This window comes from Musa acuminata, chromosome BXJ2-3 (genome assembly GCF_036884655.1).
Source record: "Musa acuminata AAA Group cultivar baxijiao chromosome BXJ2-3, Cavendish_Baxijiao_AAA, whole genome shotgun sequence".
NCBI classification, from domain to species: Eukaryota; Viridiplantae; Streptophyta; class Magnoliopsida; order Zingiberales; family Musaceae; genus Musa; species Musa acuminata.
The window spans coordinates 15,400,344-15,472,432 of NC_088340.1; the positions used below are offsets into that span (position 1 = coordinate 15,400,344).

The window sequence follows — 72,089 nt, forward strand, 5'->3', positions numbered from 1 at the left end:
AAACCATTCTCGACAAGATTCCATAATTCAAAATCCATAGAAATAAGAAAGATCCTCATTCGGGTTTTCCAGTAGGTGTAGTCCGTCCCATTAAACATGGGTGGACGTGTAATAGAATGGCCCTCTTGGTTTCCGGCGTAAGCCATCTCTCTTGGGTTTTAATCCTTTTGAGAGTTAACCGGGCTCTGATACCAATTGTTAGGATCGAGAGCACTAAGAGGGGGGGGGGTGAATTAGTGCAGCGGAAATCTTACAGCGATTAAAAACCAAAAGCTGCGTTCGTTCAATAAAAACTATTATGATGCAAAAGCTAATTCTCAGTTTGTATCTAAGTGCAGTTTGCGTCTAAGCGCAGATTGCGTCTAAGCGCAGTTTGCGTCTGAACACAGTTTGCAGTTTTGCGTCTAAGCGCAGTTTACGTCTAAACTCAGATTTACGTCTAAACGCAGTTTTACGTCTAAACGTAGATTTACGTCTAAACGTAGTTTTACGTCTAAACGCAGATTTACGTCTAAACTCAGATTTACGTCTAAATGTAGTTTTGCGTTTAAAAGCAGTTTTGAACCTTGAAAAGCGTTTTACGTAGAAAGCAATTTGCAGTTATAAATGGAGTCCGAATGTAAGCGTAAACTGCAGTGTGAAGATCGTACGAAAACACGATTTACGTTTGAATGCAGATTCTGAAAGAACAGCACTTAGAACTTGTTCGTGAAAGCGCAGAGAGCAGTAGTAATGGAGGAGGTTTGCAGTAATGATAAAGTGCTCAAAAATAAACGCAAACCAGAGATTTAGAGTGGTTCGGTCAGCCTTGACCTACTCCACTTTTGGCTTCCTCCACCGACGAGGTTGCCGACGTCAACTAGCTGCCTTCCTTCAATGGGCGAAGGCTAACTGCCCTTTTACAGTTTCTCTCCTTTTGACAGGCTCAGGAGACAACCTTTACAGATCCTTTCTCTCCTCTCTTTACAACTCAAGACTTGAAGAACAGAAGGAGGAGAACTTTAGGACTTTACACAAATTTGAGCTCTTAGAATCACTGAAAAGATCAAGAATTCGGTGTGGATCTGTATCTCTTCAGTGCTGAATGGGTGGGGTATTTATAGGCCCCAACCCAGTTCAAATTTGGAGCTCAAAACGATCAAATCGATCAAATCCCAGAATTCTGGGATCAGGCGGTTGCACCTCTTGACTGGAGAGGTGGCACCGCCTGGCAGAGCTCGAAGACTGAGCTCAGGCGATTGCTTCTCTCTGCCAGAGCTCGAAGACTGAGCTCGATGGTTGCATCACCTGGCAGAGCTCGAAGACTGAGCTTGGTGATTGCATCACCTGGCAGAGCTCGAAACTGAGCTCGGTGGTTGCATCACCTGGCAGAGCTCCAAACTGAGCTCAGGCTGATGCACCTCTCTGCCAGAGCTCGAAGACTGAGCTCGGTGATTGTATCACCTGGCAGAGCTCGAGACTGAGCTCAGGCTGATGCACCTCTCTGCCAGAGCTCGAAGACTGAGCTTGGTGGTTGCATCGCCTGGCAGAGCTCGAAACTTGAGCTCTGGCGGTGCTACCTCTTGGCAGAGGAGGTTGCACCGCCCAGTCTAGCTCGTAGACTGAGCTCTGGGCGGTTGCACCTCTCGGCTGGGGCGGTTGCACCTCCCAGCCTCGCAGCCCTGGCGGTTGCACCTCCTGGCTGGGGCGGTTGCACCTCCCAACCCCACAGCCCAGGCGGTTGCACCTCCTGGCTGGGGCGGTTGCACCTCCTGGTGCAATCAGGGTCTGAATGGTTCACTCCATTCGGCCCACTTTGAATCTTTTCAGGGGCCCAATTGCCCCAAGATTAAGCTAATGGGATCACCTCCCATTTTCATGCTTAATCATCATGCTAACTACGATTAACTCTAAGACAACTTCTGCAGCTTTGCTCCGATGCGTCAATCGCTTCTTCCGGCGAGTTTCCGGCCAACTTCCGTCGATCAACCGATAACCCTCGGTGATCCTTCTGCGGACATCCGGCATACTCCTGGACTTTGCGACGATCCACTTGGCGAGTTCTGACGAGCTTCGCTTGGCAAGCTTCTGGACTTCTCGGATCTGTCCTCGCTGAACCTCCGACGACCGTCCGAACTTCCGTCGAACTCTCGAACTCCCAACGTGATCATGATCTTGACTCCGGCGCAACACCTGCTGCTTGTCTTACTCTTATCGTAGTTAATCCTGCACACTTATCTCAACACATAGATTAGACAACAAATGACAATTGACTTCATCATCAAAATCCGAGATTCAACACTATGTGCCTGGACTGGGACAAGCCAAGCATCCTCTTGGATCTATCTCTATAGATTCTAATCCCCAAGATATAGGATGCTTCCCCTAAGTCCTTTATGGAGAAGTGTCTAGATAACCAAGTCTTTACTGTGGATAGCATTCCTACATCATTCCCAATGATGAGGATGTCATCCACATATAACACCAAAAAGGTGATAGCGCTCCCACTTACCTTCCTGTACACACAAGGCTCATCTTCGTTCTTAACGAAGTCATAAGATCTGATTGACTCATCAAATCTTATGTTCCAACTTCGGGAAGCTTGCTTTAGTCCATAAATGGATTTAAGCAACCTACACACCTTATCTGGGCAGTTCTTGGACACGAATCCCTCAGGTTGCATCATATACACCTCCTCCTCGAGGTTCCCATTGAGGAATGCGGTTTTCACATCCATCTGCCAGATCTCATAATCATAGTGTGCTGCAATAGCCAATAGAATTCCGATGGATTTTAGCATTGCTACGGGTGAGAAGGTTTCGTCGTAGTCAACACCTTGCCTTTGACGATACCCTTTAGCCACTAGCCTTGTTTTATAGGTCTCTACCTTTCCATCTACTCCGATCTTTTTCTTAAAGATCCATTTGCAACCGATGGGTACAATACCTTCGGGCGCATCAACTAGGTTCCAAACCTTATTGGAGTACATAGAATCCATCTCAGAATTCATGGCTTCTTGCCACTTCCCGAAGTCTATACTCATAATAGCCTCCTCGTAGGTCTGAGGATCAATATCCTCAGCATCCTCTCCTCTAATATGTCCCACATATCTCTCAGGAGGATGAGATACTCTATCAGACTTGTGTAAAGTTGAAAATTGTGTATTAGGTACCTGAACAGACTCGGGCTGTAGAGTGGTGCTTGAGCTTGGTTCTCCAACTTCGCTCAACTCTATCATTCTCCCACTATCTCCGCCAAGAATGTATTCCTTCTCAAGGAACACTGCTCTCTTAGCTACAAAGACCTTTTGGTCATCGAGATGATAGAAATAGTATCCACAAGTTTCCTTGGGGTATCCCACAAATTTGCATCGCACTGTCCTTGATTCTAACTTATCGGGGTTATGTCTTTTAACGTGGGTAGGGCAGCCCCAAATCTTAACAACCTTAAGATCAGGCTTCTTCCCTTTCCATATCTCATATGGTGTAGACACTAACGACTTAGTTGGAATTCTATTCAGAAGGTAAGCTGCGGTTTCTAAGGCATATCCCCAGAATGAGATGGGTAGGTCAGCGAAACTCATCATGGACCGTACCATATCTAATAACGTACGATTTCTCCTTTCAGAGACACCATTGAGCTGAGGTGTGTAAGGAGGTGTCCATTGGGATAATATCCCATGGTCCTTAAGGAACTGAGTAAACTCTGTACTTAAGTACTCACCTCCTCGATCTGATCGAAGATTTTTGATACTCTTTCTAGTCTGGTTCTCCACCTCATTCTTATACTCTCTGAATTTCTCAAAGGCCTCGGACTTGTACTTCATTAAGTACACATATCCATACCTTGAGAAATCATCAGTAAATGTAATGAAGTATGAGTAACCTCCAATGGCATGAGTTGACATGGGTCCACATACATCAATATGTATGAGTTCCAACAACTCAGTGGCTCTCTCTCCAGTTCCACTAAATGAAGAGTTGGTCAATTTTCCACGAATGCAAGGCTCACAAGTTGTATAAGACATATAGTCGAATGGATCTAGATATCCATCATTTAGCAACTTTTGAATCCTTCTTTCATGGATGTGACCTAGCCTACAATGCCACAGGTATGCACTATTCAACTTATCTCGTTTCCTTTTGGACACATTTACATTCATGATATGTGGAGTGGTGTCTAACATAAATAAACCATTATGCAATGTTCCTTTCGTGATAATCTTATCATCTAATAATATCGAACAACCATTGTTCTCAAAAATAAATTTATATCCACTAACTGTTAAACATGAAATGGAGATAATGTTTTTGATACTAGAAGGAACAAAATAACATGCATCTAATGCAATAAAAGCTCCACTAGGCAGATGTAGGGCGACCTCGCCAACAGCTAATACAGCAACTTTTGCTCCATTACCCATCTTGAGGTCCATCTAGCCTTTCTCTAGTCTCCTAGGCCTTGCCAGAACCTGCAACGAATTGCATATATGATAAGCACTACCGGTATCCAATACCCATGTGTTATCATAAGAGTCTGACAAATGGAGACTGATCATGAATGTACCTGAAGCTTCATCAAGCTTTTGTTTTGCCCTTTCTGCAAGGTACTCTTTACAGTTTCTCTTCCAATGCCCATCTTTACCATAGTGGAAGCACTGGCCTTTGTCCTTTACTGGGTCTTTCTTAGCAACCATTGCTTTACCTTGTTTGCCCTTGCCCTTTCCCTTCTTAAGGGACCTTTCTGCTTTCCTTTTCTTTCTGGTCTCACCAGTGTAGAGAACTGGCTTCTCTTTCTTAATAGTACTCTCTGCCTCCCTCAACATATTGAGGAGCTCTGGGAGAGTCACCTCAAGCTTGTTCATATTAAAATTCATTATGAACTATGAAAAGGAATCTGGTAGGGACTGAAGCACAATGTCCACACACAAGTTATCCTCTAGGACCATTCCTAGACCTGTGAGTTTCTCTATCCACTCAATCATCTTTAGGACATGGTTCTGAACCGGAGTCCCCTCAGTCATCCTAGCGCGGAAAAGGCTCTTGGATATCTCATATCGTTGAGTCATTCCCTGTTCCTCAAACAATTTGCGGACATGTAGGAGAATGGATCTGGCATCCATCTTTTCATGTTGTCTCTGTAACTCTGGAGTCATAGAGCCCAACATATAGCACTGAGCAAGTGTGGAGTCATCAATGTACTTCACGTAGCGAGCGATCTCATCCTCGCTTGCCCCTTCTTCGGGCGTAGGCATCACTGTATCAAGGACGTACACGATTTTCTCCGCTGTGAGAACAATTCTCAAGTTACGGAGCCAATCCGTATAATTTGGACCAGTGAGGCGATTGACATCAAGTATGCTACGTAAGGGATTTGAAAGCGACATTTTCTGAAAATAAAGATGTAGCAGAAATGAATAACATGCAGATTTTGCAAGAAATAAACTATCAAGATATGGACTTCTATCTTAATATGCTCCCACTATTTTACTATCGAGTCACGCGACATCCTCAGCACGTGAAATGGAAGTCTCCGACAGACTTCTTGTGGGGATCAGGATCCAATCAGCGTCTTAGTGTAACCTCGAGGGACTCGACCAATCACACTAAGCCTAAAAGGTAGGCAACTCTTGCCGATCACAACTCCTTGTGATTCCCGTCCTGTTCGGCCTCCGAATCACCATGGCCTCGAGGGACTCGACCAACCATGATGCTCGGTTAAGTCAACACCTTCGTTACAAGATGAGTCTGATTTGATGATATACCCTCGAGGGACTCGACCAAGCATACCATGCCCTCAGGTCACCGGTGACATCTCTATGTCGTAAGCAAGATAGCGAATCGCGATATAGGTGAGTCTCGAGGGACTCGATCAACTCAACCTACACCGGGATTTGGTTCCTACTCATAACGATGGAAGGCCACGTGGGTCAATCTAATTGCCTCACGTTTACCGACTTAATATTATCGAGAGATGTTTCTATAATTTGGTCTCCTAATATGACATGTCACACATATACATATTTAATATATATCTACATCGCATGCAAATATATATACATATCTAGTATGTGTATAAGCAATCACACCAGATGATCATGGACCACAACCTAATATGATTAGGCCCGAGCCAGTAGGCCTAATCACTCACATCAAGATCTATGTGTGCAACGGTGCATCTCCATGCCCTGTGATCGTCCATCTCGTCCTCGTCGGTTTCGTCGACATCTTGATGCATCTCCATGCATCACGATCGTCCGTCTCGTGGGTCTCGCTATCGCATCCACGCTCCCGCTGCGCCTCATCGTGTAATTACAACTTAATCATAGGTACGCAGGCCCGACAATAAACGAGAAATATAATGGAGGTTCGCAGACCTCAATAATAATAATCACAAGTACACACATCACACGGTCCATGATCATCCGTCCACACATCATACATCACATGTATAAATAATCATCATCATGTAGGACTACTAGATAATAAAAATAATAATCAACTAAACCTTTTAATTAATTAATATTTTCTGAAATCAGGGACATGTAGGGAATTTCTCAATTCCTAAGGGTATTTTCATAATTTGGATAAAAGACAGAAACTAGAATTTCTCAAATTCCGAGGGGCAAAACTGTCTTTTGCCCAGAAAACCCTAATACCCTTTCCCCTTTTCGCTACTACCGCCGCCGCCACCCTGCCGGCGGCGGCCTGTGCGGCGGGGCGAGGGCACTGCCCTCGCCTGCAGGCGGCACGCCCGCTGGCGGCGATGCCACTGCGGGTGGGCGCCCCCTTCGGGCGCCGCTGCCTCCGCAGGCGGTGCTGTACCGCCGGGCGGCCACCCCTGTGGGGGGGTTTCGCCCGCGGGAGCAACGGCGGCAGGCGTCGCGCGTCGCTTCCTTTCGGCGGCAGGCGCCGCTGCCCGTGGGTTGCCAGCCCCGCTGGCAGCAAGCCTGCTGCAAGCAGGCCGCCGGCCGATTGCTGTAGACGCAGCCCCTGCGCTGCCCGCCTTCGGCTGCGCTGCACACACGCAGATCGAGGGTAGCAACTATTGCTGCCCTTTCTCGCTTTTGCGTCAACGATTTTGACGTCAATATTCTTCCTAAACACAACACACGCAGTTCAAAACCAATCATTCGCACGAACAACCTGGCTCTGATACCACTATTGGGAAATCATTGGGGGCGACATCATATGCGCAGCGGAAGAACAAGAAAACAAAATCCCCGATTCCCAAAAAGATGTTCGTCGTCGTGCGAAGATTGGTGCGCATAAATCCGCAAAACACAAAACTGCGTATAGAGATTGTGTTACCTAGGGAGATCGTATATCCCTGTTTCCTTGCAGATCCTTAGGAGAGGGTGAAGGAGGTCAAGCGTCCTCCTCTCTAGCGGTGATCCACACAGCAGGGTTGCAACGACGCTCCTCAAATCTCCAGGCCTACTCTGAGGTGGAGAGGAAGAGGAGAATAGGAAAGGCAAGCAAAGACTCTAGCCTATGAGGCTGTGAATCCCTCCTATTTATAGAGATCCCGTGTCAAACCCTAATGGGTCCTTCCCTAGTGGGTATTGGATCTGCATCCAATAAGACAAGGGCTCCGTCGGATATCTCATATCCGAACCTCTACTCATCGCAATGCCTACCATATGTGTGTGACCCTCTAGGCCCAATATCGAGCTGGCCGTGAGTCATACCTGTCAGAACTCCTTCTAACTCAGTGAATTATTATCTCTGTAATAATTCACTCGACTCATCGACTACGGATGTACTAAGCCACTACGCCGTAGTCCCCAGACGATACAGGGGAATCCAATCCATTAGACCTATCTGTCCTTAGTTACTATGTACCTATAGTCCCTCATCCATCTAATATCCCAGAGACCGTATATTGAGCATGGTGTTGTCAGACCCATACGGTTTCTACTCGAGTCTCGCTCTAATCGGATTCTCCCGGAGAACTCTTTCTCTCTCAACCCGAATGACCCTGGCCAGGGATTTGTCTGAGCAAGAACACATAGGATATTCCTCTCATGACGCCGAGAGTGGATGATCCTCTATTGACACTCAATAGCCCTCGTAAGGTCGACTACCACTCCCAATGACCAGCTGTACTAGATCTGGGGACAGCCAAACCTATAAGTCTGGTATCAAAGAGTGGAGCACTCATATAGGACAACCTTGGTGTCTCAAGTCTAAGGACCAGATACACCACTAGGACTACGAAATCGCTGTCTGACAATAAGGCATCATCAACCATCCAGCATTCCGTAAGCGGATCAATCAGTGAACTCATTCTCCAATGAGCACATGTACTGTATCCCTAGTGTCCCTACACGAGCAGCTATGAGACCAGCTACATCCATCATATGGACGGGTATACAGCACACCAGTCTATCCGGTATCACGATGTCCTTCTCGAGTAACCTATGACCGGGATTATTTAGGATATGTGTTTAAAGGTGAATCGATCTCATTATCGTGATCTCATCACGATCTGATTCCCATTGCACAAATCCAAGGACATCACAATATATATATGCACATATGCAATTGTTATAAAGTGATATACGCCAAAATATAATAAGCAAAAAGATTATGTATCAAGTCACACGTGTCATCACTCACGTGATTGGCTTGCTGGGCACCTATGACTAGCAGACATGTTGCTTGGATTTTTGAATTCAAAAGTTCTATCTATATGACATATTGATAGGGGGAGTTAAGGTTAACTCCGTCATCAATTGGTCCTCATCATCAAAAATAAGAAGATTGCTGAATCTCAGATTTTGTTGATGAAACCAATTTATAGTGTTTATGATCTGATATATGTTTTGAGTGATGTAGGAAGCTTCGATCAGGGAGAGATAATTAAAGCAGGAAGAATCATGTTGCGCTAGAGTAGAACAAGTTAGAAGATTGGACATCGAGCCAGAGGATCGATCGACATATCGCCAGAAGGTTTCGGCCATGGGTTCGAGCATCGGGCCAAGAAGAGCCAAAAATACATCAAGGAAATCAGAGTTGCAGAGGTCAATTGGGCGATTGGAAAATAGGCCACAAGAGAGAATGATGCGCTGAAGAATTGGATGAGGTGTTGATGAACCAATGACATGCTATAAATCCACTTGGGGCCTATAAATACCATCTCATCTCTGCTCTGATAATACAAGAATTGAGAGCAAAAGAAGAAGAAAATGTTGTTGTAATCTTGTGAGAACTCCTCTCAAACTCTAAGTGTTAGTAAAGTTTAAGAGAGGAGGTATTGGGGGTGTAAAGGTTCTCTCCTGAGTCTGTCAAAAGGAGAATAGAGTTGTAAGAAGGTGGTTGGTCTTCGCCTATTGAAGGAAGACCGTTAGTGAATATCGGTGGCCTCGATAGAAGAGGAATCGGGAGTGGATGTAGGTCACGATGACTGAACCACTATAAAACTCAATTTACATTTACTTCTTGCAATTTACCTATATTGCAAACTGTCTTACTTGCTTTACTTTCTTATTACACTCTTCCATACATTTTTAAGTTAAACTTATATTTCTGATACGAGCTTTTATCGTCGAACCGACGTAATTTTTCCACTGCACTAATCCCCCCCCCTTTCTTAGTGTCGTTCTTGATCCTAACAGTGTATGCTTCACAAGAAAATAGTGAGAGCATATTAAGATATAAGTCCATATCTTAGTTGTTTACTTCTTATAAAGTCTGCATGTAATTTATTTTTATTTTTGTTACATGTTTATTTTTAGAAAATATCGCTTTCAAATCCCTTATATGGCATACTTGATGTCAACCGTTTCATTGTTCAAACTACACAGATTGACTCCACAACCTGAGAATCATTCTAATAGTGGAGAAAATCACATATATCCTTGATATAGTAATACCTATACTCGAGGAAGAGGCAACCGAGGATGAGATCGCTCATTACGTGAAGTACATAGATGACTCCGCTCTTGCTTAGTGTTACATGTTGGGCTCCATGACTCCCGAGTTACAAAGATAACATGAAAAGATGGATGTCAAATTCATTCTTATACATATCCACAAACTATTTGAGGAACAAGGACGGACTCAGTGATATGAGATATCAAAGAGCCTCTTCCACACTAGGATGATTGAGGGGACACTGATTCAAAACCGTGTCCTAAGGATGACTGAGTGGATAGAGAAACTCATAGGTATAGGAATGATCCTAGAGGATAACCTGTGTATGGATCTTGTGCTTCAGTGCCTACTAGATTCCTTTTCATAATTCATAATTAATTTTAATATGACAAGTTTGAGATGACTCTCCCTGAGCTCCTCATTATGTTGAGGGAGATAGAGAGCACTATAAAAAAAGAGAAGCCAATTCTCTATACTAGTGAGACCAGAAAGAAAAGCATCATAGAAAAATCCCTTAAGAAAGGAAAGGGCAAGGGCAAACTAGGTAAAGCAAAGGTTGCTAAGAAGGACTCGACAAAGAGGATGATGTGTCGGAAGAACCAATGATATATCGAACAACAAATAAAAAAAAGATTCACGCTTTGTAATAATTTATCTAGATCGAGTTAGTTTAGGTTGTAATTAAGTTAGTTTCGGGTGTAACCAGGCTAACTCAATTAGTGGCCAATTGGGCCTATGTTGGGGCTGTTTTGAGCCAAGAGAAAGGCTCATTCAGTGACCTAAAAGTTTGGTCAAGCGGTGGCACCGCCAATCTAGGTGATGGCACTGCTAGAGGCTTAGTCTCCAAGACATAGTCTCTGAGACTATGTCAGGCAGTAGTACCGTTAGATTGGGCAATGGTACTACCTAGTGTTAGGTAGTGATACCGCCCAAACATAGTCTCCCAAATTGTGTCAAGCGATGGTACCGCTAGACTAAGCGATGGTACTACCTAGTGTTAGTGCTGCAAGTGATGGTACCACTAGGACCCAAGAAACCCGGGATGAGATATTTTTTAGCTCCAATTTTGAAGTCGTTTGGGGTCTATAAATATCCCAACTATTCCTGCATAAGATGCAAGAATTGGGCATGAAATTAAGTTAAAAAAGGGGGAAAGAATACTTAAGAAAAATTAGAAACTCTCTTAGGATTTAGAGTCTCTTCCTCCTAGAGTTAGAAGGTTTTTAAGGAAGAAGTGAGATCTAAAAGAGAGGTTATAAAGGTTCTCTCCTGAGCCTATCAAAAGGAGAAAGAGTAAAAGAGTAATTAATCTTCTCCCATTGAAGGAAGATCGGTAGCAGAAGCCGATGGCCTCGAGTGAAGAGGAATTGAGAGTGGATATAGGTCACGATGACCGAACCACTATAAAACTCAGTTTGTATTTACTTTATGCTTTTTCTTTATATTGCAAACTGATTTCTTAATCTCACTACACTTTCGTACGCTTTCAAGTTAATATCTTTCCGATAATGATTTTATCGAATAAGAAGGTTTTTAGATCGATGTAAGTTTTACAATAGCACTAATTCACACCCCCCCCCCTCTTAGTGCCGACTCGATCCTAATAGTTAGTATCAGAGCCATGTTTTTCTTATTTAGTTTAACACCCAAAAGAAATAGCTTTTATCATATTTCAAGAGGATCACTCTATCATTCATCCTCCTATGTTCAATAGGATGGACTACATATATTGGAAATCTCGAATAAGAGTTTTCTTGCTTTATTTAGATTTCAATTTATAGAATATTATTAAAAACGGGTTTCAAAAATCTTCTCTTCCAATGAACGAATGGAATGACTTGGAGAAGAAAACTTTCTCCTTGAATGCTAAAGCTATGAATGCTTTGTTTTGTGCTTTGGATAAAAATGAATTCAATCGAGTTTCTATTTGCCAAACGGCTTATGAGATTTGGCACACACTTAAAATCATACACAAAGGCACTAGTAGAGTTAAAGATTCCAAGATAAATCTTTTGATGCATATGATTTTGAGTTGTTTCATATAAAACCAAGCAAAACCATTGAAGACATGTACAACCGTTTTACGAATATCATTAATAGTTTAAAAGCACTTGGTAAAAGTTTTTCAAATCTTGAACTTGTGAATAAAGTTTTATGTTCTCTTCCTAAAAACTAGGATTCAAAAGTAACTATCATACAAGAGGTAAAGAACTTGAAAAATTTTTCACTGGAAGAACTTATTAGTTCATTGATGACATATGAAATGATATGCAAGGCACATAATGAACATGATGAACTTGAGAATAATCTTTTAAAGAACAGGAAAGACTTGATACTTAGAACAAAAGAAGGCCACTCAAGTGAAAGCTCAAGTGGTGATGATATAGAACTCCTCATAAGTAAATTTATAAAATTTATGAAACATGAAACTAAGAATAAAAATAAACTTAAAAAGAAAAAGCTGCCAAAGAACAAGAAAGCACTCAAGGTGACTTGAGACGAAACGAGTACATTCGAAAACGAGGAGCAAACCGATGAAGACAAAGTAGCGAACTTCACTTTGATGACTCTCGATAATGAGGTAAATGACTCACCCAGAACCTCTTTACCTTACAATGAAATTACTTAATACTTTTTATGAGTTATTTAAATTAATTAGTATAAAAATAAAAAAAAATATATGTAAAAAATATCATGCCTTTCTTTCTAGTGATTTTGAAAAAAAAAAAATAATAATTTGAGCATGGCAATTGCATGTTAACTCCTAGCACTAAGCATGAAGAGTTAGATTCACTTAAAAAGAAAAATACATTACTACAGCAAACAAAATAATTTTGATTGAAAATGCTTTATGAAATTATGTTTAATGATTTAATTATGCATAATAATGTAATGAAAATGTTAAAAGTTTTGGTATCATGTTTGAAATTTTATACTATGCATTAGAATTTGAAGTAATGATGATTTGAAATTTTATGTTTTGGAATTATGTGTTACATTTTTTTATTTTGTCGATTTTTGTGATAAATCTTATTTTTCGGTTTTAAAAATGATGCATGTGTTGATTATGGCATAAAAAATTGAAGCTTGCTTGTATGAAATCAAATCACTTAAATTAAAGTAAAAAGGGGAGAATGCATTTTTCTTGAAAATTTCTCAATCTCTATCTTATCGAGTTTTCGGCTTAGACATCCTTAGTGATGAATCTATTTATATTTTGAATCTCCTGAACTATGAAAGTAATTTTGATGATTAGAATTTGAATGAGTTATTATCCAAATCATGATCTTGATTTCTTGATATTTATAACTTGAGATTTTTTTTATGAATCATGATCTTTATGACTTGAGAATTCTTTTGCATGAATCGAGATCTTTTATTTGTTCTCATATAATTCTCTCATTTTACTAAAGAGAGCACTTATCAAAATGAGTTATGAATTTTTTTTTATATTTACAACTTGAGATTTGTTTCATAAGACTCCCTTGTATTCATAAATTATATTCCTCATCACAAATTAATTTTTCTTGATATCTTTCATGTAATGACTTGAACATTTACACCTTTGTGTTATTACCCTCTTTTTGTCAATGACAAAGAGAGAGAAAGAATTGCTAGTGTGCATATCTCAAAAGACAACCATAATTTGCTTGCTTGCACAATTCAAGAAGAAGCAAATCATGCTAGTTTGAACATCGCAAAGAAATCCAAAATTGCTAGCATATATGTTCTAAATGATGTAAAATTTTCTAGCTTACATGTTCTAAAATGATGTAAAACTTGTTAAATTTGCAAACTTGCACATTGCAAAAGGAAAAAAAAAATTGCTAGCTTCCACTCTCAAGCAAAAGTACTATCTTGCTCATCTCAAGAAGAAAAGAATTACTAAACTTGCACATCTCTAAAACTTGCTAGCTTGCATGTTCTAAAATGATGTAAAACTTATTATTTACTATCTTGCATTCATTTTTAAAAAACTTACTAACTTGAACATCACAAAGAAAAGAAAACATGCTATCTTGTATATCTCAAAAGATGCAAAAATTTTGCTAACTTTCATATCTAAAAAATTTACAAACTTGCATATCTCAAAAAAGAAATAAAATTTACAAACTTGCACAACTCAAAATTGTTGCCAGCTTATATATTGTAAAACTTGCATATATCAAAAACTTGCTAGATACATTTCTCTTTTTTGTTGATGACAAAGATGGAGAAGTAATGATGATGATTTGAATCATGTGTGGTATAATATATTTTTATATTTTAAAATATTGTATGGTTTTTTGAATTTCAAGGTTCTATCAATATGGCATATTGGGAGTTTTGTTTAAACTCTGTCATCAATTGGTTGTCATCATCAAAAAGGGGGAGATTGTTGAATCTCGGATTTTGATGATGAAACCAATTGATAATATTATGATCTAATCTGCATTTTAAGTGACATAGGACTAGCTTTGATCAAGGAGAGGAAAATTGATTGAAGCAGGAGGAATCAGATGTTGAGCCGGAGTTGAACATATTAGAAGATTAGATGTCAGACCGGAGGAATAGTCGATGTGTCAACAGAAGGCTTCGTGCCATGAGTTTGGACAATGGGCTGAAGGATCAGACATTGAGCTAAGGAGATCGAAAGTTGCGGGAGTCAACATGCCGATTAGGTAATACGCCAAAGGAGAGAACGATACACCGAAGGATCGAATAAAGTGTCGGAAGAACCATTGACATGCCGGACAACAGATTATTCATGCTTTATAATAATTTGTCTAGATCAAGTTAGTTTAGGTAATAATTGAGTTGGTTTCGGGTGTAACCAGGCCAACTCAATTAGGGGCCAATTGGGCATATATTGGGGCTATTTTGGGTCAAGAGAAAGGCTCATTTAGTGACCCAAAAGTTGGGTCAAGTGGTTGTTGAATCTCAGATTTTGTTGATGAAGTCAATTGTCATTTTGTTATCTAATCTGTATGTTGAGATAAGTGTGCAGGATTAACAACGATGGCAGTAAGACATGCAGCAGGTGTTAAGCCGGAGTCAAGACCAAGATCACGTTGGGGGTTCGAGAGTTCGTCGGAAGTTCGGATGGTCGTCGGAGGTTCTGAGGGAATAATCTGAGAAGTCCAGGAGCTTGCCAAAGAAGCTCGTCAAAACTCCCCAAGAGGATCGTTGCAAGTCTAGGAGTTTGCCGGAGCATCGCCGAGGGTTCATCGGATGTTCATTGGAAGTTCGTCGGAAGAAGCGATTGACGCACCAGAACACGATCTGCAGTATTGATGTCTTAATTATCGTAGTTAGCATCTAGATTAAGTTATGATTAGGAGGTGATCCCATTAATTTAATATGGGGCCAATTGGGTCTTTGGTAGACCCAAATTAGGCCGAATGGATCAGCCCATTCGGACCCAGAATTCCTAGCTGACGGTGGCATCGCCCAGGAGACTCGGTCTCCTAGGAATTCTAGGTGGTAGTACCATCCTTGTCAGGCAGTGATACGGTCGGCAGTTATTACTGGCAGTGATGGTACCACCCCTATCAAGCAGTGGTACCGCCTGAGCTTAGTCTCCGAGCAATATCAGGCGGTAGTACCACCCAGACTGAGTGGTAGTACCGCTCAGTGATAGATGACAAGCGGTAGTACCGCCTAGTTATGGCGGTGGTACCGCTAGGACCCCGAAAATCCGAGAATTGACACTTTTAAGCTCCAAATTCAAACTGATTGGGGCCTATACAAACCTCACCCTTTCTGCATGAAAGGGTAACCAAAAGCTTGCTTTTATTCTGAGTATTTGAGAGCTTAAAAGTGTTGTAAAAGGCTAGAGTTCCTCTCCCTCTTTTCTTTTTAAGTCTTGATCATTCAAGAGAGAAGTGAAAACTGTAAGGGTTGTCTCCTAAGCCCGTCAAAAGGAGAAAAGCTGTAAAAGGGTGGTTGGCCTTCGCCTATTGAAGGAAGGCCTCTAGTGGACATCGGTGACCTCATCGGAGGAGGAAGCCAAAAGTGGATGTAGGTCAAGATTGACCGAACCACTCTAAATCTCGGTTTGCATTTACATTCTGCTCTTTATCTTAACTGCAAACTACCTCCGTTGCTTTACATCAACTATACTTTCATTTACTCTCAAGTTAAAGATCTTTCCGAAATGATTTTCATACAAAGTCTTTTTGAAACGATGAAAGTTTTTCACTGCACTAATTCATACCCCCCCGCCCCATCTCCTCTTAGTGCTCTTTATCCTAACAGTGGTGGCATCACCGGTCCAAGTAGTGGCACCACTAGAGGCTTAGTCTCCAAGATACAATCTCTGAGACTGTATCAAGCGGTAGTACCACCAGATTGGGAAGTGGTACCTGTTAGGATCAAGAGCGCACTAAGAGGGGGGGTGAATTAGTGTAGTAGAAAACTTTCCCAATTAAACTCGATTCCGAAAAATCTTCGTTTTGATTCAATCCGTTTCGGAGAGAGATTGAATTTGAAAGCTTTCGTAAAAGTGCAAAGAGAAGATTAAGGAGGTTTGTAGTAATATTAATTGCACAAATGAAAAGAAAACTAGAATTTAGAGTGGTTCGATCGTTGTGACCTACATCCACTTTCGAATTCCTTCTCCGTCGAGGTCACCGGCATCCACTAATGGCCTTCCTTCAATAGGCAAAGATCAACCATCTTTTATAATGCTTTCTCCTTTTCACGGGCTTAGGAGACAACCCTTACAAGTCTCACACTGTAACATTTAGTAAAAGGTTTGTTTGTAAAAATAAGGATTATTTAATAATTATTTTATATTCAATGATATTATATTAAAAGTTTATGGCTAGGGACCTAAGAGTAAATATTAGAAGTTTGATATAATTTATGAAAGATTCAGATTTAAGTTAAAAAATATATATATATATATATAGTGGACATGTGTCACTAGCTAACCTAAGGTTGGTGCCACTTATCTTTGCTCTAAAGATGACACCTAGCCCCTTTCATGCATGCATGACACCTTGTAACTTTTGCATTAGCTAAAACCCAAATAATTAGATGAAAGGTTAAAGAAAAAAAACCTGAAGAGTTGCAGCCAACGTGAGTTTGAGAAAAAAAAGAAGAAGAAGAAGAAGAAGAAGAGCTTGAGGATTTTCATCAATTTTCTCACATTTAGGATTCAAATAATTTTAAGGCAAGTGTTCTAACCCCATCCTACAGTAACTTTAATCTATGTTTCCATTTTTATTCTGCAAAATTTGAAAGATTTCAACTGAGAACCAGACCTTCTTTCGTTTTGATATAAAGCTATGAATATGTAATTTTTCGGTAATCTAACCTCTATGCAATGTTTTGGTCATAACATTTTGTAATAAACTCTGATTTAGACAAGACATATTCCATTTGAAAGTAGACAAAAAAATCTTTATTTTTATACTAAGATCGAATGATTTGGAGTTTAAATGCCAACTAAGACTTTTGTTTAAATTAACCTTACAGATTCTGCAAAACAGGGACTGAAATTTCTAACCTCTTGTTGCTTAACTACTTATAACTTTCTGCTGTGAACTCAAATTCATACGACGTATGATTTGTTCGAAGTTAGACTCAAAATGCTTTCTGTATATATCTGATTTGGAATTTTTGGAGTACAATTGCTAACTAAAACATCTGCTTTCATCGACCCTATGGATTCAATAAAACAGAGCAAATATTTTCAGACCTTTAGCTATGAAATTATCTGTAACTCCCTGTTGTAAATTCCAATTCTTATAAAACTTGATTTGTGTAAAACTAGATTGATAAAGCTTTCTAATGACACCTATTTTGTATAAATTAGAGTATAATTTGTAATATCCCTCGCTTTTAAAAATTATTAATAAAGATTTATTTATAAATTTGAGGACCTATATGTAAATATAGAAATTTTAAAGACTAAACTGTTAAGTTGTAAAAAGAAGTAAATAAAGTAAAACCGAAAATTTCGGTTTTATCCCACCGCCTCCCACGCACTCTCTGTTTCTTCGAGAAACAGAGAGGAGCGGTGGGGCATGAGGAGTGAAGAAAAGAAGAAGAAGAGGGAAAAGAAGAGAGGAGGAAGAAGAGAGGAAGAAGAGGGAGAAGAGAAGAAGAAGAAGAAGAAGAAGAAGAGGAGGTGGCTGCAGCGAGGGCTGCAGCGAGGAGCTGTGGGGCGTGGGGAGAAGAAGAGAGGAAGAAGAGGGAGAAGAGAAGAAGAAGAAGAAGAAGAAGAAGAAGAAGAAGAGAGGAGGATAGCTGCGGCAAGGCTGCAGCGAGGAGGTGTGTGGCTTTGGGGAGGAAAAGGGAAGAGGAGAAGAAGAGAAGGAGAAGAAGAGGGAAAAGAGAGGCAGCTGCAGCAGCCAGGGCTGCAGCACCTCTGTTTCCCGCAGGTGGAAACAGAGGAGAGGATGTGTGGGGCGTTGAGGATGAAAAGGGAAGAAGAAGAAGAAGAAGAAGAAGAAGAAGAAGAAGATAGCTGCGGCAAGGCTGCAGCGAGGAGATGTGTGGCCTTGGGGAGGAAAAGGGAAGAGGGGAAGAGGAGAAGAAGAAGAAGAGGAAGAGAAAGAGGTGTGATACCTCTGTTTCCTGCAGAGGAAACAGAGGAGAGGGTGTGTGTGACGCCGGGGAAGAAGGGGCTGCAGCTGCGGCGATGGCAGCTGCAGCTGGAAGAGAAGAAGAAGAGGAAGATGAGCAGGGGAGGAGGGAGAGGTTGCGGCCGTGGCTGCGGCCGCGACTGCAGCAGTTGCAGCGGGGAGATAAGAAGAAGAAAGGAAGGAGAAGGAAGAGGAGAAGGGAAAGAAGTAGCTGCGGCTGCGGTTGTGGCAGCTGCAGCTATGGCAGGGAAAGAGGAAGAGAAAAAGGAAAGGAAGAAGAAGAGAAAGGGAAGGAGAGGAAGAAGAGAGGAAGAGGAGAAGGGGCTGCGACTGCGGCGATGGCAGCTGCAGCTGTGGCAGGGAAAGAGAAAAAGGAAAGGAAGAAGAAGAGAAAGGGAAGGAGAGGAAGAAGAGAGGAAGAGGAGAAGGGGCTGCGGCTGCGGTGATGGCAGCTGCAGCTGTGGCTGGGAAAGAAGAGAAGGAAAGGAAGAAGAAGAGAAAGGGAAGGAGAGGAAGAAGAGAGGAAGAGGAGAAGGGGTGGCAGCTGCGGCAGTGGCAGCTGCAGTTGGAAGAGAAGTAGGAGAGGAAATAGAGTAGCAGAGGAAGTAGAGGCTGCGGTTGTGGTGGCTGCGGCCATGGCTGCGACTGTGACTGCGGCAGTTGCAGCCGGGAAAGAAAGGAAAGGAAAGGGGGAAAAAGGGGCTGCGGACGGGATTGCGGCCGCAGCGGCAGCGACTGCGTATGCAGCAGTTATGTCTGCGAGAGAAGGGAAGAAGGAAATAGTGCAGTGGAAGGGGGCTGCGGTTGTGACCGCAGTTGCGGTCGTGGCTGCGATTGTGGCAGCGGCAGCGGCGGCGGCTGTGGCAGCTGCGTTTGGGAAAGAAAAAGAAGGAATGAGAGTAAGAGAGAGCAGGTGACTGTGCCTCGATGTTCGACACGTGATGTAGTTACGAAGAAAGGAAGAAAACGGGAGCACAAAACGAAACAGAGAGAGGACACGGAGGAAAAGTAGAAAGATTGGATTGGCACCTTCCTTGGATATTCAGATCAAAATATTTGAAAGGCAAGTTCCCTGATCGTTTCTCCTATAATTGCTCTGATATGTCTTATTGCAAGTTCCCTGATCGTTTCTCCTATAATTGCTCTGATATGTCTTATTGCAAGTTCCCTGATCGCTTCTCCTATAATTGCTCTGATATGTCTTATTGTAAGTTCCCTGATCGTTTCTCCTATAATTGCTCTGATATGTCTTATTGCAAGTTTCCTGATCGTTTCTCCTATAATTGCTCTGATATGTCTTATTGCAAGTATCCTGATCTTTCTTCACTGTCAATTTTATCTCCACATTTGCTTTGAATATGAGGAACTTTGAATTGTTCTAGCCTTACATTTGATATATCTCCTGTTTAGACGTAACGATTCGAATCTGTGCAACTTTTGAGATTCTGACCTTTTGATACCGAGCTGCCTATAAGCCTTTGTGGAAACTCTGATTTGTTCAAAACAGATTTCATTGGAACCTAGGCTCGTAGACCTTTCCTTGATATATGGATTGAAAGATTTGGAATCTAAACACCTGCCCAGTTATCTGTTGAATCTGACATTATGAATTCTGCCAATAGAGATTTTGTTCTACGACTCTTGCTTACCAAATTATTTGTAACTCTCTCTGTTGGACAGTTCAATTCATATGAAGCCTGTCTTATCTGAAAGTATTATCCAATGATTATTTCTGAGTAAATTGGAGCACGATTGATAGTTTGAATCATTTGTTCAATGTGCCTTCTGTATTCTGCCAGAAATCGAGCTTTGGTCGATTTCTCATATTCTGGTTTCATTCCTTTGGAAATTGATATCCTTTAGCTTTCTTATTCAATTGAGCTTTATATTACGGCTTTGAATTCTTGTATGCTCTTGTCCTAAAAATTATTTGCATTCTTGAAAACTGTTGTGTAACGTTTATGCTATATCGTATTGACTCATATAGGCACAAGTATATCCTATTGTTTCGCATTTGCTTTCGATATGTGCCTATTCCAGTTTCATTCCTTTGGACATTGAATTCATCAAATCTTCTTATTGAATTGAGTTATATGTGATTGCTTGGATTCCATATGTGCCCTTGCTTTCAATTCCTTTCAAATCTGAATATACTTGTGAAAGATTATTGCTTACTTCGGATTGACTCGTAAAGGCACATGTACGTTTTGTTGTTCCGCGTGTGCTTCCAATATATGCTACTTATTGTTGAAACTGCCCTTTTGTACTCTGGTGTGTGGGATTGTCTGGACCTTTGCCAGAAATGGTAAAGGGTATGCGCTGATTTGCCCGCTTTGTGGGGTCCCGCTTTGTGGGATATTCTGGTATGCGCTTATTTGCCCGCTTTGTGGGGTCCCGCTTTGTGGGATATTGCTTAGAGCCTGCGATGCTCTGCCGGCCCCCTTTGACTTCACCTAGACGTGGGTGGATGGAGCTCCCAGACGTGGGAGACTTTTGTCAGGTGGTCATTCAGAAATGGATGAATCACATTCTGACTGAGATCCCACTACACCTTCTGTATGTTTGATATGATATCCAGAGCTTTGGTTATGTGTTTCTGTACATGCTTTGGATAAGATTGATATGTTTGCAACGTCAAAGACGACGTTTGAGCTTCTGTACAGTATTTGTTATTGATATGCTCTGAAATGTTTCCTCCACTGTTGATATGTTTCGAAATGTTTCATATGTCGTTGATATGCTCCGGAACATTTCATACGCCATTGATATGCTCCAATTACTCTGTGCTCCATTTGCTATGAACTGATATGTTCTGAAATGTCCTATCTGCCATTGATATGCTCCAATTACTCTGTGCTCCATTTGCTATGAACTGATATGTTCTGAAATGTCCTATCTGCCATTGATATGCTCCAATTACTCTGTGCCCCATTTGTTATGAATCAAATATGTTTTGAATGACATGATACTTATGATTTTGTATCTAATGAGATGGTATCCTTGAGAATTCTTGTATTCTGCCTTACATTATGATACCTTACTCGTTTGAAACCGTTCCTTTTGTTCTGAATATGTTTTGTCACTTGCTGAGCCGTTTTTGGCTCACTCCGTTGTTATATAAATCTTTCAGGTCAGCTTGTCACTCTTCGAGATGTTTGATTTGGGCTGAGGCAGTGGATAGCTATTCAGAATTATGGGCAAGTCTTGTCGGTTGTTATGCTATTATTGTATAAGCATATTTTGTATGTAATGAATTGTTCTGATGATCGAAATGGATATACTGTGTAAAAGTGTTAGAAGATCTCTGTTATTTGGAATTTCGGAATGTTAAGTCTAATTTATGACGATATGAACTTGTGGTGAATAGTTGGAGTTCTGATTGTATAATTTATTTAGCTTGTGGATTTATAAATGTTGTTCATGTTTGTCAAGTTGGCTTGGGTTGCCATAAATGTGAAATATCGAGTGATGTGATATATGATTTTAAAATGCACAGGTTTTATGGATGTGAATTTGATTGAATGTTTTTCAGTGTCCTCAAACGTTAGTTTGGATCCTGGATTGGTTTGTGACGAAAAGTTTAAAAATCATGGATATATTTTGAGGGGACGTGACAGAGGTGGTATCAGAGCATGGTTTGAGGATTTATTGAAATATTTGATATGTTGACGTGTAAAATATATTGAGGTCTAGTGAACTGTAGTGATCGGTGAAAATTTTCTTTGATGCATTTTAGGAATCTGGGATGACGAGGACATTTGGTCCTCCTATTTCATCTGATTTTGATTAATTAAGTGGGATGAATGGGGTAATCGGGGATATTGAATCAGAGTGGCACAGCAGAAGCATGGTGCACCTAATCCATTGGTGGCAGAAAAATGGATAATGCGAATAGAGAAGATATTTGATGTTCAAAATTGTTCTGATAATTAAACGATTTCTTTTGCCACCTTATATTGGAAGTAGAGGCTGATCATTAATGGGAACAAAAAAAAAAAAATTTTTGAAGATCAGTGGCAAGAATGATAAGGACAAGTTTACCCAAAAAAAAAAAAAAAGATTGAAAATGAATCAGAAAGTGATAACAAGAGGGTCGAGACATTTGGATTTGAAAAGGGAAGTCACCACAAAAGACTCAATCATGTGTGAATTGCAAGTTAAATTATGAAACAAGTTTGTGTTGGTGGGTGACTGGAGTCTATTTGTTTGTAGAAAGTTGGATCATAAAACAAAAGACTGCCATTTGAACAATAAGAAAGAGTCACTGCCTCATAAATCATCAGCCTATGTCAGAGTGTATGCTATCACTGAATATGATTCTAAAACTTCTGAATTAGTGATCAAAGGTATTATACATGTTTATGAAAGAATGCAAATATTTGTTTGACCATGGGTCCTATCTACGATTTGATTCGTAACATGTTGCCTATCACTTGGGTATTCAACCTAGACCACTGTATTATGTGATATATGTAAGTACAATCAATGGAGATTCTTTGATAACGAACTTAAATCTGGTCCTCTTGTCTGATTTTTGTTGGAGAACTTGAACTTTTGCTGATTTAGTTCTCCTAGAGATTTGGAGTTATGATATTATACTTGGTATGGATTGACTATCTTCTTATCATACCAGTATGGATTGGTATATAACGAATGATCACTTTTTGCATATTTAATCAGCCGATCTTTTATTTTGAGAATATTGGACATTATTTATCTCCTTGCCTAATGTATCCCAAGATGACTTGTTTGGATTACCTGCAAATGTGATTTTGCTTTTGATTTGGTCCTTGGGACAATCCTAAAATCTAAGCTTCTCTACAAAATGATATCATTTGAGTAAGCGGCATTAGAAAAACAACTACAAGGATTACTAAATGAGGATTTTATTTGGCTTAATATTTTATCATGAGGTGCTCTGGTGTTAGTTAAAAAGATGGATGGAACATTGAGGCTTTGTATTGATTATGGATAGTTGAATCAGGTGATCATCAAAAACGAGTATTTTCTGAAGTAACGACTTGCTTGATTAATTACAAGGTGCGCAAGTATTTTTAGAAATTGATTGAAGGTCGGGTTACCGTCTATTGAGGATCAAGGAGGAGAATATTTCGGTCACTCGTGGATAATTATGTAATTGTATTGTATTGATGAAACTATTTAAGAGTAGGAGGAGGAAATAAAGATATCATAATCCTCATCTTTTCATCGATTGAGCTATGATCAATTTAGAGGACTAAATTTTCTTTTAAGGGGGGGAGAGTGTAATATCCCTCGCTTTTAAAAATTATTAATAAAGATTTATTTATAAATTGGAGGACCTATATGTAAATATAGAAATTTCAAAGACTAAACTGTTAAGTTGTAAAAAGAAGTAAATAAAGAAAAACCGAAAATTTCGGTTTTATCCCACCGCCTCCCATGCACTCTCTATTTCTTCGAGAAACAGAGAGGAGCGGTGGGGCATGAGGAGTGAAGAAAAGAAGAAGAAGAGGGAAAAGAAGAGAGGAGGAAGAAGAGAGGAAGAAGAGGGAGAAGAGAAGAAGAAGAAGAAGAAGAAGAAGAAGAGGAGGTGGCTGCAGCGAGGGCTGCAGCGAGGAGCTGTGGGGCGTGGGGAGAAGAAGAGAGGAAGAAGAGGGAGAAGAGAAGAAGAAGAAGAAGAAGAAGAAGAAGAAGAAGAAGAAGAAGAAGAGAGGAGGATAGCTGCGGCAAGGCTGCAGCGAGGAGGTGTGTGGCTTTGGGGAGGAAAAGGGAAGAGGAGAAGAAGAGAAGGAGAAGAAGAGGGAAAAGAGAGGCAGCTGCAGCAGCCAGGGCTGCAGCACCTCTGTTTCCCGCAGGTGGAAACAGAGGAGAGGATGTGTGGGGCGTTGAGGATGAAAAGGGAAGAAGAAGAAGAAGAAGAAGAAGAAGAAGAAGATAGCTGCGGCAAGGCTGCAGCGAGGAGATGTGTGGCCTTGGGGAGGAAAAGGGAAGAGGGGAAGAGGAGAAGAAGAAGAAGAGGAAGAGAAAGAGGTGTGATACCTCTGTTTCCTGCAGAGGAAACAGAGGAGAGGGTTTGTGTGACGCCGGGGAAGAAGGGGCTGCAGCTGCGGCGATGGCAGCTGCAGCTGGAAGAGAAGAAGAAGAGGAAGATGAGCAGGGGAGGAGGGAGAGGTTGCGGCCGTGGCTGCGGCCGCGACTGCAGCAGTTGCAGCGGGGAGAGAAGAAGAAGAAAGGAAGGAGAAGGAAGAGGAGAAGGGAAAGAAGTAGCTGCGGCTGCGGTTGTGGCAGCTGCAGCTATGGCAGGGAAAGAGGAAGAGAAAAAGGAAAGGAAGAAGAAGAGAAAGGGAAGGAGAGGAAGAAGAGAGGAAGAGGAGAAGGGGCTGCGACTGCGGCGATGGCAGCTGCAGCTGTGGCAGGGAAAGAGAAAAAGGAAAGGAAGAAGAAGAGAAAGGGAAGGAGAGGAAGAAGAGAGGAAGAGGAGAAGGGGCTGCGGCTGCGGTGATGGCAGCTGCAGCTGTGGCTGGGAAAGAAGAGAAGGAAAGGAAGAAGAAGAGAAAGGGAAGGAGAGGAAGAAGAGAGGAAGAGGAGAAGGGGTGGCAGCTGCGGCAGTGGCAGCTGCAGTTGGAAGAGAAGTAGTAGAGGAAATAGAGTAGCAGAGGAAGTAGAGGCTGCGGTTGTGGTGGCTGCGGCCATGGCTGCGACTGTGACTGCGGCAGTTGCAGCCGGCAGCCGGGAAAGAAAGGAAAGGAAAGGGGGAAAAAGGGGCTGCGGACGGGATTGCGGCCGCAGCGGCAGCGACTGCGTATGCAGCAGTTATGTCTGCGAGAGAAGGGAAGAAGGAAATAGTGCAGTGGAAGGGGGCTGCGGTTGTGACCGCAGTTGCGGTCGTGGCTGCGATTGTGGCAGCGGCAGCGGCGGCGGCTGTGGCAGCTGCGTTTGGGAAAGAAAAAGAAGGAATGAGAGTAAGAGAGAGCAGGTGACTGTGCCTCGATGTTCGACACGTGATGTAGTTACGAAGAAAGGAAGAAAACGGGAGCACAAAACGAAACAGAGAGAGGACACGGAGGAAAAGTAGAAAGATTGGATTGGCACCTTCTTTGGATATTCAGATCAAAATATTTGAAAGGCAAGTTCCCTGATCGTTTCTCCTATAATTGCTCTGATATGTCTTATTGCAAGTTCCCTGATCGTTTCTCCTATAATTGCTCTGATATGTCTTATTGCAAGTTCCCTGATCGCTTCTCCTATAATTGCTCTGATATGTCTTATTGCAAGTTCCCTGATCGTTTCTCCTATAATTGCTCTGATATGTCTTATTGCAAGTTCCCTGATCGTTTCTCCTATAATTGCTCTGATATGTCTTATTGCAAGTATCCTGATCTTTCTTCACTGTCAATTTTATCTCCACATTTGCTTTGAATATGAGGAACTTTGAATTGTTCTAGCCTTACATTTGATATATCTCCTGTTTAGACGTAACGATTCGAATCTGTGCAACTTTTGAGATTCTGACCTTTTGATACCGAGCTGCCTATAAGCCTTTGTGGAAACTCTGATTTGTTCAAAACAGATTTCATTGGAACCTAGGCTCGTAGACCTTTCCTTGATATATGGATTGAAAGATTTGGAATCTAAACACCTGCCCAGTTATCTGTTGAATCTGACATTATGAATTCTGCCAATAGAGATTTTGTTCTACGACTCTTGCTTACCAAATTATTTGTAACTCTCTCTGTTGGACAGTTCAATTCATATGAAGCCTGTCTTATCTGAAAGTATTATCCAATGATTATTTCTGAGTAAATTGGAGCACGATTGATAGTTTGAATCATTTGTTCAATGTGCCTTCTGTATTCTGCCAGAAATCGAGCTTTGGTCGATTTCTCATATTCTGGTTTCATTCCTTTGGAAATTGATATCCTTTAGCTTTCTTATTCAATTGAGCTTTATATTACTGCTTTGAATTCTTGTATGCTCTTGTCCTAAAAATTATTTGCATTCTTGAAAACTGTTGTGTAACGTTTATGCTATATCGTATTGACTCATATAGGCACAAGTATATCCTATTGTTTCGCATTTGCTTTCGATATGTGCCTATTCCAGTTTCATTCCTTTGGACATTGAATTCATCAAATCTTCTTATTGAATTGAGTTATATGTGATTGCTTGGATTCCATATGTGCCCTTGCTTTCAATTCCTTTCAAATCTGAATATACTTGTGAAAGATTATTGTTTACTTCGGATTGACTCGTAAAGGCACATGTACGTTTTGTTGTTCCGCGTGTGCTTCCAATATATGCTACTTATTGTTGAAACTGCCCTTTTGTACTCTGGTGTGTGGGATTGTCTGGACCTTTGCCAGAAATGGTAAAGGGTATGCGCTGATTTGCCCGCTTTGTGGGGTCCCGCTTTGTGGGATATTCTGGTATGCGCTTATTTGCCCGCTTTGTGGGGTCCCGCTTTGTGGGATATTGCTTAGAGCCTGCGATGCTCTGCCGGCCCCCTTTGACTTCACCTAGACGTGGGTGGATGGAGCTCCCAGACGTGGGAGACTTTTGTCAGGTGGTCATTCAGAAATGGATGAATCACATTCTGACTGAGATCCCACTACACCTTCTGTATGTTTGATATGATATCCAGAGCTTTGGTTATGTGTTTCTGTACATGCTTTGGATAAGATTGATATGTTTGCAACGTCAAAGACGACGTTTGAGCTTCTGTACGGTATTTGTTATTGATATGCTCTGAAATGTTTCCTCCACTGTTGATATGTTTCGAAATATTTCATATGTCGTTGATATGCTCCGGAACATTTCATACGCCATTGATATGCTCCAATTACTCTGTGCTCCATTTGCTATGAACTGATATGTTCTGAAATGTCCTATCTGCCATTGATATGCTCCAATTACTCTGTGCTCCATTTGCTATGAACTGATATGTTCTGAAATGTCCTATCTGCCATTGATATGCTCCAATTACTCTGTGCCCCATTTGTTATGAATCAAATATGTTTTGAATGACATGATACTTATGATTTTGTATCTAATGAGATGGTATCCGTGAGAATTCTTGTGTTCTGCCTTACATTATGATACCTTACTCGTTTGAAACCGTTCCTTTTGTTCTGAATATGTTTTGTCACTTGCTGAGCCGTTTTTGGCTCACTCCGTTGTTATATAAATCTTTCAGGTCAGCTTGTCACTCTTCGAGATGTTTGATTTGGGCTGAGGCAGTGGATAGCTATTCAGAATTATGGGCAAGTCTTGTCGGTTGTTATGCTATTATTGTATAAGCATATTTTGTATGTAATGAATTGTTCTGATGATCGAAATGGATATACTGTGTAAAAGTGTTAGAAGATCTCTGTTATTTGGAATTTCGGAATGTTAAGTCTAATTTATGACGATATGAACTTGTGGTGAATAGTTGGAGTTCTGATTGTATAATTTATTTAGCTTGTGGATTTATAAATGTTGTTCATGTTTGTCAAGTTGGCTTGGGTTGCCATAAATGTGAAATATCGAGTGATGTGATATATGATTTTAAAATGCACAGGTTTTATGGATGTGAATTTGATTGAATGTTTTTCAGTGTCCTCAAACGTTAGTTTGGATCCTGGATTGGTTTGTGACGAAAAGTTTAAAAATCATGGATATATTTTGAGGGGACGTGACAGAGGTGGTATCAGAGCATGGTTTGAGGATTTATTGAAATATTTGATATGTTGACGTGTAAAATATATTGAGGTCTAGTGAACTGTAGTGATCGGTGAAAATTTTCTTTGATGCATTTTAGGAATCTGGGATGACGAGGACATTTGGTCCTCCTATTTCATCTGATTTTGATTAATTAAGTGGGATGAATGGGGTAATCGGGGATATTGAATCAGAGTGGCACAGCAGAAGCATGGTGCACCTAATCCATTGGTGGCAGAAAAATGGATAATGCGAATAGAGAAGATATTTGATGTTCAAAATTGTTCTGATAATTAAACGATTTCTTTTGCCACCTTATATTGGAAGTAGAGGCTGATCATTAATGGGAACAAAAAAAAAAAAATTTTTGAAGATCAGTGGCAAGAATGATAAGGACAAGTTTACCCAAAAAAAAAAAAAAAAGATTGAAAATGAATCAGAAAGTGATAACAAGAGGGTCGAGACATTTGGATTTGAAAAGGGAAGTCACCACAAAAGACTCAATCATGTGTGAATTGCAAGTTAAATTATGAAACAAGTTTGTGTTGGTGGGTGACTGGAGTCTATTTGTTTGTAGAAAGTTGGATCATAAAACAAAAGACTGCCATTTGAACAATAAGAAAGAGTCACTGCCTCATAAATCATCAGCCTATGTCAGAGTGTATGCTATCACTGAATATGATTCTAAAACTTCTGAATTAGTGATCAAAGGTATTATACATGTTTATGAAAGAATGCAAATATTTGTTTGACCATGGGTCCTATCTACGATTTGATTCGTAACATGTTGCCTATCACTTGGGTATTCAACCTAGACCACTGTATTATGTGATATATGTAAGTACAATCAATGGAGATTCTTTGATAACGAACTTAAATCTGGTCCTCTTGTCTGATTTTTGTTGGAGAACTTGAACTTTTGCTGATTTAGTTCTCCTAGAGATTTGGAGTTATGATATTATACTTGGTATGGATTGACTATCTTCTTATCATACCAGTATGGATTGGTATATAACGAATGATCACTTTTTGCATATTTGATCAGCCGATCTTTTATTTTGAGAATATTGGACATTATTTATCTCCTTGCCTAATGTATCCCAAGATGACTTGTTTGGATTACCTGCAAATGTGATTTTGCTTTTGATTTGGTCCTTGGGACAATCCTAAAATCTAAGCTTCTCTACAAAATGATATCATTTGAGTAAGCGGCATTAGAAAAACAACTACAAGGATTACTAAATGAGGATTTTATTTGGCTTAATATTTTATCATGAGGTGCTCTGGTGTTAGTTAAAAAGATGGATGGAACATTGAGGCTTTGTATTGATTATGGATAGTTGAATCAGGTGATCATCAAAAACGAGTATTTTCTGAAGTAACGACTTGCTTGATTAATTACAGGGTGCGCAAGTATTTTTAGAAATTGATTGAAGGTCGGGTTACCGTCTATTGAGGATCAAGGAGGAGAATATTTCGGTCACTCGTGGATAATTATGTAATTGTATTGTATTGATGAAACTATTTAAGAGTAGGAGGAGGAAATAAAGATATCATAATCCTCATCTTTTCATCGATTGAGCTATGATCAATTTAGAGGACTAAATTTTCTTTTAAGGGGGGGAGAGTGTAATATCCCTCGCTTTTAAAAATTATTAATAAAGATTTATTTATAAATTGGAGGACCTATATGTAAATATAGAAATTTCAAAGACTAAACTGTTAAGTTGTAAAAAGAAGTAAATAAAGAAAAACCGAAAATTTCGGTTTTATCCCACCGCCTCCCATGCACTCTCTATTTCTTCGAGAAACAGAGAGGAGCGGTGGGGCATGAGGAGTGAAGAAAAGAAGAAGAAGAGGGAAAAGAAGAGAGGAGGAAGAAGAGAGGAAGAAGAGGGAGAAGAGAAGAAGAAGAAGAAGAAGAAGAAGAAGAAGAGGAGGTGGCTGCAGCGAGGGCTGCAGCGAGGAGCTGTGGGGCGTGGGGAGAAGAAGAGAGGAAGAAGAGGGAGAAGAGAAGAAGAAGAAGAAGAAGAAGAAGAAGAAGAAGAAGAAGAAGAAGAGAGGAGGATAGCTGCGGCAAGGCTGCAGCGAGGAGGTGTGTGGCTTTGGGGAGGAAAAGGGAAGAGGAGAAGAAGAGAAGGAGAAGAAGAGGGAAAAGAGAGGCAGCTGCAGCAGCCAGGGCTGCAGCACCTCTGTTTCCCGCAGGTGGAAACAGAGGAGAGGATGTGTGGGGCGTTGAGGATGAAAAGGGAAGAAGAAGAAGAAGAAGAAGAAGAAGAAGAAGATAGCTGCGGCAAGGCTGCAGCGAGGAGATGTGTGGCCTTGGGGAGGAAAAGGGAAGAGGGGAAGAGGAGAAGAAGAAGAAGAGGAAGAGAAAGAGGTGTGATACCTCTGTTTCCTGCAGAGGAAACAGAGGAGAGGGTGTGTGTGACGCCGGGGAAGAAGGGGCTGCAGCTGCGGCGATGGCAGCTGCAGCTGGAAGAGAAGAAGAAGAGGAAGATGAGCAGGGGAGGAGGGAGAGGTTGCGGCCGTGGCTGCGGCCGCGACTGCAGCAGTTGCAGCGGGGAGAGAAGAAGAAGAAAGGAAGGAGAAGGAAGAGGAGAAGGGAAAGAAGTAGCTGCGGCTGCGGTTGTGGCAGCTGCAGCTATGGCAGGGAAAGAGGAAGAGAAAAAGGAAAGGAAGAAGAAGAGAAAGGGAAGGAGAGGAAGAAGAGAGGAAGAGGAGAAGGGGCTGCGGCTGCGGCGATGGCAGCTGCAGCTGTGGCAGGGAAAGAGAAAAAGGAAAGGAAGAAGAAGAGAAAGGGAAGGAGAGGAAGAAGAGAGGAAGAGGAGAAGGGGCTGCGGCTGCGGTGATGGCAGCTGCAGCTGTGGCTGGGAAAGAAGAGAAGGAAAGGAAGAAGAAGAGAAAGGGAAGGAGAGGAAGAAGAGAGGAAGAGGAGAAGGGGTGGCAGCTGCGGCAGTGGCAGCTGCAGTTGGAAGAGAAGTAGGAGAGGAAATAGAGTAGCAGAGGAAGTAGAGGCTGCGGTTGTGGTGGCTGCGGCCATGGCTGCGACTGTGACTGCGGCAGTTGCAGCCGGCAGCCGGGAAAGAAAGGAAAGGAAAGGGGGAAAAAGGGGCTGCGGACGGGATTGCGGCCGCAGCGGCAGCGACTGCGTATGCAGCAGTTATGTCTGCGAGAGAAGGGAAGAAGGAAATAGTGCAGTGGAAGGGGGCTGCGGTTGTGACCGCAGTTGCGGTCGTGGCTGCGATTGTGGCAGCGGCAGCGGCGGCGGCTGTGGCAGCTGCGTTTGGGAAAGAAAAAGAAGGAATGAGAGTAAGAGAGAGCAGGTGACTGTGCCTCGATGTTCGACACGTGATGTAGTTACGAAGAAAGGAAGAAAACGGGAGCACAAAACGAAACAGAGAGAGGACACGGAGGAAAAGTAGAAAGATTGGATTGGCACCTTCCTTGGATATTCAGATCAAAATATTTGAAAGGCAAGTTCCCTGATCGTTTCTCCTATAATTGCTCTGATATGTCTTATTGCAAGTTCCCTGATCGTTTCTCCTATAATTGCTTTGATATGTCTTATTGCAAGTTCCCTGATCGCTTCTCCTATAATTGCTCTGATATGTCTTATTGCAAGTTCCCTGATCGTTTCTCCTATAATTGCTCTGATATGTCTTATTGCAAGTTCCCTGATCGTTTCTCCTATAATTGCTCTGATATGTCTTATTGCAAGTATCCTGATCTTTCTTCACTGTCAATTTTATCTCCACATTTGCTTTGAATATGAGGAACTTTGAATTGTTCTAGCCTTACATTTGATATATCTCCTGTTTAGACGTAACGATTCGAATCTGTGCAACTTTTGAGATTCTGACCTTTTGATACCGAGCTGCCTATAAGCCTTTGTGGAAACTCTGATTTGTTCAAAACAGATTTCATTGGAACCTAGGCTCGTAGACCTTTCCTTGATATATGGATTGAAAGATTTGGAATCTAAACACCTGCCCAGTTATCTGTTGAATCTGACATTATGAATTCTGCCAATAGAGATTTTGTTCTACGACTCTTGCTTACCAAATTATTTGTAACTCTCTCTGTTGGACAGTTCAATTCATATGAAGCCTGTCTTATCTGAAAGTATTATCCAATGATTATTTCTGAGTAAATTGGAGCACGATTGATAGTTTGAATCATTTGTTCAATGTGCCTTCTGTATTCTGCCAGAAATAGAGCTTTGGTCGATTTCTCATATTCTGGTTTCATTCCTTTGGAAATTGATATCCTTTAGCTTTCTTATTCAATTGAGCTTTATATTACTGCTTTGAATTCTTGTATGCTCTTGTCCTAAAAATTATTTGCATTCTTGAAAACTGTTGTGTAACGTTTACGCTATATCGTATTGACTCATATAGGCACAAGTATATCCTATTGTTCCGCATTTGCTTTCGATATGTGCCTATTCCAGTTTCATTCCTTTGGACATTGAATTCATCAAATCTTCTTATTGAATTGAGTTATATGTGATTGCTTGGATTCCATATGTGCCCTTGCTTTCAATTCCTTTCAAATCTGAATATACTTGTGAAAGATTATTGCTTACTTCGGATTGACTCGTAAAGGCACATGTACGTTTTGTTGTTCCGCGTGTGCTTCCAATATATGCTACTTATTGTTGAAACTGCCCTTTTGTACTCTGGTGTGTGGGATTGTCTGGACCTTTGCCAGAAATGGTAAAGGGTATGCGCTGATTTGCCCGCTTTGTGGGGTCCCGCTTTGTGGGATATTCTGGTATGCGCTTATTTGCCCGCTTTGTGGGGTCCCGCTTTGTGGGATATTGCTTAGAGCTTGCGATGCTCTGCCGGCCCCCTTTGACTTCACCTAGACGTGGGTGGATGGAGCTCCCAGACGTGGGAGACTTTTGTCAGGTGGTCATTCAGAAATGGATGAATCACATTCTGACTGAGATCCCACTACACCTTCTGTATGTTTGATATGATATCCAGAGCTTTGGTTATGTGTTTCTATACATGCTTTGGATAAGATTGATATGTTTGCAACGTCAAAGACGACGTTTGAGCTTTTGTACGGTATTTGTTATTGATATGCTCTGAAATGTTTCCTCCACTGTTGATATGTTTCGAAATGTTCCATATGTCGTTGATATGCTCCGGAACATTTCATACGCCATTGATATGCTCCAATTACTCTGTGCTCCATTTGCTATGAACTGATATGTTCTGAAATGTCCTATCTGCCATTGATATGCTCCAATTACTCTGTGCTCCATTTGCTATGAACTGATATGTTCTGAAATGTCCTATCTGCCATTGATATGCTCCAATTACTCTGTGCCCCATTTGTTATGAATCAAATATGTTTTGAATGACATGATACTTATGATTTTGTATCTAATGAGATGGTATCCTTGAGAATTCTTGTATTCTGCCTTACATTATGATACCTTACTCGTTTGAAACCGTTCCTTTTGTTCTGAATATGTTTTGTCACTTGCTGAGCCGTTTTTGGCTCACTCCGTTGTTATATAAATCTTTCAGGTCAGCTTGTCACTCTTCGAGATGTTTGATTTGGGCTGAGGCAGTGGATAGCTATTCAGAATTATTGGCAAGTCTTGTCGGTTGTTATGCTATTGTTGTATAAGCATATTTTGTATGTAATGAATTGTTTTGATGATCGAAATGGATATACTGTGTAAAAGTGTTAGAAGATCTCTGTTATTTGGAATTTCGGAATGTTAAGTCTAATTTATGACGATATGAACTTGTGGTGAATAGTTGGAGTTCTGATTGTATAATTTATTTAGCTTATGGATTTATAAATGTTGTTCATGTTTGTCAAGTTGGCTTGGGTTGCCATAAATGTGAAATATCGAGTGATGTGATATATGATTTTAAAATGCACAGGTTTTATGGATGTGAATTTGATTGAATGTTTTTCAGTGTCCTCAAACGTTAGTTTGGATCCTGGATTGGTTTGTGACGAAAAGTTTAAAAATCATGGATATATTTTGAGGGGACGTGACATAATTGGTTATCCAAATAGTTCATAAAATGTTCCTATCATATTCTACCAGAATCGAGCTTTGGTCGATTTCGGCTTTCCTTGTTTCTTCTCTTTGGAAATCGATTTTGGCAAAAACTCTTACTTTAGTTAAGCTTTACATTATTACCTTAAATTCCTGTATACTTTTGTCCTTTATTTATTTGTACATCTGCAGCTATCATCTAAAGATCATGTTTGCATCGTAATGATTCGGCACATGCATCCCATTGTTCCACATTTGCTTTCGATATGTGCTTCTTCCAGTTTCATTTCTTTGGACATTGAATTTATCTAACTTTCTTATTTCAATTGAGCTATATATGATTTCTTGAAATCCTTGTATGCTCTTGCTTTTGTTTCCTTTCAAATCTGAAAACATTAGTGAAAGATTATGTTTGTATCGTATTGACTCGAAAGGCATATATACATTTCATTGTTCCGCATGTGTTATAATCAAGAGCACTAAGAGGGGGGGTGAATTAGTGCAGCGGAAATCTTTCAACGATAAAAAAACGTTCGAACGATAAAAATGATTTCGGTGTGAAAGCCGATTCTAAGATTACTTTAACTTAAGATCAAGCGAGATGACGTTAAAGTCAATCTATGAAGGCAGTTTGCAGTTATGATGAAAACTAGAATATAAGCGCAAACTGAAATACGACGTTCGTACGATAAAAGCGATTTCGGTGTGAAAGTCGATTCGTAAACCGCTTTAACTTGAGATGAAGCGAGATGTAGTTAAAGCAAGGATATAAAGGCAGTTTGTAGTTATGATGGAAATCAGAACGTAAGCGTAAACTGAAATATGATGTTCGTACGATAAAACTGATTTACGTCTAAACGCCGATTTGGAAAGCACTGAACTTTGAAACACGTTCGTAAAAACATAGAAAGCAGTAAGCTATTGAGGAGGTTTGTAGTAAAGATAAGATGCTCAAAGTAAATGCAAACCAAGATTTAGAGTGGTTCGATCAATCTTAACCTACTTCACTTTTGGCTTCCTCCACCGACGAGGTCACCGATGTCAACTAGAGGCCTTCCTTCAATAGGCGAAGGCCAACCACCCTTTTACCATTTCACTCCTTTTGACGGGCTTAGGAGACAACCCTTACAGACTTTTCTCTCCTCTCTTTAAAGCTCAGAACTTGGAAGAAAAGAGGGAGAAGAACTTTTGGCCTTTACAACAATTTTGAGCTCTAAAAATCATAGAACAAGATCAAGATTTCGGTGTATGTTCAGTGCTCTTTCAGTGCTGAATGGGTGGGGTATTTATAGGCCCTAACCCAGTTCAAATTTGGAGCTCAAAACTACCAATTCCTGGAATTCTGGGATCTGGCGGTTGCACCTCCTGACTGGAGCGGTTGCACCGCTTGGCAGAGCTCGAAGACTGAGCCTCTGGGTGGTGCCACCTCTTGTCAAGGGCGATTGCACCTCCTGCCAGAGCTCGAAGACCGAGCTCAGGCGGTGCCACCTCTTGTCAGGGGAGGTTGCACCGCCCAGTCTCGCTCGAAGACTGAGCCTAGGCGGTGCCACCTCTTGGCTGGGGCGGTTGTGTTGAATCTCGTATTTTGATGATGAAACTACTTGATATATGTTTATGATTTAATCTGCGTTTTGAGTGACGCAGGATGCTTTGATCAGGATGAGACAATTAAAGCAGGAAAATCATGTTGTGCCGGAGGAACATGTCAGAAGATTGGACGTCGGGCCGGTGGATCGGTCGACGTATCGACAGAAGGCTTCGGGCCGTGGACTCGGGCATCGGGCCAAGTAGAGCGGGTATTGTGCCAAGGATATCGGAGTTGCGGAGTCAACTGGCCGATTGGGCAATAGGCCGCAGGAGAGGACGATGCGCCGAAGAATCAGACGAAGCGTCGAGGGACCAATGACATGCCGGACAACTTGGTTAATTGCTTAGGATTAATTGTCTCGATCGAAGTTTTGTTTTAAGTGTGCAGGATTAACTACGATGAAAGATAGACAAGCAGCAGGAGTTGCGCCGGAGTCAAGTTCATGATCACGTTGGGAGTTCGAGAGTTCGACGAAAGTACGGACGGTCGTCGGAGGTTCTGCGAGAACAGATCCGAGAAGTCCAGAAGCTTGCCAAGCGAAGCTCGTCGGAACTCGCCAAGTGGATCGTCGCAAAGTCCAGGAGTTTGCCGGAAGTCCGCAGAAGCATCACCGAGGGTTCATCGGATGATCGACGGAAGTTCGCCGGAAACTCGCCGGAAGAAGCGATTGACGTACCAAAGCAAAGCTGCAGAAATTGTCTTAGATTTAATCGTAGTTAGCACGGTGATTAAGTTAGAAATGGGAGGTGATCCCATTAGCTTAATCCTGGGGCAATTGGGCCCCTGAAGAACTCAAGTTGGGTCGAATGGTTCAACCCATTCGAACCCAAGTAGCTGTGGGAGGTGCAACCGCCCAGGCAGGGAGGTGCCACCGCCCAGGCTAAGTCTCCCAGCGAGACTGGGCGGTGCAACCGCCCCAGCTAAGAGGTGCAACCGCCCAGGGCTCAGTCTCCAAGCGAGACTGGGCGGTGCAACCTCCTCTGTCGAGAGGTAGCACCGCCAGAGCTCAAGTTCCGAGCTCTGGCAGGCGATGCAACCACCGAGCTCGGTCTTCGAGCTCTAGCAGAGAGCTGCAACCTCTCTGGACAGGAGATGCACCGCCTGAGCTCGGTCTTCGAGCTCTGGCAGAGTGGTGCAACCACCTCTGGCAGAGAGGTGCAACCACCTCTGGCAGAGAAGAGAAACTTCTCTGGTCAGGAGATGCACCGCCTGAGCTCGGTCTTCGAGCTCTGGCAGGAAGGTGCAACCACCCCTGACAGAGAAGGTGGAACCGTCCGAGCTCAGTCTTCGAGCTCTGCCAGGCGGTGCCACCTCTCCAGTCGAGAGGTGCAACCGCCTGAGCTCAGACTTCGAGCTCTGCCAGGCGGTGCCACCTCTCCAGTCAAGAGGTGCAACCGCTTGATCCTGGAATTCCGGGATTTGATCGTTTTGAGCTCGAAATTTGAATTGGGTTGGGGCCTATAAATACCCCACCCATTCAGCACTGAAAAGACACAGACCTACACTGAAATCTTGATCTTTTCTGTGATTCTAAGAGCTCAAAAGTGTTGTAAAGCCTTTAAGTCTCCTCCTTCTGTTCTTCAAGTTTTCAGTTGTAAAGTGAGGAGAGAAAGGTCTGTAAAGGTTGTCTCCTGAGCCTGTCAAAAGGAGAGAAACTGTAAAAGGGAAGTTTGACCTTCGCCTATTGAAGGAAGGCCCCTAGTTGACGTCGGCAACCTCGTCGGTGGAGGAAGCCAAAAGTGGAGTAGGTCAAGGCTGACCGAACCACTCTAAATCTCTGGTTTGCGTTTATTTTTGAGCACTTTATCATTACTGCAAACCTCCTCCATTACTACTGCTCTCTACACTTTTACGAACGAATTCTGTGCAGTTTACGTTTACGTCTTGATTCCATCTACAAACTGCAAACTGTCTCTCTGCTCTTTTACGAATGAGTTCTGTGCAGTCTACGTTTACGTCTTGATTTCACTTACAACTGCAAACTATCTTCTGCACTTTTTTACGAATAAGGTTCTGTGCAGTTTACGTTTACGTCTTGATTTCATTTACAACTGCAAACTGTCTTCTGCGCTTTTACGAACAAGGTTCTGTGCAGTTTACGTTTACGTCTTGATTTCATTTAGAACTACAAACTGTCATCTGCGTTTAGACACAAACTGCATTTAGACGTAAACTGCGCTTAGACGCAAACTGCGTTTAGACGCAAACTGCGTTTAGACGCAAACTGCGTTTAGACGTAAACTGCGCTTAGACGCAAACTGCGTTTAGATGCAAACTGCGTTTAGACGTAAACTGCGTTTAGACGTAAATTGCGCTTAGACGCAAACTGTGTTTAGACGCAAACTGCGCTTAGACGCAAACTGTGTTTAGACGAAAACTATGCTTAGACGCAATCTGCGCTTAGACGCAAACTGCACTTAGATACAAACTGTGAATCAGCTTTTGCATCATAATAGTTTCTATCGAACGAACGCAGCTTTCGGTTTTAATCGCTGTAAAATTTCCGCTGCACTAATTCACCCCCCCCTCTTAGTGCTCTCGATCCTAACAGGTTGCACCGCCCAGTCTCCCTCGGAGACTCAGCCCAGGCGGTGCCACCTCCTGGCTTGGGCGGTTCAACCGTCTGGCAGAAATCAGGGTCCGAATGGGTTGATCCATTCGGCCCAATTTGGTTTTTTCAGCGGCCCAATTGCCCCAAGATTAAGTTAATGGGATCACCTCCCATTTCCAACTTAATCATTGTGCTAACTACGATATTCCCTAAGACATTTACTGCAACTTGCTCTGGTGCGTCAATCGCTTCTTCCGGCGAGCTTCCGGCGAACTTCCGTCGATTATCCGATGAACCCTCGGTGATGCTCCTGTGGACTTCCGGCAAACTCCTGGACTTGCAATGATCCACTTGGCGAGTTTCGACGAGCTTCTTTGGCAAGCTTATGGACTTCTCGGATTTGTTCCCGTAGAACCTTCGACGATTGTCCGAACTTCCGTTGAACTCTCTAACTCCCAACGTGATCATTGTCCTGACTCCGGCGCAACTCCTGTTGCATGTCTTACTTTCATCGTAGTTAATCCTGCACACTTATCTCAACATATAGATTTGATAATAAATGACAATTGACTTCATCATCAAAATCCGAGATTCAACAATCTCTCCCTTTTTTATGATGACAATCAATTGATAATGGAGTTAACCTTAACTCCCCCTGTCTATATGCCATACTTAAGATAAGTCATTTTAGAATTCAAAACCTTTGAATTCAAGAGACATATTGACAAGTTAAAATCATTTAAACTTATCAATACTCCCATCATGATTCCCATCATGATGTATCTCTCTGAAGTTGATGTCAAGGCTTGACATTCATTTTCAAATTTTACATTACATGTTTGAATGATGGTAATAGTAGCAATTCATCATATTGTAAGATATCAACATGTAAAACTGCAAAGTAAGATTTTGATATCATTACATGATGCACACATTTCAAATGTTTTAGCAATTATTACATTTCATCACATGGTAAGATATCAATACGTAAAATTACGATGCAAGTTTTTTGTTTAATATCTTGACATAATACAAACAAGGCATAATGCAAATTATAGCAATCATAGCATCTCTTAGTGATGCAAGCATGGCATTAGTACTCATATATTTCTCCCCCTTTGTCATCAACAAAAAGCATGGTAATTGTGATACCAGGAGAACAATATAAGCAAATTTTGAGCATAAGTGTGATAGTCGTTCATGCCTTTACTAGGTTCAAGTTATTTTCCAATAGTAAGTGATAGGAATTCAATTGTACAAGCATGATATGTAGATCACTTTGAATACTTCTTCCTTTGTATTTGTTATAATCTTTTTGCATGAAGGAGGAAGGCCATTTGTGAAACTAGCTATTTGTGAGTTTACTTTGAGTTAAGTTAAAACCGATGAGAGATTAAATCATGAAGTTAAAATCGATGAGAGATTGAATCATGCTTCATTTTTATAAGTATCAAGATATGTATGTGAAACAAATCTTTGCAAGTAAAAAACACTATCATCCATATTTCAAGATGGAATTAATAAGCAGGAATTATTTCATCAAATCCATTTCAGAAAAATATTTTTCATAAGTGTATGAGAAAATCCGATTGTTAGGATACCAATTGTTAAGCGAATCCGAAAATGAAATTAACACTTTCATGCATTCGGATAAGACTATGCTACAGATTTTCAAATATAATCATGAAAACAAAACATGCTTATTGCTATGGAAATTTTTATATTCAACACATAATTTCCAACATGTTATTTAGGCATGTAATGGTAGTCAAGTGATTTGATCATTCAATAAAGTCCGAAAGATAATTTTAACTAGTTTATGTACTTGGACACATCAATATTCCTAATTCTCTTCTTATGAAATCAAATTGTTCTTTACTTAGAGGTTTTGTAAAAATATCAGCTAGTTGATGTTTAATATTATGGCAATATAATAACATAACGCGTCAACTGCATTGGTATATCATTTTCACAAATCATATTTATCATGGAAACCAAGACACAAGGTTTTCAAAAACATTTAGTTTCGATGTAAAATCCGACAGTGAGTAACGAGATTAAACAATGAGTGATGTTTGTAACTCTGCTCACAAATAAATACATAAGGTAACCAGATCAAGGATCAAGGCACAAGGCATTGTGATCATAGTGAGTAACATAAAGAGTTTACAATACACATATAAGCTCATTCAGGAGGTGAAAAATTAAAATGCCTAAATAAAGCGTCAAATTGTCGATAAATTTGCTGCTGCTCAGATAGGATTTGATCTTGTCGATATTCAAGCCGTTCTTGTCTTTGTTCAAATCGGTCCATTCGAATCCCAATATCTTCGACAGATGATGTATGAGCTGGCTCAAATGAATGTGTTTCCTCAAAGGGACAGATCGCAGGAGATTGAGTTCTCCTAAAGACTGGTGTTTCCAGTTCTGGTTCAGGTTTAGGGGGATCGGTTCTTCTAGGCATTCTAACCCAATTACCATTTCTATAAACACATCTTAATCGGTGAAGTAGATTTTTATTTATTATGCTAAACCTATCTACTTTTATTACTTCTTCTTCCGGTGGTATTAGAATATCGTAGGCTTTCAGTATTCTAGTGATTATACCATCATATGGAAGCATCATGTCTTTCTTAGATAGTTCTAACATGTTTTGCTGGATAAGATAACCAAGACAGATGTCATGTCCTTTCATGATCAAATACATAGTTCCTAATTCTAATTGGCTTACTTCATCATGATGGTATTGTTTAGGGAGAATGATGCTAGCTAGGATATGATGAAGTACCTTAGTGTTTAGTGGCAGTAGATGTTTACAACTTTTAGGAATAAATGTTAAGTTGGGATTGGCGAAAATTGTTCCTAAGGCTTCAACATATGTTGTCCCAACTGTTGGGAAATCATTGGGGGCGACATCATATGCGCAGCGGAAGAATAAGAAAACAAAATCCCCGATTCCCAAAAAGATGTTCGTTGTCGTGCGAAGATTGGTGCGCAAAAATCCGTAAAACACAAAATTGCGTATAGAGATTGTGTTACCTAGGGAGATCGTATATCCCTGTTTCCTTACAGATCCTTAGGAGACGGTGAAGGAGGTCAAGCGTCCTCCTCTCTAGTAGTGATCCACACAGCAGGGTTGTGACGACGCTCCTCAAAACTCCAGGCCTACTCTGAGGTGGAGAGGGAGAGGAGAATAGGAAAGGCAAGCAAAGACTCTAGCCTATGAGGCTGTGAATCCCTCCTATTTATAGAGATCCCGTGTCAAACCCTAATGGGTCCTTCCCTAGTGGGTATTGGATCTGCATCCAATAAGATAAGGGCTCCGTCGAATATCTCATATCCGAACCTCTACTCATCGCAATGCCTACCATATGTGTGTGACCCTCTAGGCCCAATATCGAGCTGGCCGTGAGTCATACCTGTCAGAACTCCTTCTAACTTAGTGAATTATTATCTCTGTAATAATTCACTCGACTCATTGACTACGGACGTACTAGGCCACTATGCCGTAGTCCCCAGACGATACTGGGGAATCCAATCCATTGGACCTGTCTGTCCTCAGTTACCATGTACATATAGTCCCTCATCCATCTAATATCCCAGAGACCGTATATCGAGCATGGTGCTGTCAGACCCATACGGTTTCTACTCGAGTCTCGCTCTAATCGGATTCTCCCGGAGAGCTCTTTCTCTCTCAACCCGAATGACCCTGGCCAAGGATTTTTCTGAGCAAGAACACATAGAATATTCCTCTCATGACGCCGAGAGTGGATGATCCTCTATTGACACTCAATAGCCCTCGTAAGGTCAACTACCACTCCCAATGACTAGTTGTACTAGATCTGGGGACAGCCAAACCTATAAGTCTAGTATCAAAGAGTGGAGCACTCATACAGGACATCCTTGGTGTCTCAAGTCTAAGGACCAGATACACCACTAGGACTACGGAATCGCTGTCTGACAATAAGGCATCATCAACCATCCAGCATTCCGTAAGCGGATCAATCAGTGAACTCATTCTCCAATGAGCACCTGTACTGTATCCCTATTGTCCCTACACGAGCAGCTATGAGACCAACTGCATCCATCATATGGACGGGTATATAGCACACCAGTCTATCCGGTTATCACGATGTCCCTCTCGAGTAACCTATGACCGGGATTATTTAGGATATGTGTTTAAAGGTGAATCGATCTCATTATCGTGATCTCATCACGATCCGATTCCCATTGCACAAATCCAAGGACATCACAATATATATATGCATTTATGCAATAGTTATAAAGTGATATACGCCAAAATATAATAAGCAAAAAGATTCTGTATCAAGTCACACGTGCCATCACTCACGTGATTGGCTTGCTGGGCACCTATAACTCTGGAGTCATCAATGTACTTCACGTAGCGAGCGATCTCATCCTCGCTTGCCCCTTCTTCGGGCGTAGGCATCACTATATCAAGGACATACACGATTTTCTCCGCTGTGAGAACAATTCTCAAGTTACGGAGCCAATCCGTATAATTTGGACCAGTGAGGCGGTTGACATCAAGTATGTCACGTAAGGGATTTGAAAGCGACATTTTCTGAAAATAAAGATGTAGCAGAAATGAATAACATGCAGATTTTGCAAGAAATAAACTATCAAGATATGGACTTCTATCTTAATATACTCCCACTATTTTACTAATGAGTCACGTGACACCCTCAGCACGTGAAACGGAAGTCTCCGGCAGACTTCTAGTGGGGATCAGGATCCAATCAGCATCTTAGTGTAACCTCGAGGGACTCGACCAATCACACTAAGCCTAAAAGGTAGGCAACTCTTGCCGATCACAACTCCTTGTGATTCCCGCCCTGTTCGGCCTCCGAATCACCATGGCCTCGAGGGACTCGACCAACCATGATGCTCGGTTAAGTCAACACCTTCGTTACAAGATGAGTCTGATTTGATGATATACCCTCGAGGGACTCGACCAAGCAGACCATGTCCTCAGGTCACCAGTGACATCTCTATGTCGTAAGCAAGATAGCGAATCGCGATATAGGTGAGTCTCGAGGGAATCGGTTCCTACTCATAACGATGGAAGGCCACGTGGGTCAATCTAATTGCCTCACGTTTACCGACTTAATATTATCGAGAGATGTTTCTATAATTTGGTCTCCTAATATGACATGTCACACATATACATATTTAATATATATCTACATCGCATGCAAATATATATACATATCTAGTATGTGTATAAGCACTCACATCAGATGATCATGGACCACAACCTAATATGATTAGGCCCGAGCCAGTAGGCCTAATCACTCACATCAAGATATATGTGTGCAACGGTGCATCTCCATGCCCTGTGATCGTCCATCTCGTCCTCGTCGGTTTCGTCGACATCTTGATGCATCTCCATGCATCACGATCGTCCGTCTCGTGGGTCCCGCTATCGCATCCACGCTCCCGCTGCGCCTCCTCATGTGATTACAACTTAATCATAGGCACGCAGGCCCGACAATAAACGAGAAATATAATGGAGATTCGCAGACCTCAATAATAATAATCACAAGTACACAGATCACACGGTCCATGATCATCCGTCCACACATCATACATCACATGTATAAATAATCATCATCATGTAAGACTACTAGATAATAATAAAAATAATAATCAACTAAACCTTTTAATTAATTAATATTTTTCTAAAATCAGGGACATGTAGGGAATTTCTCAATTCCTAAGGGTATTTTCATAATTTGGATAAAAGACAGAAACTGGAATTTCTCAAATTTCGAGGGGCAAAACTATCTTTTGCCCAGAAAACCCTAATGCCCTTTCCCCCTTTCGCTGTTGCCGCCGTCGCCACCCTGCCGGCGGCGGCTTGTGCGGTGGTGCCCTCGCCTGCAGGCGGCACGCCCGCTGGCGGCGATGCCGTTGCGGGTGGGCGCCCCCTTCGGGTGCCGCTGCCTCCACAGGCGGTGATGTCCCGCCGGGCGGCCGCCCCTATGGGGGGGGTTTCGCCCGCGGGAGCAGCGGCGGCAGGCGTCGCGCGTCGCAGCCCTGCGGCGGCAGGCGCCGCTTCCTTTCGGCGGCAGGCGCCGCTGCCCTGCGGCGCCTCTGCCCGTGGGTTGCCAGCCCCGCCGGCAGCAAGCCTGCTGTAAGCAGGCCGCCGACCGGCTGCTGCAGATGCAGCCCCTGCGCTGCCCGCCTTCGGCTGCGCTGCACGCACGCAGATCGAGGGCAGCAACTGTTGCTGCCCTTTCTCGCTTTTGCGTCAACGATTTTGACGTCAATATTCTTCTTAAACACAACACACGCAGTTCAAAACCAATCATTCGCACGAACAACCTGGCTTTGATACCACTGTTGGGAAATCATTGGGGGCGACATCATATGCGCAGCGGAAGAATAAGAAAACAAAATCCCCGATTCCCAAAAAGATGTTCGTCGTCGTGCGAAGATTGGTGCGCAAAAATCCGCAAAACACAAAACTGCGTATAGAGATTGCGTTACCTAGGGAGATCGTATATCCCTGTTTCCTTGCAGATCCTTAGGAGAGGGTGAAGGAGGTCAAGCGTCCTCCTCTCTAGCGGTGATCCACACAGCAGGGTTGCGACGATGCTCCTCAAAACTCCAGGCCTACTCTGAGGTGGAGAGGGAGAGGAGAATAGGAAAGGCAAGCAAAGACTCTAGCCTATGAGGTTGTGAATCCCTCCTATTTATAGAGATCCCGTGTCAAACCCTAATGGGTCCTTCCCTAGTGGGTATTGGATCTGCATCCAATAAGACAAGGGCTCCTTCGGATATCTCATCTCCGAACCTCTACTCATCGCAATGCCTACCATATGTGTGTGACCCTCTAGGCCCAATATCGAGCTGGCCGTGAGTCATACCTATCAAAACTCCTTCTAACTCAATGAATTATTATCTCTGTAATAATTCACTCGACTCATCGACTACAGACGTACTAGGCCACTACGCCGTAGTCCCCAGACGATACAGGGGAATCCAATCCATTGGACCTGTCTGTCCCCATGTACCTATAGTCCCTCATCCATCTAATATCCCAGAGACCGTATATCGAGCATGGTGCTGTCAAACCCATACGGTTTCTACTCGAGTCTTGCTCTAATCAGATTCTCCTAGAGAACTCTTTCTCTCTCAACCCGAATGACCCTGGCCAAGGATTTTTCTGAGCAAGAACACATAGGATATTCCTCTCATGACGCCGAGAGTGGATGATCCTCTATTGACACTCAATAGCCCTCGTAAGGTCGACTACCACTCCCAATGACCAGCTGTACTAGATCTAGGGACAGCCAAACTTATAAGTCTGGTATCAAAGAGTGGAGCACTCATACAGGACATCCTTGGTGTCTCAAGTCTAAGGACCAGATACACCACTAGGACTACGGAATCGCTGTCTGACAATAAGGCATCATCAATCATCCAGCATTCCGTAAGCGGATCAATCAGTGAACTCATTCTCCAATGAGCACCTGTACTGTATCCCTAGTGTCCCTATACGAGCAGCTATGAGACCAGCTGCATCCATCATATGGACGGGTATACAGCACACCAGTCTATCTGGTTATCACGATGTCCCTCTCGAGTAACCTATGACCGGGATTATTTAGGATATGTGTTTAAAGGTGAATCGATCTCATTATCGTCTCATCACGATCTGATTCCCATTGCACAAATCCAAGGACATCACAATATATATATGCATTTATGCAATAGTTATAAAGTGATATACGCCAAAATATAATAAGCAAAAAGATTCTGTATCAAGTCACACGTGCCATCACTCACGTGATTGGCTTGCTGGGCACCTATAACTAGCACCAACAGTTTCATCATCCCATGATCCTCTAAAGTAAAGTCCTCTACTTTTTATGGGAATGCCTATCATGTCGCAAATGAATTTATCCATAATGGAGATGTGTTGTCCTAAGAGATAGGTAGACATTCTTTTTTTTTCATTTACTTGTATGTTGTTGTAAAACAATCTAACAAGTCTTGGATAGATGGGTTCATTAATTTGTAAAATAGGGAGTAGATCTAAGTTTGCAAACCATTGGATTGTCTCTAAGTCTCTTAGTTCATTTAAATCTACATGTTTTCCCTTATTGATACTCCTAAGTTCGAAAGAGGAAAACTTTTCAGCATGATATTTTGAATCGAAAAGGGTAAGATCAAAATCTTCCACTAATCTCCTCTTCCCTTTGTCCCTTGAGGATCTTCTAGACCCGATAACTACTACTGTTTAGGAGGATAGTAATGAGCAAGAGTAAATGAATCAAAAACAGAATTTAAGGGCTTCTTAGAGAATACCTTAGTGAGATCTTCAAGAGGGGGAAAGATTGTTGATCTTTTGCTTTGAAATGAGGAGTATTTGGGATGCTATGAGGGGAGAAATGGAGGTGGAGAAGCTTTGGAAGAGTAAAGAGGGGAAGGGAGTGAGTTGGGGTCAGTTCCACCGCCGGCCCTAGCTCGGGTTAAAAAGGGGCAGAGTTGCGGGCGGTTGCACCTCTAGCTAGGGTGGTGCAACCGCTTGCAACACGTGACAGCCGGAGGTGCTACCTCCAGCTGGGGCGGTGCTACCGCTACGGGCAGCGAGCATGGTTCTGACTACTATGTGGTCTGATTTTTGACTTTGAGATGAATTTTTGTTTGTGGAGCAATCAACTTTACTTACGTAATTACGTAAGAGTTTTCATTTTAAGATAAGAACTTTTGCACGATCAAGATAGATCTTTTGACGTTCATACTCTCAATGTCGTACACATGTTTGTGACAATTTGTTCAAGTTGGTAAGCCTTGCAAGTTTATAACAAACTTAGTCAGTTCATGATATAGAGTTGGATTCGAAACTTACGAACGGATGAAATCGATGGGTTCGAAAATCTAGAGGATATGTGAATTGAGAATCATAGGTTTCCAATTCTTAGAAATCAAATAGGATTGCATCTAAATCGCATTTGTGATTTTAAATTTCTAATCTTCATATGTTATTTAGGCTAGAGAGCATCCCGAGTTCTTTTTGGATCTCGGGTCATGAATATCGAGAATCCAAGGAGCAGGATATTATTTCTTGCTCCAGCTTATAATTTTTTTTATGTCTTTACAGGAAAGGATGATTTTTAGGTACCCATTTGCTTTTGGGTACATCAAAAATAGATCTACATTGTTTATCATGTTGCATAGAATTTATCATGATTCCTTTAGGAACCCAAATTAATTTGTTCGGACTAATTTTCTTGAATGGACAATAGTGCGTTTTGTGTCCAAGTTTGCAACAAAAGTTGCATTTGCTTTGGTGTCGAACATGTAAGATGAGGCCTTTTATGAAGGTGGTTGGATTTTGGTGAGGACTTCTCACAAATCTGATTCCACTTCTTTTGGGAATGTGACCCTTGTTTGCAAGGATCATGTTCAATGACTTGCTACCAACCTCGAATTTATTCAAGGTGTCCTTAAGTAGCAAGTTTTCCTTTTGGAGAGTTTCTAGATTATGGCATTTTATGCATGAACTTAAACTATCATGATATTCAGTTTTTAGCTTATCAAAATTACAAGTAAGACTATCATGCTCCTTTTTTAGCAATTTATATTTTCTACTAATAATCTTGCATTCATCAAATAAGTCATGTAAGGCATTTAATAATTCATCAAATGATAAATCTGCATCTATTAAATTCGTTACCTCCTCTCCGATGGCCATTAAGGTGTAATGAGCAACTTGCTCGGTGTTGGACTCCTCTTCTTCGGACACGCTCGAGTCATCCCATGTTACTTTGAGCGCCTTCTTTTTTATGTTCTCTTTTTGACTTGGGGACAATCACTCTTGTAGTGTCCCGACTTTTTGCACTCATAGCAAATAACTTGGTCCTTCTTGGGTTCAAGTTTATTTTTTGTGTCATTTTTAAACTTGTTTCTTTTAATGAATTTTTTAAATTTTCTTGTTAGAAGTGCCAAGTCATCGTTACAGTCCTCATCACTTGAGCTTTCTCTCAAGTGGTCTTCTGAAGTTCTAAGTGTCATATCCTTCTTGTTCTTTGGAAGGATGTCTTCTTGCTCTTCATGAGCTTTGCAAGTCATCTCGTAGGTTATTAATGACCCGATTAGTTCTTCAAGAGGGAAGTTGTTTAGATCTTTCGCCTCTTGAATAGCAGTGACTTTATGATCCCAACTCTTAGGAAGGGATCTTAGAATCTTATTTACGAGCTCAAAATCCGGAAATATTTTTCCGAGTCCTTTTAGACCGTTGACGACATCTGTGAAACGGGTAAACATGTCGCCAATAGTCTCACTCGGTTTCATCCGAAAAAGTTCGAAAAAATGTAACAAGAGATTGATTTTTGACTATTTCACTCTACTTGTGCCTTCGTGAGTCACTTCGAGTATGTGCCAAATATCAAATGTGGTTTCACAAACCGAAACACGGTTGAACTCGTTTTTATCAAGCGCACAAAATAAGGCATTCATAGCCTTTGCATTAAGAGTGAAAGCCTTCTTCTCCAATTCATTCCAATCGATCATTGGAAGAGAAGACTTCAAAAATCCATTTTCGACAAGATTCCAAAGTTCAAAATCCATAGAAATAAGAAAGATCCTCATTCAGGTCTTCCAATAGGTGTAGTCCATCCCATTGAACATGGGTGGACATGTAATAGAATGGCCCTCTTGGTTTCCGGCATATGCCATCTCTCTTGGGTTTTAATCCGTTTGAGAGTTAACCCCGCTCTGATACCAATTGTTAGGATCAAGAGCACTAAGAGGGGGGTGAATTAGTGCAGCGGAAATCTTTCAATGATAAAAAAATATTCGAACGATAAAAACGATTTCGGTGTGAAAGCCGATTCTAAGATTACTTTAACTTAAGATCAAGCGAGATGACGTTAAAGTCAATCTATGAAGGCAGTTTGCAGTTATGATGAAAACCAGAATATAAGCGCAAACTGAAATACGACATTCGTACGATAAAAGCGATTTCGATGTGAAAGCCGATTCGTAAACCACTTTAACTTGAGATGAAGCAAGATGTAGTTAAAGCAAGGATATAAAGGCAGTTTGCAGTTATGATGGAAATCAGAACGTAAGCGCAAACTAAAATATGATGTTCGTATGATAAAACTGATTTGCATCTAAACGTCGATTCGGAAAGCACTGAACTTTGAAACACGTTCGTAAAAACACAGAAAGCAGTAAGCTATTGAGGAGGTTTGTAGTAAAGATAAGATGTTCAAAGTAAATGCAAACCGAGATTCAGAGTGGTTCGGTCAATCTTGACCTACTCCACTTTTGGCTTCCTCCACCGACGAGGTCACCGACGTCAACTAGAGGCCTTCCTTCAATAGGCGAAGGCCAACCACCCTTTTACAATTTCACTCCTTTTGACGGGCTTAGGAGACAACCCTTACAGACTTTTCTCTCCTCTCTTTAAAGCTCAGAACTTGGAAGAAAAGAGGGAGAAGAACTTTTGGCCTTTACAACAATTTTGAGCTCTAAAAATCACAGAACAAGATCAAAATTTCGGTGTATGTTCAGTGCTCTTTCAGTGCTGAATGTGTGGGGTATTTATAGGCCCCAACCCAGTTCAAATTTGGAGCTCAAAATTGTCAATTCCCGAAATTCCGGGATCTGGCGGTTGCACCTCCTGACTGGAGCGGTTACACCGCTTGGCAGAGCTCGAAGATTGAGCCTCTGGGTGGTGCCACCTCTTGTCAGGGGCGGTTGCACCTCCTGCCAGAGCTCGAAGATCGAGCTCAGGCAGTGCCACCTCCTGACTTGGGCGGTTGCACCTCCTGCGAGAGCTCGAAGACCGAGCTTAGGCGGTGCCACCTCTTGTCAGGGGAGGTTGCACCGCCCAGTCTCGCTCGGAGATTGAGCACAGGCGGTGCCACCTCTTGGCTGGGGCGGTTGCACCGCCTAGTCTCCCTCGGAGACTCAGCCCAGGCGGTGCCACCTCCTGGCTTGGGCGGTTCAACCGCCTGGCAGAAATCAGGGTCCGAATGGGTTGATCCATTCGGCCCAATTTGGGTTTTTCAAGGGTCCAATTGGCCCAAGATTAAGTTAATGGGATCACCTCCCATTTCTAACTTAATCATTGTGCTAACTATGACATTCCCTAAGACAGTTACTGCAACTTGCTCCGGTGCGCCAATCGCTTCTTCCGACGAGCTTCCGGCGAACTTCCGTCGATCATCCGATGAACCCTCGGTGATGCTCCTACGGACTTCCGACAAACTCCTGGACTTGCGACGATCCAATTGGCGAGTTCCGACGAGCTTCTTTGGCAAACTTATGGACTTCTCGGATTTGTTCCCGCAGAACCTTCGACGATTGTCCGAACTTCCGTTGAACTCTCTAACTCCCAACGTGATCATTGTCCTGACTCCGGCGCAACTCCTTTTGCATGTCTTACTTTCATCGTAGTTAATCCTGCACACTTATCTCAACATATAGATTAGATAACAAATGACAATTGACTTCATCATCAAAATCCGAGATTCAACAGCATGTGCTTCCAATATATGCTAATTTCATTATTCATGCTGTCCCTTTGTACTCCGGTGTTTGTGGGATAAATGTGAACCTTTGCCAGAAATGGTAAAGGTAGTTATGCTTAGAGCCCGCGATGCTCTACCGGCCCCCTATGACTTCACTCAGACGTGAGTGGATGGAGCTCCCAAACGTGGGAGACTTATGTTTGTTGGTCATTCAGAAATGGATGGACCATATTATGTTATGATCCCACTTCACCTTCTATATGTTTGATATGATATCCAAACCTTTGGCTATGTTTCTATGCATGTTTTGGATAAGAATGAAATGAATGCATCGTCATATGACATTTGAGCTTCTATTCATGTTTTGTTCTTTGATATATTTCTGAAATGTTATAAGTCTTTGTTATACCTTGGAAACTACCATATGTCATCGATATGCTCCTTATGCCAATGATATGCTCCAATTACCTTTCCTCGATTGTATGAATAAAAGTGCTTCGAACGATATGATATTGTAATTATGCATTCAAACAAAACATGCTACTATTTCATCCTGTATCTCTGCTTTGTATTTTGATACCTCATTTGTTTGAAAATTGTCCTCTTTGCTATGGATATGTTAGTCATTTGCTGAGATTTATATGCTCACCCCGTTGCTATATAAATTTTTTAGGATAACTTATCGCTCACTAAAATATGTAAATTGGGTTGAGGCAGTGGAAGACTAGAAGATTTTGGGGCAAATATTTTGTACTTGATAGGTTGATGTTGTATAAGTTCTTTTTGGGTGTAATGAAATATCAATGACAAATCTAGATTGATGTATCTTGTAAATATTTGAAAAGTACCTCTTACGTCAGGATTTTGGAAATGTTAAGTCTAAACTGTGTACTGATATAAACATGTAGTACATGTTAGTTTTATGATTGCATTAATTACTGCGCATATGAATTTATGATATAGTTATGGTTTAGTTAAGTTGCTTTTAGATTTTAAGAATCATCTAGTGACATGATGTATGATTATAGACTGCATAGGTTTTGTGAATTGTGGATTGTAGAGGTGAATGACTTGAATGTTTTTCTTAGTAACCTCAAAGGTGTGATTGGATCCTGGATTGTTTGTTGAATTAAATATTATCAATCTTGAATTAGGTTCACACCTCCTAAATGAGAATTAAATTCGGGGGGCGTGACTCAGTGGTATCAGAGCATGATTTGAGGATCACTAAGATTATTATTATTATTATTATTATTATTATTATTATTATTATTATTATTATTATTATTTTGATATGCTAGATACACATAAAGAATTTGGTGGTTTAGTGAATTTTATTCAGATATTGATAAAAAAAAAAAATCTCTTTTGTTGTTTTTAGGAAGCGAGGATGACGAGGACATCTGGTTCTCCTATTGCATCTACTGCTGATCAATTAAGTGGAATTATGAGAACTCTGGAGACTATGACACAAGTGATGCAACAACAAGTCTAACAAGGAGGAAATAATAGAACGGGAGCATCAAACCATACTAGGTTGAGAATTGAACAGTTTAAGAAGCTTAGTCCTCCTAGTTTTAGTGGTGAGCCTGATCCAATGACAGCAGAGCGATTGATGATGCAGATAGAAAAAATATTTGATGTCTTAAATTGCCCTGAAGACCAAAAGGTTTCTCTTGCAGCCTTTATGTTGGAAGGAGAGGCCGAGCATTGGTGGAGAATGATTAAAAGGATTTCTGAAATCAAACATGAGCCAATCACATAGAAGGCATTCATAGAAAAGTTCAACGATAAATATTTTCCAGATTGTATTAGAGAGCAGAAAGAATTGGAGTTCTTGGATCTCATCTAGGGAAATTTGACAATTGTAAAGTATGAATCCAAATTCACTGAGCTCTCCAGATTTGTCACTCATATAACTGATGATAAAATTAGAAAAGCAAAGAAATTTGAAAGGGGTCGAAGGCCAGCTATAAGAAGTCGAATATCAGCATTAAAACTCCAAGCTTATGCCGATGTGGTCGAAAGGGCTTTGATAATTGAAAGAGACTTGGAGGAAATTCAAGAAATCAAGGACAAGAAAGATAAGAAGTTTATCAGCAAAAATAAGAGAGGGAATGAATCTGAAACAAGTTATAAGAGGGTCAAGATATCCAGATTTGAGAAAGAAAAACTACCACAGAGGACTCATTCATGTGCTAAATGTGGATTAAATCATGAAACAAGTCAATGTTTTCGGACGACTGGAGCTTATTTTGCTTGCGAGAAATTAGATCATAAAGTAAGAGATTGCCCACTGAACAAGAAGAAAGAGCCACTGCCTCCTAAGTCAACAGCCCATGCTAGAGTATATGCTATTACTGAACAAGATTCCAGAGCCTCTAAATCAGTGGTTGAAGGTATTCTTCATGTTTCTAAAAGAAATGTAAAAGTTTTGTTTGATCCTGGTTCCAACTTATCTTTTGTTTCACAACACTTTGCTTGTTACTTGGGCATTGAACCTAGACCCTTGGATTATAAGTTATATGTAACTACTGCTGTTGGGGATTCTTTGACAACAAACTTGGTTTATCCATCTTGTTTGATTTCTATCGGAGAATGTGAACTTCTTGCTGATTTGATTCTCCTAGAGATCTAGGGTTTTGATATTATACTTGGCATTGATTGGCTATCTTCCTATCATGCTAGTGTTGATTGCTATACAAAAATAATTACTTTCTGCATACCAGATCAGCCTATATTTTACTTTGAGGGTATTAGGCATGATTTGCCTCCTTGCTTGATATCAGCACTTCAAGCTTATCGTTTTATGCAGAAGGGTTGTTTTTGTTATATAGTGTGTGTAAAGGAGCATTCAAATCAAGAAACTCACCTAAATGAAATTACAATGGTCAAAGAGTTCCCTGATGTATTTCCAGATGACTTGCCTGGTTTATCTCCAGATAGAGAGGGTGAATTTACTCTTGATTTGGTCCCTGGGACAACCCCAATATCTAAGCCTCCTTACAGAATGGCACCACTCGAGCTAGAGGAATTGAAAAAGCAACTATAAGAACTATTAGATAAGGGTTTCATTCGACCCAATGTTTCACCATGGGGTGCTCCGGTGCTATTAGTTAAGAAGAAGGATGGAACGTTAAGGCTTTGTATTGATTATAGACAATTGAATCAGGTGACCATAAAAAATAAGTATCCCCTACCCAGAATTGATGATTTGTTTGATCAATTGCAGGGTGCACAAGTATTCTCCAAGATTGATTTAAGGTCAGGTTACTATCAGTTGAAGATCATGGAGGATATTCCAAGAACAGCTTTTAGAACTCGATATGGTCACTATGAATTCTTAGTGATACCTTTTGGTTTAACTAATGCCCCTACAGCTTTTATGGAACTGATGAATAGGATATTTCAGCCATTCTTGGATGATTGTGTGATTGTATTCATTGATGACGTATTAGTATATTCAAGGAGTAATCAAGAGCATGAGGAACACTTGAGAAATGTATTATCCATACTAAGAGAAAAGAAGTTCTATGCAAAGTTCAGCAAATGTGAATTTTGGTTGAATGAAATTGCTTTCTTAGGCCATGTGATTTCAGGGAAGGATATATCTGTTGATTCAAAGAAAGTTGAAGTTGTTAAGTGGGAAGTACCAACAAACGTGACAGAAGTTAGAAGCTTCTTGGGCATGGTAGGTTATTATAGGAGATTTGTGGAGGGATTTTCTCGAATCGCTCAACCTCTCACCAAACTCACTCAAAAGAATATGAAATTTGTATGGGGTGATGATTGTGAGCAAAGTTTTCAAGAGTTAAAAAGGAGATTGACTAGTGCCCCTATTCTCACTATTCCAAGTGGTGATGAGGGATTTATGGTTTACACTGATGCCTCAAGAAAGGGCCTTGGATGTGTTTTGATGCAAGAAGGGAAAGTGATTGCTTATGCTTCTAGACAACTAAAGAGTTATGAACTGAATTATCCAACTCATGATTTGGAATTGGCAATAATTGTTTTTGCTCTAAAGATTTGGAGGCATTACTTGTATGGATGAACATTTGAAATCTTTATTGATCATAAGAGTTTAAAGTATATTTTTACTCAAAAAGAGTTAAACATGAGACAGCGGAGATGGATAGAACTTCTAAAGGATTATGATTGTACCATTCGTTATCACCCGGGTAAAGCTAATGTTGTAGCAGATGCCCTTAGTAGAAAATCTACAAGTTTTATGGCGACTTTGGTTATGAAGCAATTGAAGTTATTAGAAGAGAATTATGATTCGAATGTTATGAGAAAAGGGCAAGACTCAATGATATTAATGGCCTCCATCCAAGTGCAATCTGATCTCATTCAACAAATTAAAGGAGGACAACTACGAGATCAACGCTTGATCTGCTTAAGGAATGAAGTAGAAAAGGGATTGAAAGTGAATTTTCAAGTTTCAGAGGATGGCCTATTGAGATTTAGGGATAGAATATGTGTTCCAAATGACTAAGATATCAAAAATCAAATCCTGAGGGATGGTCATAATTCAAAGTACACCATGCATCCTAGTAGCACTAAGATGTATAGAGATCTCCAAAGTCATTATTGGTGGGAAGGCATGAAGAAGGAGATTGCAATATATGTTTCAAAGTGTTTGACTTGTCAGCAAATCAAAGCAGAACACCAAAGACCTGGAGGTTTGTTGCAACCTTTAGATATTCCTGAATGGAAATGGGAATGTATTACCATGGACTTTATTTCAGGACTACCCCAAACTTCTAGAAAGCATGATGCTATTTGGGTTATCATTGATAGGTTAATGAAATCTGCTCATTTTCTACCGATCAATATGACTTATTCTCTTGATAGGCTTGCAGATTTATATATAAATGAAATAGTAAGACTTCATGGTGTTCCAAAGGAGATAATCTCTGACAGAGACTCCAGAATTCTATCTAGATTTTGGAGAAGGTTATAGGAATCTATTGGCACTAAAGTCAAGTTTAGCACTGCTTATCACCCTCAAACTGATGGTCAATCAGAAAGAACCATTCAAACACTTGAGGATTTGCTTCGAGCCTATGTTATGGATTGGAAAGGTGAATGAGATAAAGATATCTCTCTTATTGAGTTCACTTACAATAATAGTTATCATTCAAGTATTCATATGGCTCCTTATGAAGCTTTATATGGGCGAAAGTGCAGGACGCCTATATGTTGGGAAGAAATTGGCGACAGAAAGTTATTAGCACCAGAAAAAGTACAAGAGACTACAGAGAAAATTCAACTTATAAGAAAAAGGTTGAAGACTGCTCAGAGTCGTCAAAAGAGTTATGCTGATAACAGAAGACGAAATATTGAGCTTCAAATCGGGGATTTTGTATTCCTGAAGGTCTCCCCTTCTAAAGGCATTGTAAGATTTGGGAAGAAAGGAAAGTTAAGCACAAGATTTATTGGAATTTTTTAGATTCTTGAGAGGGTTGGTTCTGTCCCTTACAGGATTGCCTTGCCACCATCATTGTGCCATATCCATGAAATATTTCATGTTTCAATGATCAGTAAGTATATACCTGATCCCTCTCATATCATTAAGTATGAGCCGATGGTGATTGATAAAGACTTATCTTATGTGGAAGAGCCCACTCAGATTATTGATAAAAAAGAAAAGATCTTGAGGAATCGGGTTATCCCTCTAGTTAAAGTAATCTGGAGATATCATTCTGGAGAGGAAACAACTTGGGAGCTTGAGGAAGAAATGATGAAAGCTTATCCTCTTCTTTTCGTCGAATGAGATATGATAAATTTATAGGACTAAATTTTTCTTTAAGGAGGGGAGAGTGTAACATCCCCCATTTTTTAAAAATTTAGTAAAAGGTTTATTTGTAAAAATAAGGATTATTTAATAATAATTTTATATTCAATGATATTATATTAAAAGTTTATGGCTAGGGACCTAAGAGTAAATATTAGAAGTTTGATATAATTTATGAAAGATTCAGATTTAAGTTTTATATATATATATATATATATATATATATATATATATATATATATATATATATATATATATATATATATATATATATATATATATATATATATATATAGTGGACATATGTCACTAGCTAACCTAAGGTTGGTGCCACTTATCTTTGCTCTAAAGATGACACCTAGCCCCTTTCACCTTGTAACTTTTGCATTAGCCAAAACCCAAATAATTCGATGAAAGGTTAAAGAAAACAAACCTGAAGAGTTGCAGCCAATGTGAGTTTGAGAAAAAGAAGAAGAAGAAGAAGAAGAAGAAGAAGAAGAAGAAGAGCTTGAGGTTTTTCATCAATTTTCTCACATTTGGGATTCAAATAATTTTAAGGCAAGTGTTCTAACCCCATCCCACAGTAACCTTAATCTCTATTTCCATTTTTATTCTGCAAAATTTAAAAGATTTCAACTGAGAACCAGACCTTCTTTCGTTTTGATATAAAGCTATGAATATGTAATTTTTCGGTAATCTGACCTCTATATAATTTTTTGGTCATAATATTTTGTAATAAACTCTGATTTAGACAAGACATATTCCATTTAAAAGTAGACAAAAAAATCTTTATTTTAATACTAAGATCGAATGATTTGGAGTTTAAATGCCTAATAAGACTTCTGTTTAAATTAACCCTACAGATTCTACAAAACAGGGACTGAAATTTCTGACCTCTTGTTACTTAACTACTTATAACTTTCTGCTGTGAACTCAGATTCATACAAAGTATGATTTATTCGAAGCTAGACTCAAAATGCTTTCTGTATATATCTGATTTGAAATTTTTGGAGTATAATTGCTAACTAAAACATCTACTTTCATCGACCCTATGGATTCAATAAAACAGAGCTAATATTTTCAGACCTTTTGCTACGAAATTATCTGTAACTCCCTGTTGTAAATTCCAATTCTTGTAAAACTTGATTTGCGTAAAACTAGATTGAAAAAGATTTCTAATGACACCTATTTTGTATAAATTGGATTATAATAGGTTATCCAAATAGTTCATATAATGTTCCTATCATATTATGCCAGAATCAAGCTTTGGTCGATTTCGACTTTCCTTATTTCTTCTCTTTGGAAATCGATTTCAGCAAAAACTCTTACTTCAATTAAGCTTTACATTATTACCTTAAATTCCTGTATACTCTTGTCCTTTATTTATTTGTACATCTGCAGCTATCATCTAAAGATCATGTTTGCATCGTAATGATTCGGCACATGCATCCCATTGTTCCACATTTGCTTTCAATATGTGCTTCTTCCTGTTTCATTTCTTTGGACATTAAATTTATCTAACTTTCTTATTTCAATTGAGCTATATATGATTTCTTGAAATCCGTGTATGCTCTTGCTTTTGTTTCCTTTCAAATCTGAATACATTTGTGAAAGATTATGTTTGTATCGTATTGACTCGAAAGGCATATGTACATTTTATTGTTCCGCATGTGCTTCCAATATATGCTAATTTCATTATTCATACTGTCCCTTTATACTTCGGTGTTTGTGGGATAAATGTGGACCTTTGCCAAAAATGGTAAAGGGAGTTATGCTTAGAGCCCGCAATGCTCTACTGGCCCCCTATGACTTTACTCAAACGTGGGTGGATGGAGCTCCCAAACGTGGGAGACTTATGTTTATTGGCCATTCAGAAATGGATGAACCATATTATGTTATGATCTCACTTCACCTTCTATGTGTTTGATATGATACCCAAAGCTTTAGCTATGTTTCTATGCATGCTTTGGATAAGAATGAAATGAATGCATCGTCATATGACATTTGAGCTTCTATTTATGTTTTGTTCTTTGATATATTTCTGAAATGTTATAAGTCTTTGTTATACCTTGAAAACTACCATATGTCATCGATATGCTCCTTATACCAATGATATGCTCCAATTACCTTTCTTCGACTGTATGAATAAAACGTGCTTCGAACGATATGATATTGTAATTCTGCATTCAAACAAAACATGCTACTGTTTCATCCTGTATCTCTGCTTTGTATTTTGATACCTCATTTGTTTGAAAACTGTCCTCTTCGCTATGGATATGTTAGTCATTTGCTGAGCTTTATATGCTCACCCCGTTGCTATATAAATTTTTCAGGATAGCTTATCGCTCACTAAAATGTGTAAATTGGGTTGAGGCAGTGGAAGACTAGAAGATTTTGGGGCAAATATTTTGTACTTGATAGGTTGATGTTGTATAAGTTCTTTTTGGGTGTAATGAAATATCAATTACAAATCTAGATTGATGTATCTTGTAAATATTTGAAAAGTACCTCTTATGTCAGGATTTTGGAAATGTTAAGTCTAAACTGTGTACTGATATAAACATGTAGTACATGTTGGTTTTGTGATTGCATTAATTACCGCGCTTATGGATTTATGATATAGTTATGGTTTAGTTAAGTTGTTTTTGGATTTTAAGAATCATCTAGTGACATGATGTATGATTATAGTCTGCACAGGTTTTGTGAATTGTGGATTGTAGAGGTGAATGACTTGAATGTTTTTCTTAGTGACCTCAAAGGTGTGATTGGATCCTGGATTATTTGTTGAATTAAATATTATCAATCTTGAATTAGGTTCACACCTCCTAAATGAGAATTAAATTCGGGGGGCGTGACACACACCTCTCTTGAATGATCTCAACACTTAGAAAGGGAGGAGGAGGAGGACTCTAGCCCTTTTACAACTCTTTAACACTTCAAAGACTCAATATTATGCTAATACTTTTCATGCCCTTTTATATAGAAAAGGGTAGGGTTTTTATAGGCCCCAATGGCTTCAAAATTGGAGCCAAAAAGTATCACATCCCCGAATTTTTGGGTACTAGCGGTACCATCGCCATTATTGGGTGGTACCACCACCTAGACCACCTAGGAGAATGGGTCTCCTAGGCGGTGCCACCACTAGCCATGTTTTCAAGGGTTGAATGGGCTATTCAATTCGGCCCAATTTAGCCCTGTTAAGGGCCCAATTGGCCCCTAATTAAGTTAGTGGGATTATCTCTCAATTCTAACTCAATCTACTATTGGGAAATCTTTGGGGGCGACATCACATGCGTAACAGAAGAATAGAAAACAAAATCTCCTATTCCCAAAGAGATGTTCTTCATCGTGCGAAGATTGGTGCGCAAAAATTCACGAAACTTAAAACAGCGTATAGAATAGATTGTTTTACTTAGGGAGATCGTATATCCCTAAATCCCTATAGATTTATAGGAGAGGGTGAAGGAGGTCAAACGCCCTCCTCTCTAGCGGTGATCCACATAGCAGGGCTGCGACGATGCTCCTCAAAACTCCAAGCCTACTTTGAGATGGAGAGGGGGAGGAGAATAGGAGAGGCAAGCAAAAGCTCTAGCCTATGAACCACTGAATCCCTCCTATTTATAGAGGTCCCCTGTCAAACCCTAATGGATCCTCTCCTATTGGGTATTGGATCTGCATTTAACTACCCAAGCCTCTTAGATTAGTGGATCTCTATCCAATAATCTCTCATGGGCTCTTATTAGATCTCATCCATAGGATCCAATAATTTAGGGGCTTATTGGATATCCAATAAGACAAGGGCTCCGGCAAATATCTCAATTCCGTACCTCTATTCATCGTAGTGCCTACCATATGTGTGTGACTCTCTAGGCCTAATATCTAGCTGGCCGTGAGTCATACCTGTCAGAACTCCTTCTAGCTTAGTGAATTATTATCTCTATAATAATTCACTTGACTCATCAATTGTGGACGTACTAGGCCACTACGTCGCAGTCCCTGACGATATAGGGGAATCCAATCCATTGGACCTATCTATCCTCAATTACCATGTACCTATAGTCCCTCATCCATCTAATATCCCAAAGACCGTATACTAGGCATGGTGCTATCAGACCCACACGGTTTCTACTCGAGTCTCGCTCTAATCTGATTCTCCCAGAGAACTCTTTCTCTCTCAATTCAAATGACCCTGGCCAAGGATTTGTCTGAGCAAGAACACATGAGATATTTCTCTCATGACACCGAGAGTGGATGATTCTCTATCGACACTCAATAGCCCTTGTAAGATTGACTAGCACTCCCAAATGACCGGTTGTATAAGATCTGGGACATCCAAACCTATAAGTTTGGTATCAAAAAATGGAGCACTCATACAGGACATCCTTGGTGTCTCAAGCCTAAGGACCAGATACACCACTAGGACTACGGAATCATTGTCAGACAATAAGGTATCATCAACCATCCAGCATTCCGTAAACGGATCAATCAATGAACTCATTCTCCAATAAGCACCTGTATTGTATCCCTAGTGTCCCCACACGAGCAACTATAAGACTAGCTACATCTATCATATAGATGGGTATACAACACACCAGTCTGTCCGGTTATCTTGATGTCCCTCTCGAGTAACCTATGACCAAGATTATTTAGGATCTGTGTTTAAAGGTGAATCGGTCTCATTATCGTGATCTCATCACGATCCGATTTCCATTGCATAGATCTAAGGACATCACAATATATACATGCATATATGCAATAGTCAATATAAAGTAATAAATGCTAAAATATAATAAGCAAAAAGATTCCGTGTCAAGTCACACGTGTTATCACTCACGTGATTGGCTTGCTGAGCACCTATGACTAGCATCTACTATCTAACTATAATACCTAAGACATAATCAAAGCACTCTTGTTCCAGTACGTCAATTGCTGGGCACCTTTTCATTTTGAATAAGTTTACAAAACTTAGAGAAATACCCAAAGCAATTACTTTTGTATGTCAGGAAGTAAGTCCAAGTGTATCTACTATAATCATCTATGATGACAAAGGCGTATTTGCTACCTCCTAGACTTGATGTAGCAATTGGTCTGAATCAGTCTATGTGGATCAATTGCAATGGTCTAGAGATGCTTATTTGGTTCTTTGGTTTGAAACTACCTTTCATTTGTTTTCCTAATTGACATGCATCACACATACTGTCTTTAACGAACTTAATGTGAGGAATCTCTCTTACAAGTTCTTTGGATGAGATTTGAGAGATTAGTTTCTTACTAGCATGACATAATCTCCTATGCCAAAGCCAAGCATCATCATTTAAAACTGAAAAATACATTGCATTACAAAGATCATCAATGTCGATAGTGTATACATTATTTTGTTTTAGAGCAACTATAGATGTGTTTTTTGTGTGGTTTTTCAATAATGCAAGCATTGGATTCAAATCTAATGATGTATCCTTTATCACACATTTGACTAATACTTAGGAGGTTATACTTTAAGCCATCAACTAACAACACATCTTCAATAAAAAAGTTGGATGTGTTACCTATAGTTCTTTTGCCAATGATTTTACCCTTGTTGTTATCTCTAAAGGTGATATATCCTTCATCTAGGCTAGTGAGCTTAGAGAATTGAGATGGATCTCTAGTTATATGCCTTGAGCATCCACTATCAATGTACCATATCTTGTTTCTAGCTTGTGATGGTAATCGTTTCTACAAAAAAGGATAATTTTTAGGTACTCATTTGAGCTTGGGTGCCTCAAAAATTAATCGGCTTAACTTATCATTTTGCATAGAGTTCTTTACGGTTCCTTATAGGAACCCAAATTAGTTTGTGTGGACTACATTTCTTAAATGGACAATGATAAGCTATATGCCCAAATTTGCAACAAAAGTTACATTAGTTTTGGGGTGAAACATGCAAAGTAGGGCCTGTTGAATCTCGGATTTTGACGATGAAACTAATTGATTGTGTTTATATGTTTAACTACATTTTGAGTGATGCAGGTCTACTCGATCAAGATTAGACAGTTAACGCAGGAGGAATTGACGTTGCGCCGGAGGAGATCACGTTTGGATATTGGATGGCAGAAGGCTTCGGACGTCGGGCATCGGGCCAAGAGCGAAATTGCGCCAAGGATATCAGGGTTGCTGAGGTCAACCATCGATTGGGCAACATGCCGCAAGAGAGGACGATGCGCTGAAGAATCGGATGAAGCGCCAACCAATGATGTGCCGGGCAACAGAATGTCAATTCGCGTTGTAATAATTGTCTAGATCGGAGTAGAGTTTTGGCTTGTGTGTGCAGGATTAACTACGATAACCAGAAAATATAAAGCAAGAATACCGGAGTCAAGTTAGATGGACGTTTAAGAGTCCGAAGAATCGTCGGAGATGCTGCCGGAACCAACCGAGAAGAAATCAGGAACTTGTCAGAATTTTCGGAAGTTCGCCGAAGAGATCGTCGGAGGTTCACGGAGATCAGCGAGAAGGCTCGGCTACTTGTTGAAGTCGTCCTAAGATCGGGAGCCCACTGGAAGTCCGTCGGAAGAAATCCGAGGGCATATCAGAAGTCCGCTAGAAGTTCATCGGAAAGCTCGCTGGAACAAGACTCGACGTTCGCGGTTGAAAACTTGCTTAGGATGTTTTTAGTTATGTAGTTCATATGTAATTAGGATTAGGATTAAAAAATAATCCTATATCCTGGTTAGGGGCCAACTAGGCCCAAAATTAGACTTGGTTTGGGCTGAACTTAAAGCCCAACCAGTGAACCGAAGGTTCTGGCGGTGGCACCGCCAGACTGGGCAGTGGCACCGCCAGACTGGGCGGTGGCACCACCCAACACCCGAGAGCTAGGCGGTTGCACCACCTGGCTGGGCGGTGGCACGGCCCAGCACCCGAGAGCCAGGCGGTGGCACCGCTTGGCTAGGCGGTAGCACCACCAGTACACTGTCACTGTCAGACACTGATAGGCGGTGGCACCGCCAGCATCGGGAACCAAAGAGAATTCAAATTTTGGAGCCCAAATTTGAATCCTCTTGAGGCCTATAAATACCCCTCAATTCTCAGTTGAGATTACAACTTTTTGACCAGTAATAGATTGAGAAAAAGTTCTTAGAAAAGTCTTAGGAAGTCTTGTTTTCAATTTGCTAGAGTGTTCACCTCCTCCTTTCTTGTTGAAAATTTGTAAGAGTGTGAACCGCTTGTAAAAGGTTGTAAGAGGGGTATTTGTCCTTCCCCTTCAAGAGATTTGCTAGTGGAAGGTGGGAGCCTCATCGAAGAGGGCCTCGCAAGTGGATGTAGGTCATTTTACCGAACCACTTTAAAATTGGCGTGATCTCTAGTTTGCATTTTCTTATTGCTATTTACATTACTGCAAACCTTCTTACGTGCTTTATTTCCTCATTACCTTTGCTGCACACCTTTACGAACACGTTCAAGTTAAGCTTTTCAAGTTCGGTTTTTATCGTACGAATGATTTGTCAAAACCAACGTTTTAATCTACTGCACTAATTCACCCCCCCCCCCTCTTAGTGTCGCTTCGATCCTAACAATTGGTATCAGAGCCCGATATTTCTCATTTCGGATTTACACCCGAGAGAAATGGCTCTTCATGGCTTTCAAGAGGGCTTATCGATTTTTCGTCCACCGTTGTTTAACGGATTGGACTACACTTATTAGAAAACTCGAATGAGAGTTTTCTTGATTTCTATGAATTTGGATTTTTGGAATATCGTTGAAAACGGTTTTTAACTTCCCTCTAAACCGATGAACGAATGGTCAGATTTGGAGAAGAAGTATTTTTCTTTAAACGCAAAGGCTATGAATGCCTTATTTTGTGCTTTGGACAAAAATGAGTTTAATTGGATTTCAACATGCGAAACGACTTTTGATATTTGGCAAACACTTGAAATCACGCACGAGGGAACTAGTAGGGTCAAAGACTCAAAAGTTCACATTTTATTACATTATTTTGAATTTTTTCGAATGCAACCAAGCGAGACTATAGGTGACATGTACACCCGTTTCACGGATGTCGTCAATAATCTAAGAGTTCTTGGTAAATCTTTTTTGAATTTTGATCTCGTAAGCAAGATCTTAAGATCCCTTCCAAAAAGGTGGGATCCTAAAATAACCACAATACAAGAAACAAAAGATTTAAATATTTTTTCACTTGAAGAACTAATTGGTTCGTTAATGACATATGAAATGGTGCACAATGCACATGATGAACATGATGAACGAAATTACCTTCCAAAGAATAGGAAGGATTTGGAACTCCGAAAAAATGAATACCACTTGAGCAATGACTCAAGTGATGAGGACAATGATGAACTTGAACTTCAAATACTAAATCTTAATAAGTTCATTAAACAAAAATCTAAAATAAACAATAAACTTGAACGGAGGAAGAGGCCAAAGAAGAGGAAGGCAACCAAGGATGAATCAAGAACTTCCAAAGGTGAAACGACGAATTGGGCTTTGACGGGCTTCGACTACAAGGTAAGTAACTCAACTCTCTTGAATTATTTTGAAATTACTTGAAGTCTTTCATTGAGTGCTTAATTTAGAATAGGAAATAAAAAATTATTTTTCAAAAATTATATCATGTTTTTCTTTTTAGCATCTTTGAAAAATTAAAAATTTGATCATGAAAAGTATATTGCTAAGGTTTCATGCATGTTATGTTTTGAAATGTTGAATGATGTATGCAACATTAGTGATGATAATTATACGATATGTGATAGTGCTTAGGATTAATCCATGCATGTGTATCTTGATGATTTTACACTATTACATGCCTTAATAACATGTTAGAAATTATGTGTTTTGAATACAAAAATATCCATGATCATGAGCATTTTTAACTTCATGATTGAATTTGAAAATCTATAGCAAAACTATGTCCGAATGCATGAAAGTGTTAAATTTTATTTTCGGATTTTCTTGATCCTAACAATTCATTTTTTAGAATCTATTGATCTTGATGGTTTTATGATGAAATTCATTTTTTGATCCTAAACGTTGATGCATGTTTTTATTTAACATAAATGAAAAAGCATGCTAACATGAAATCAATCACTTAAAATGAAATACTTAAAAAAGGGAAAATATATTATTAATGAAATCATGAATCTACTTATGTTACGAATTTTGTGAACTATAAAAATGATTTTTGGTGATTTGAATTTGAATGAGTTTTATCCAAAATCATGATCTTGATTTCATGATATTTACAAATTAAGATTTATTATGAATCAAGATTTTTTCATTAATCGATCTCCTAAGATTTTCTTTTGATTAATTATGAGTAGGTTTTTTCAAAAAGAAATCATGTCTTTTGGTATTCACATGTTCTAATCTTTCATGATATGATTTTTATGCAATTCCTTGTATCCATGAAATGTTTATCGCATCACCCAATTACTTTCTTCTTGATATTCCTTATGTGGTGATATAAAATTATATATGAAATACTCTTGATATTATTTTGATGCATACAAATGAAAAGTTATGATTATGAATGGTAGGATGAAATTTGACACGTTAATACCATCATGATTTGAAACATTTATGATTTGAAATTATGCATGCAATTGCTTTTTATTGTGATGATATATTCATATAATGTGTATCATGAATACTTTATTATCATATATGAAAATAGTGATAGATATTTTGAAAATAAATGTTTGTATCATGTTAGATGATTTTACATTTTGTGCATGATGAGTTATAGTGATGATTGAAACAATGATTGAAATTATATGCTTGATGATTTATTTTACGAAATTTACCTTTTCATCTTAAATGTTGACACTTGTTTTATTAAAAGTAAAGGCATGCTTATAAGAAGTAAATCACATGAATAGAAATTTATAAAAACAAAATGCGATTCTCTATCTTATCGACTTTTCAATAAATCTATGCTTGTCATATATGAATTTATTGAATGTGATTTTGAGGATGATTTCGGATTTCACAAATGCTTGATTCATACTTATGACATGAGACAAATTTTAAATATGAATCATGTTCAATGCTTCAATTATGTTATATCTCCCTTAATTCATTTTGTTCTCCTAAATTTATTTACTAAAGAGGAGAATTTTCTGAATGAATGAAATGATACAAATGAATCACTTATCGATATATCTTTTTGAAATATCCTTTTAATGTGATGTTGATAATTTGAGATGCCTGTTGGAATTCATGATATGAGATAATTGAGTCCTTGACTTACTCTTTATATAGCTTGAAAATAGATGTTTAAAATCTTGCTTGATGAGTTATTTTATAAGATTTTGCCTTTACGTCTTAAACTTTCATACTTATCTTGATTTAGCATATAAAGACTAAGGCATGCTTAGATGAAGAAGAATCACTTAAAAAATGCTTTTCCTATCTGATCAAGATTAATGATTTCATGATATTTTATGAATCTCGAAATTGATTTTGATGACTTGATTATGAGTCTCAAGTTAACGATTTGATTTGAATGAATTTTATCTAAATCATAGTCTTGATCTTGCAAAACTAGAATCACAAATAATATCTTTTAGTATTCATGAATTGATACTCACAATATGAAAGTATTGGTATTCATGACTTGAATTTGATTGAAACATTGCATGCTTAAATTAATCATTCTCCTATGTTTCAAAAATTCTTTAAATGCCTTATGTGATGATTGAAAATTAATTTGCTTTATGATGAATCATGAATCATGACTTGATCTATGATATTGATATATTTTAATCTTGATCCTTGGTTGTATAATTCTTTTGCTCTATTAAAAAGATTTATCGAATGAATTATGTCCTTCTTGAATTTTCTTGATATCATGACATGATTTTATAACATGGCTTATATAATGATTAAAAATTTTTAGCCATTGATTTCTCCCTTCTTTTTGATAATGATAAAGGGGGAGTTAGTTTACTAGCCTGCATATTTCAAAGGAAGGAAAATTTGCTAGCTCGATCATTTCATTGAAAAAACTTGCTATCATGAACACTACCAATGAATTGCAAATCCTGCAATCTAAAGAGAAGCAAAGAATTGCTATCTCGAAAGAAGCAAAAAATCCAAAACTTAGAAAACTTGTAATATAATTGCTCTTACCATGCTTTGTATCAAAAATAGGTTGATATCCTTAAAAGCATCCCATTAAATTTTTTAGTGTATTGCAATGTATCACATGTATCGCAAATTGAAATATTTGAGACTATTATCATATCATGTTTAACAATTGATATCTTTCATTGATATGATAAATTATCAATCTCATGATGTATCGCATAATGATATCATGATTTGCGATTGTGTCGTGTGATCCTTGGTGAATTTTCACACTGATATCCTTCATGAAATGATTTCTTTGCATTATTGTCTTATATGCATGATGTGATGATTGAAATATTGATTGATGCAAAGTTGATGTAAAAGTCTAAATCATTGGTTCCTCTCCTTTTTGACATTGACAAAGGGGGAGGAAGTTATTGCTAGCTTGCACACTTGAATGAAGAATTTGCTAGCTCGATAATTGTAATGAAGAAATTTGCTATATCAAACATCATAAATATTGTTACTTGCAAAGAAAAGCAAAGTGCAATCTTGCACAAAAATTCAAGTGTTGAATTGCCATGATTGAACTTAAGAATCTTAGTATGCTTTTGTACTTATATGTTGTGATGAAAATCTAGCTTCATGTTATAAAAACTTGAATATATTTTAAAATAGCTAGAGCTACTTCTCCTTTTTGTTGATGACATAAGGGGAGAAGTATATTGATGACTTCATGCATTGAATTGAATATTTTATATATATTTGCATGATGGTTTAAATGTTTTTCATAACATGTGATGAATGTTACTTGGATTTGGGATAATCCAAGTGTTCTATCAATGGCATATTGATAGGGGGAGTTTGGTTAAACTCCGGGGAGTTAAGGTTAACTCCGTTAGTCATCAATTAGTTGTTATCACTAAAAAGGGGGAGATTGTTGAATCTCGGATTTTGATGATGAAACTAATTGATTGTGTTTATATGTTTAACTACATTTTGAGTGATGCAGGTCTACTCGATCAGGATTAGATAGTTAACGCAGGAGGAATTAACATTGCGCCGGAGGAAATCACGTTAGGATATTGGATTGCAGAAGCCTTCGGACGGCGGGCATCGGGCCAAGAGCGAAATTGCGCCAAGGATATCGGGGTTGCGGAGGTCAACCGCCGATTGGGCAACAAGCAGCAAGAGAGGAAGATGCGTTGAAGAATTGGACGAAGCGCCAACAAATGATGTGCTGGGCAACATAATGTCAATTCGCGTTGTAATAATTGTCTAGATCGGAGTAGAGTTTTGGTTTGTGTGTGCAAGATTAACTACGATAACCAGAAAACATAAAGCAAGAATACCGGAGTCAAGTTCGATGGACATTTAAGAGTCCGAAGAATCGTCGGAGATGTTGCCGGAACCAACCGAGAAGAAATCAGGAACTTATCGGAATTTTTGAAAGTTCGCCGAAGAGATCGTCGGAGGTTCGCGGAGATCACCACGGCTACTCATTGAAGTCGTCACAAGATCGGGAGCCTACTGGGAGTCCGTCGGAAGAAATCCGAGGGCATATCGGAAGTCCGCCGGAAGTTCGTCGGAAAGCTCGCCGAAACAAGACTCGACGTTCACGGTTGAAAACTTGCTTAGGATGTTTTTAGTTATGTAGTTCATATATAATTAGGATTAAGATTAAAAAATAATCCTATATCCTAGTTAGGGGCCAACTAGGCCCAAAAGTAGACTTGGTTTGGGCTGAACTTAAAGCCCAACCAGTTAACCGAAGGGTTTGGCGGTGGCACCGCCTAACACCCGAGATCTAGGCGGTGGCACCACCTGGCTGGGCGGTGGCACCGCCCAGCACCCGAGAGCCAGGCCGTGGCACCGCTTGGCTAGGCGGTGGCACCGCTAGTACACTGTCAGTGTCAGACACTGACAAGCGGTGGCACCGCCACTGACAGGCGGTGGCACCACCAGCATCGGGAACCAAAGAGAATTCAAATTTTGGAGCTTAAATTTGAATCCTCTTGAGGCCTATAAATACCCTTCAATTCTCAGCTGAGATTACAACTTTTTGAGCAGCAATAGATTGAGGAAAAGGTCTTAGAAAAGTCTTAGCAAGTCTTGTTTTCAATTTGCTAGAGTGTTCACCTCCTTCTTTCTTGCTGAAAATTTGTAAGAGTGTGAACCGGTTATAAAAGGTTGTAAGAGGGGTATTTGTCCTTCCCCTTCAAGAGATTTGCTAGTGGAAGGTGGGAGCCTCATCGAAGAGGGCCCTGCAAGTGGATGTAGGTCATTTGACCGAACCACTTTAAAATTGGCGTGATCTCTGGTTTGCATTTTCTTATTGCTATTTACATTACTGCAAACCTTCTTACATGCTTTATTTCCTCATTACCTTTGCTGCACACCTTTATGAACACGCGTTTAAGTTAAGCTTTTCAAGTTCGATTTTTATCGTACGAAAGATTTGTCGAAACCAACGTTTTAATCTGCTGCACTAATTCACCCCCCCCCCTCTTAGTGCCGCTCCGATCCTAACAGGGCCTTAAACAAAGGTGGTTGGATTTTGGTGAGAGCTACTCACAAATCTGATTCCGTCTTTTCTATGAAAGGGACCCTTGTTGGCAAGGATTATGTTTGAGGACTTGCTACCAACCTCAAATCTTTCTAAGGTTTCTTTAAGTAGCAATTTATTCTAAGTGTTTTTACTTCATGACATTTTGTGCAGGCAACTAAACTATCATCGTACTCAATTTTTAATCTATCAAAATTACTAATAAGAGAAGCATGTTTCCGTTTCAAAGAGTTATATTTTTTACTCAAGATTCTACATTCATTAAACAATTCATGAAAAGCACTTATGTAACATCTCTCATTTCTAAATTTTCGTATAAGTTTCTAGTTGTAATATAAGTATCTATTTTAAATTCGATAAAAGAGCCAAAGTATAAATCTGAGAACTTATTCATAAGATTTGGGGATCTGTTCAAAAAGAAAAAAAAATCTGAGGACCTATATGTAAACCCTGAGGACCTAATCGTAAATATAATAATACAATGACTACACTGTAAAATATACAAAATTACAAAACCCGCTGCTTAAGCCTCTCTGCCTTCGTTCTCAAGAAACCCGAGAAGGTGTGTGGGAGAAGAAGAGAGAAAGAGAGAAAGAAGAAGAAAAATTAGGGGGAAGAAGAATAAGAGAAATTTGGGGGCTTTGAGATTTCTTGCTTAAATCTTCTCAATTGGGATCATAATTCTCAAAGGCAAGTATTCTAATACCATCCTACAAAAATATTTGTCTCTGTTCTTATATTAATTCTGAATAATCTGAAATATTTCTGCTTAGAACCTGATATTTCTCTATTTGGGCATAAAATCATAGATCTAAAATTTTTTGGTAAACTGACCCCTATACACTGTTTCAACTATAATTTTTAGCGTCAAATGTGGATTTAGGCAGGACCTAGTTCAATTGAAATTAGACTCTTATATCTTTCTTTTACCACTAATTTTGAAAAATTTTGGACACCAAATACTTATCCAAACATCTGTTTCAAATGAGCCTATAGATGCTGCAAAACAGGGATCAAAATTTCTAACCTTTTGATACTAAAATGCCTATAAGTCCCTGTTAAAAATTCTAATTTATATAAACTGACTTCATTCGAAACTAGACTTGTAAACCTTTCTTTTGATATATAGATTGAAAAATTTGGAATTCAAATGCCTATCCTGTTATCTATTGAAACCGACCCTATGAATTTTACAAAATAGTGATTTTATTTTTTACCTTTGGTTACTAAATCAATGGTAACTCATTGTTGAAAACCTTGATTCATACAAAATTTATTTAATTAGAAAATAGATTGATATATCTTTCAATAATAGCTTTCTTGAGGGTATTGGAGCATAATTGATAATCTGAAGTATTTATTCAATGTGCCTCTCGAATTCTGTCAGAAATCGAGCTTTGATCGATTTCGCATATTTTATTTTCAATCATTTGGAAATAGATTTCATTTAGTTCCCTTCACTCAATCGATGCTTATATTAATGCTTGAATTCTGGTTAGCTCTTGTTTATAAATTATTTACATTCTTGCAATATATTGTGTAACGTTTATGCTATATCACATTGACTCATATAGGCACATGTATATCCCATTGTTTCGCATTTGCTTACAAAAACTCTAAATTCTAGTTTGCTTTTCATTTGTGCAATTTATATTACTGCAAACCTCCTTAATCTTCTCTTTGCACTTTTACAAAAGCTTTCAAATTCAATCTCTCTCCGAAACAGATTGAATCGAAACGAATATTTTTCGGAATCGGGTTTAATCAGGAAAGTTTTTCATTGCACTAATTCACCCCCCTCTCTTAGTGTGCTCTTGATCCTAACAATTGGTATTAGAATAAGGATAGTTGATCTTCACCCAT

The 72,089-nt window shown here is 39.9% G+C and overlaps 2 protein-coding genes across 3 annotated transcripts; both read left to right on the plus strand.

Moving 5' to 3' along the window:
• Positions 1 to 17,857: 17,857 nt before the first annotated feature.
• On the plus strand, positions 17,858 to 26,199 carry LOC135607484 (conglutin alpha 2-like). Of its 2 annotated transcripts, none has more exons than XR_010485190.1 (2): positions 17,858 to 19,493; positions 21,561 to 21,794. XR_010485190.1 is itself a non-coding variant. In XM_065099348.1 (2 exons), exon 2 carries the CDS (start codon positions 23,896 to 23,898, stop codon positions 25,063 to 25,065), a length of 1,170 nt encoding a protein of 389 aa, XP_064955420.1. In that variant the 5' UTR covers positions 17,858 to 19,493; positions 21,561 to 23,895; the 3' UTR covers positions 25,066 to 26,199. The 2 variants fall into 2 exon arrangements, 1 of the variants encoding a protein (XP_064955420.1); XM_065099348.1 differs by having other exon boundaries at positions 21,561 to 26,199.
• A 3,204-nt stretch (positions 26,200 to 29,403) lies between these two features.
• On the plus strand, positions 29,404 to 33,814 carry LOC135607483 (conglutin alpha 2-like). Its single transcript, XM_065099347.1, has 2 exons — positions 29,404 to 31,587; positions 33,655 to 33,814. The coding sequence occupies exon 1, from the start codon at positions 29,942 to 29,944 to the stop codon at positions 31,112 to 31,114; it is 1,173 nt and encodes a 390-aa protein (XP_064955419.1). The 5' UTR covers positions 29,404 to 29,941; the 3' UTR covers positions 31,115 to 31,587; positions 33,655 to 33,814.
• Positions 33,815 to 72,089: the final 38,275 nt, after the last annotated feature.

Excerpts from the sequence above, each read along its gene's own strand:
- LOC135607484 (XM_065099348.1), top strand. The coding sequence starts at position 23,896 with ATGAGGAGTGAAGAAAAGAAGAAGAAGAGGGAAAAGAAGAGAGGAGGA.
- LOC135607483 (XM_065099347.1), top strand. The coding sequence starts at position 29,942 with ATGAGGAGTGAAGAAAAGAAGAAGAAGAGGGAAAAGAAGAGAGGAGGA.